Here is a 70959-nt window from a genome sequence, read left to right on the forward strand (position 1 = left end):
CAATACAAATTCAATAGTGAACACAGACAATTTTCAAATTTAAAAACTGTGTAGCAGCTCTAAATAAACTTTCAGAAAAGAGAACACACACAGAAATATCAAGCATGTATGGGGAGAAATGCCCATCACCACTAAGAAGCAGAGGAATAAAATAAAAATCACAATAAGACGTCTTGTCACTCCAGGCAGAATGGCTATACAAAAGATAAGTGTTGGCAAGGATATGGATAAAGGGGAATTTGGACACTCTGTTGATAGAAACGCAAATTAGTATGGAAAACAGTAGAGAGATTCTTCAGAAAGTAAGCGTGGATCTACCATTTGATCCAACAATTCCACTACTGAGTATATCTGAAAAGGAGACTAAGTCAACACGAATCTGCATTCCTGTGTTGATTGCTACACAAGAAATGGAATCAACCCAACTTTTAACCAACTGATACATTGATTAACAAAAATGTGGTACATATACATAGTGGAATCTACTCAGAAAATTTAATAAGTATGAGATTCTATCATTCATAGCAACATGGACGAAGGTGGAGACAATATATTGCACAAAACAAGTTGATCTCATAGATCATGTGTGAGAAGTATGGGTAGAAAGCGAAGAATGAAGGGAAAAGGTTGATAACAGCCAATACATGATAGTGACTATTAATGACGCTAATGTACTACATGTTGCAAGAAAGTTAAAAGATTCTGAATTTTCTATCTATAGATAAATGTTAGAGGATTTAGATGTAGTTACTCCAATATTTAAACATTACACATACACATAAATATGTCTAAGTCTTACATGCTGGCCCCTGCACAGTAGCCTAGTGGCTAAAGTCCTCGCCTTGCCATCATCATGATGCCATATAGGCACCGGCTCACATCCCAGTTGCTCCTCTTCCCTTCCAGCTTCCTGCTTGTCGTCTGGAAAAGCAGTAAAGGATTGCTCAAAGCCTTGAGACCCTGCACCTATGTGGGAGACCTGGAAGAAGCTCCCTGGCTCCTGGCTTCAGATCAGATCAACTCTGTTGTGGCCACCTGGGGAATGAGCCTACACATGGAAGATCTTTCTTTCTAGCTCTTCTTATCTCTGTAAATTGCTCCACCTTTCCGATAAAAATAAATCTTTTTTGAAAAGTCTTATGTGCCAAATAATAAATAGAATACAAAATTAAATGATGTATATGTACACACCGGAGTGCATATATGAGTATGTGGATATACTATATGTGTGAAAGATACAAAGCTGTAACAGCTTGTGTTATGAAAAACCACCCCAAAACTTACTTGCCCAATACAATTAATGCTAGCTCCAGGTTGGGTTGACAAGCTGTGTACACCTGGGCAGTTTTCTGCTATTCTTAGTTGACCCAATTTACTTTTACCTTTCAGATTGGTAAAAGTTCAGAAAAGATGACAAGTAAGAAATATAAATCTGGCAAGGTTTTATTTAGGAGAGGAATTACTAAAATGCACACTTACTTCCATCTGAAAGTTTCACTTTCTGAAACTTATCTAAAAGGCATAGCCCGGCCGGCACAGTGGTCTAGCGGCTAAGGTCCTTGCCTTGCATGCACCAGGATCCTATATGGGCACCGCTTCTAATCCCAGCAGCCCCGCTTTCCATCCAGCTCCCTGCTTGTGGCCTAGGAAAGCAGTCTAGGATGGCTCAGGATCTTGGGTTCCTGCACCTGCTTGGGAGACCCAGGTGAAGTTCCAGGCTCCTAGCCTCGGATGAGCTCAGCGCCGGCTGTTGCAGCCTCTTGGGGAGTGAATCAGCAGGAGTGTCTTCCTCTCTGTATATTTGCCTTTCAACAAAAATAAGTAAATCTTTTTTTAAAAGGCATAGACTTGGAGGGGTTCTGATAGAGGAGCCCGGGCAATTCCTCTGGCAGGACACAGACCCTGCAGGTAAGCGCAAGAAGCATGGAAGGAAACAGCCAAGAGGTCATGGAAAGTGTCCTACTGGCATACATTTGGCAAGAGTCGGGGGCAACCAGGCTGAATCAGTTCATGTCGCCCACTGGCAAATCCGAACACCAGGACAGAGTGTGGGTCGAGCCAGGTACGATCGTGACAAAAGCAGTACACAACACAGAATGCCAAGGTGAGGTCGCCTGTGCCAGATGTGACCACAACACCCAACCAGCATGCATGAGAACCAGCAAGGGAGGGGGCAGAACCGGCAGGGGAATAAGAGGTGGTTCCCTTGCTAAACAGCTACTCCCACTGGAGAGTGTGAGTTGGGATGGGGGTAGACCAGACTAGGCAGGGCTACAGCACCTGTGCGCCTCATGTGGACCAGATCAGGGAAAAACCAGGCTGGGCTGATTATTCCTGCTGGTGCAAACAAAATTGTAGTGGGTGAGGGTTGTTGGGGCTTAGCCAGCATCAGCTGGCAGAAGCTGGCACTGGGGGCTAGTTCTGTCAAGTTAAACCACAGAACCACCTGGAGAATGCATAATCTGGGAGTGAGAGTGGCCTGGGAGGAAAATAGTGGGCTCCTCCCTCTTGGGTTACCACCCCCCACGGGAAGGCACGAAAACTAGGACAGGGGCTGGAGTGGCTAGACAGAGAGACACCCAACAACATCCATGAAGGCTGGATAGTTGAGCTGGGTAGATGGAACAAGGTTTTAATACCCATTGACATGTATGAGAGCAGAAAGGGATGTGGGACAGACTGTACTAGTCTACCACACATACTAGCAAACCAGGGTAGGGGGCGGGCCTGGTGGGGGTTATTGTGGGTTGCTCCAACTAGGCTGCAGCTCCCACTGGTTTATGTGAGGGCCGAGTGTGTGCTGGGCAGAACCAGGCTGGACTGCAAACACCCATTGGTTCCAGTGGAAGACAGGGATGGAAACAGAACCAACCCAGCAACTGCAACCACCAGCTGATCAGGGTAATGGACTATGTCTGGCCCTGTACTTGCTAGTACATACAAGAATCTGGTCTGAGAACACTTCAGACAAAGTTTCTTTGGGGATCCCCCCAATTGAGCTTTCGGACTCAGAACGCTAACCATCAAATGACAGAGGACAGAAAAGTCAATCAACCACCTCAGCTATATGTTGGTAATGAAAATACTGGGCAAACGGAGACTATATGATGGACTATGTCTCAATCAGTGGATTCTCCAATGACCTCATCGTGCTTGGAGTGGTGAGAGTGGCAGCAATTCAGATCTGTTGAACTATCAAAACCACCCTGCCGGCTCTACCTTCAGACAAGAGATGGTCTCCCCAAGAAACTGATGAACTGATCTGGACAATAAAATGCTGGACTTTATGCCTGGTAGATGCTTGCAATGAAAGAATCTCAACTGAATCTGAACTGTGTTAATGCAACAAGGTGGAGGAATCCACCATGGGGAGGGTGGGGGTGGGGGAATCCCAGTGCCTATAAAACTGTGTCACATAATGCAATGCAATGTAATCAATTAAAAAAAAACCAGTGAATGCCAAAGGAATAATTGAATATAAAGAAAGGCTAAGTTTTTCTCACGTCCAAATGTGATCAGAATTAAGTGTTTAATGTATGCATTCCATGACTGTGAATTTTGTGTGTCCTCACTTTAGGAGGCCTAATGGAATATGCAAGTAAATTAAGAGATGATTGAAAAAATATATAAAAATAAAAATAAAAAAACATAGTCATGGTATACGCATGATTCTTATATATATATATATTCTATTTATAGAAATGTAACTTTCACACTACAGGAGATTGACTAAATAAATAACGGCTTCTTTGTATGGTATGGTCTAAAGTCACATTGCAGGGTGGGCATCTGGCATGGGAGCTTGGGCAGGCCACACTCATGTCAGGTGCCTCGTTCAAGCCCCAGCCTCCTGATAGCATCCATCCCTGGGATCAGTAGAAGATGGCTCATGCACTTGAGTACTGCCATTCACAGGAGAAATGAGAACAGAGTTCTTTTAGCCTGGGCCAACTTCAGCTGTTGTGTGGACATTTGGGAAGTGACCCAGAATCTCTCTGTCTCTATTTCAAATTAAAAGAAAATATGTAACTGGCAAAAAAATTTAAATTACATTGTAGAAACAAATTGACACATGGAAAAACGTTCAATATATTTTCATGTGATAAAAGCAGGTTATAAAGCAATAATGTATAAGAACATCACAGTAAATATAGAAGTACAGTACAGAAATTGAGTCAATCAAAACTATGTCAAAGAATATCCTAAGTTTTCTCTGATTTCTGGTAACTAATGCACGGAGTTCACGGATATGTAATGTATATGAGCAAAATTTACATTTTGAGATTTAATTGTTGTCTACAGCCTTTGTTCCCTTGAGTAACAATTTTTTTTCCCTTGTGACTATTTGTTGAATTCTTCATTTACCGAGCATTAAGTTTGTAGATTATAAAATAAACTGAAATAGATCATTATAAAAAATAAAAGAAAAAATCAGAAAGGAAGGAAGGAGGGGAGAACTGTGCACAGGAGGGAAGGCAGAGTTCCTAAATTTATATATATATGAAATACACATTTGTCCACCTTGCATAAATATGTTTTTAAATCATATTGTAGAAACACATTCGCCATACTTACAATAATTATAGTTGAGATAGATTTTAGGTGATTTTTTTTCCCTCTCAACCTCAATGTGTTTTCAGATTTTCCATATTGTACACGTACAAGGAAATACTTTTTATATCATAGAATAAGAACTACACTGGCACTGAGGGAACCCAGTTGGGAAGCCGTAATCCGAAGGGAGGCTTCAGCGATGCCCACAGGTAAGAAATGCAAAGGAAAAAGCCTTGGTCCTGGTGATAAAGGAATCATCCCGTCAGTATCCAGAAAAGGAGGGTAGGGCACGAATGTGAGCAGGGTGTTCTGGGCCCTGCAGCTATAACATTGCAAGTCCTGTTAGTCATCACTATCAGCCACACACCCAGGATGACCAGCCCAGCACAGGCCACCACACCAACATCCACAAGTAGCCCCAGGTAACATCCACCTCTATTCTTGTGTAAGACTGTAAACTTTTTATCACAATCCAATAAATCCATCTGCCCAAGGAATGTCAATTCTGATAGATACTGGTCTCCAGACAAAGCAGGTTAAATAGGCAGAGTACCTGGCCTCTCTATTATATGGAATCCTACTTTAAAGAGCTTCTATCCAGAGCTACTGTCAGTCATTCCATTCGTCTGAAATGAAAACAAGAAGCAGGGCAGAAATCCACTCTGCGGTTGTGGAGATCATATTTTAATTCTGCTTGGGGGTCTAATGCTTATGCTTACAAAGTAACCTGTTATTTAAAAAGAATGTCTACGATTGGTTCGCATAGGAACAGGATAAGATTACAGAGATTCTGGAAAGGTGTGTGTGTGTGTGTGTGTGTGTGAGAGAGAGAGAGAGAGAGAGAGAGAGAGAGAGAGAGAGAGAAAGAGAGAAAGAGAGAGCGCACAATGAGGGTTGGAGAATAAAAACACTTTCTATTTTGGTAGCCTCTGCTATCTGAGAGTCTCCAAGTCATGTTGGAGCCCTTTGGAACTAGAGGTAGCAAGGGAAAATGAAGTGCCCTCATTCAGTTCAGTAGGTAAAGACCAAATGATCCTTTACTTCACTGTTTTTATTTTAGTACGGTTTTATTAAAATGCTGATGTCTATCGGTTTCTGTGACGCAGCTTATAAACTGCACAGATGTTTGAGGTGTACACCAAAAGCACCGCATCACAGTTCCAAGGAGGTGGGGCGGAAGGATGCGATGGTTCACCCTGGGGTGCAAAAACTCCACTCTGGGGGTAAAGGTGCTGGCAGTAAAACAGAGTCGGAAGAGAGCAAGGACGTAAAATCAGACAGATTTACAATTCCAAGCAAAGGTGAAGAAGAAAGATATGGGAACACATGCATTCCTTCCGCGCTGGTGTCATTGCCCCTTTCCTATTTGTTCCTCTGTGCTCCCCGCGGACCTAAGAATGGAGATGCGTGTGGTGCCCCTGCGTGGCCCAAGCCTTCAGCAGGTGTCAGTTCGCTGCCAAGAAGTTTGTGGCCAGCATCAGTGAAGCGCACCCAGCAGCTGCTCCTAAGAAAGTAAACACTCCCAACATGCACTGAGGCGCAAGGAGAGGCTCAGGTTCCTTGCACTTCCCTGCTGAGGCCAAAAGGACTAATAATTAACCGTTCTTCCTTGGACCTACGGGAGGCAGGAAACAGAGCCTACGCCAGGCTCAGGGAGGAGCCGCGCGCCGGGCTCCGCCTGCACTGGCCTCGGACCTTGCCTGCAGGTGGATCCCCGGTGAAGCCCAGGACCCAGAGACGCCAAGCAGCCAGAACTCCTGACCCAATCCCGGACGACGCCGTCTTCGCAAGGAGTGCAGTCCAACACCTGTGGGTGGGGTTCCCAGTGTGAACAGCAGGTGAACACACATGGATGGGGAAGAGGACCCCTGAAGGGCACGCCTGGAGTAGGGAGGAAGGCGTTCTTAGATAGCAGGATCCAAGGCTCCAGAGTTGAATGAACGCGAGCTATTTTCAGCAGGCTGAACCCCGGACATTAACTTTCTCAGAATACTCAGTTTTGATCAAGGTAAGGCGGTGGGGGAGGGTGGGGAAAGCAGGAGTGAGTGGGCAGAGGGGTGGAGTGAGTGTGTCTGTCCTGGCCTTCCTCCCTATTCTCCCCACCCCGGGAGCCATTTACCTGGAAGTGCACCTGGTCGCACCCGCTTGCAAACAAGCTAGGCTTCTTGATGACACCCTCACTCTCTGGGTGGTCTGAGCCTGTGAAACTTCAAGCTGGCAAGATCCTTTTCATGGAGGACGAAGCTAAACCTTTGTTTGTTTTCACAAAAGGGCATAGAAGTCACCTCCAGAAAACTGAAAAAGATTTCCAACGTAATTTCAGGCTTCACCTTTCCATGAAAAAATGATCATAAATAATTACACGGGACTGTGTAAACTGAAGTTACACATGCTAAAGCAGAAAAGTCACAGCTCCAATTCTGGCTTTGCTGTGTAGCAGAGTTTGCCCCTTTGCAGTTTACATAGCTTCTAGGATCTTCTGAAGTTTGTCATCTGTAAACAGACATCCTACCAGAGAGGGCTCCGTGGGAATTCTTCATCCTGCAGCTGTTGTATAAAGGGTATCTCCTTCTGGAATTAAGAAATAAGCAGCTTTCCCAGGGGAACATATCCAGAAGGGTGACTTGAGCTGGGAGACCAGGCTACTACGTTGGGTGCTGGTATTGAATTGGTTCCAGAAAGTAGATCCGGGACACATTAAGCAGGTGGCAAGCAGGCACAGCACCTCTCCGAGTGACAATGGACTTCTCTGGTTTCTTGCCACTTTTCCAACAGAATATGACAAGTGTGACCAAGTGTCTTTGCTATACTGAGTCACTTATTTTACAAAACTGTGTGTGTCTGTGTGTGTGTGTATCAATCCGTTATTTCTAGAAGGGGAATAAAAATGTATGCTGGAAGAGTATGCATGAAACAAAAAATGCACAAAAGTCCCACCCATGGCCTGTGGGTTTTGTCAGAAAGCTTGCTTTTGAATAACTTGAAATATACCACATGGGCTGTGTTTTATATTGTAGCACATGCTCAGCTGCGTATATTAGGATGATTCCAGCTTTTGTTTATGTCTGTGTACAGCGAACATCAAAGAAAAGTTGGCCAAGTTTGGTTAGTCTTTACCGCATAAGCTTGAAAGACCAGGAAAATGTTACTTGAAAAGGCACTAACAATGTTGCTGCTGATTTTGTTGATACTGCTAACTCTGAGAAGGGAACAAACTAGGTAACGGTGACTAGCTGTTTTCACTGGCGTCATTTTTATATTTTTTATTTTATTAATATGAAGCACTTAAATGTTTTCCTATTAACCTATAGCTTAACATTGTCATGTGTTGATGGATTACTTTTTGGATTACAGAGCTGAATTCTCCAGTCTTCTAGTAAGGGGGTATTGACAGAAAAATTGCAAATGAAATTCTAAAGTCAACCTGATTGAACTTCACTTTTTTTATTGTCTTCTGGGGTCTGATTGGGCTACAGTGTGGTTCAGCTTACAACTGAATAAATTAGAGTATCTGTATTCATTTAACATTTTGAAAAGAGGAAATATGCTTTTGTACTAAGTATATGTTATTGGAACTCCTTATGCAGGTTGTCTGAATTTTATTTATCTTGAAAGACATATGCATAAATAGAGAACAGTAAATAACCCCAACTTGAGATCAATTTAACCATATTTGAAATTGAGATTATATATCTGTATACATATACATATGTACTCTACTTTTCTAATACATGTAACATTTTATGATGAATTATGACATGATTTGGTCAGTCAGAGAGAGGGGGTGAACTAATCAACAGTGATTAGAAAAAACCAACTTTCCCAATTGTTGTCAAAATATTGCAACATGCATATACAGTGTTTTTAATATAAAATTAAGAGTTTTATGGCTGATCTTTCTGTTAATTTCTTAGAATAAGAAACACCCTGTACTTCTAATTGAAGTAGAAACCTAATGTTAACAGCTCATTTACTTTTAGAGATTCATTGATTACAGTGTAGACAGGAAATTCAATATTGGTACAGGACATGGACTTCTTAACAAAAGTTTATGTCTTTTTAAATACTCCAATATAGAGTCGTTGAAGAGACAGTCTTAGATGAGGGACTCTGGTATACTCCCCTTTGCATGAAAATCTAGCATTAGAGGGCTGTTATATTGTAAATACTAGTCTATATTGTTCAATTCCGTAAATTATGGTGTCCTCTCACTTTTATAACACCTTCAGGAACCAAGACAAATAAAGCCCCTGCTTGTGGAAGCTGAACTTGGACATGCCTCATCTTCTAAGTCGTGAGGGCATTACCTTAGTACATGAAATAGATGATTGAAGGAAAATTACACCATCGCTTACATTCTGCTAAATGGTGCTTGGAAGAGGGTTTTGCAGTGAACAATTGAACAGGAGCAATGAATCATGATCTCTGTGAAATTAACCTTAAAGTTGATTCAGATGAAACAAAGAACGCTTGCAGTTTGCCAAGGGCCATCTCAAAAGATGGCATTTGCTGACCCACCAGCTCCCTCTGAGTGGCCAACATGCCTAAAGCCCTTAAGTGGCTTTTCCTCCTCCTTTTTTCACCTTCGTGAGGATACTCGGCAGAATCAAGCACAGGGCCGTGTGCATGTCCAAAAGAACAGTAAAGGTCTGGCATCTTTAGATCCCACTGGCCTAACAGTGGTGATACACTCACACAGTACAATGCCAGGGTTGAATTCCTGGCCCCAAACCCTGTTGAGCTTTCCTGCTAATGCTGACCCATTTGGTTTCAGCCATCCAAGTGGGAGACCTTGATTAAGCTCCCAGCTCCTGGCTTTGGCCTGGCCTGGGCTGGTTTTTGAGGGTATTGTTTGAGAATAGGCCATTTGGTATAAGAGTTTCTATTTCTGTCTCTATCCCATTGTAATAAATGTCTTTTAAAAACACTCTACAACTCAAAAATAATTAGATAATGGATGGGGTTATGGATCCTTTGTCTCATGTCCTAGAAATTATGTGCTTGCATTAGGTTCTGATACTGTCTACTCCAAGTTTCTTCTCTACTCCAACTTTACAGGTCAGAGCTTTGGGAGAATAGCCTTGTTTTGGAGAGGAACACTTACAGTTTTCTGTTGTTTCTTGAGGGTGATACAATGTTTTTAAATTTCAATTTAAAGCCCTTAATATAGCCTTAACTCAATTTAAATGCACAGTTGCTGCAATGTGATACTTTCTTTTTTTTAAGTTACTGATATTTTGTATGTAGATATGTGTATTTTATGGAAGATATGTTCTGGTACATGAGTAAAAAAGTACATATGCAATCAAAAAATAATTGTTCATAATCTCACCTCTCCTAATTTCTCCATTCATATTTTAAGGTACATCTCTGTTCCCTGAATATACTCTATAATTTTTATGTTTCATCTATGCACCTGCATATAAAAAGGTATTTCACAAAATTTGTGGAAGGTTAGGCATTTGGCACAGCAGAGAGAATGCCACTTGGGACACCCGCATCCCTTATCAGAATATTGTGGCTCGAGTCCCAGTTCTGCCTCCAAGTCAGCTTCACAGTAATGTGCTCCCTCACGGGCAGCAGGTGCAGGCCCAAGGCCTGGGTCCCTCACACCCATGAAAGAGGTTTGGAGGGAGTTGTGTGCTCCTAGGCTTGGCCTGACACAGCCCTGACCCCTCTAGGTATTTGGGGAGTTAGCTAGTGGGTAAATTTCCCTCTGTCTGTCTTCTCTGTTTTCTTTTTTTCTTTTTCAGATGAAAAGTAAAAAATAAGTCCTTTCTGAAAAAAATTTAAAATTCATGGAAAAAAATGAAATCAAAAGATAAGTTTATTTCTCTGAAAAAATTTTTTGAAATAAATGCACATTTTGTCATAATATGTAGTCTATGTAGAATTTTTGAAGGCCCCCTGTTCCACTACAGTTTTTCAGTCTGGAATAATGAAAATGAAATAATGGCAGTTCTGTTCTAAAGGACCCAGTAGATCAATTAACTTAATAGGATTCAACAAAGAAAGTAGAATTTAATCAGAAAGCTATGGATAACATGCTATGAAAATTAAAAAGCAAGAGAAAGGTACTTTTGCTAGGAAATCTTGACATTTGTGCATAGACATGCACACATATATTTAGTTGTTTGTAATTGTGAGCCCTGTGGCACTTCAGGTACCAAACAACCTCCTGATTAAGGAGCTGCATACAAGGATATCAGTTATGCTTCCAAAGCAGCACTGGAACAGAGAGAAGGAACACGTGAAATGTTTACTGGACATACAAAGGAGTGAACCAAATTTTCCACTTTTAAATAAGTAACCGTTTCACAACTCCATGATTGGGCTCAGACAGGCACATGAAATGACTGGTTCATTTACTTCCTGTAAGCTCATTCTGGTCAGAAGGTAACTGGCAAGCCCAGGCAAGCCCACACCCAGATAGGAAGAGAGGAGAAGTGGACAATGAATGCTCCGGCCCGTGCTGGGCATTTCTCAGGTCCCAGATCCCTGGCCATCACCAATTGGCTCCATGTTCCTGAGCTCTCTCATTCCTAGATCCTCTAGTAACTTTCCAGTGCTATTTATTTCCCCCGCACTTGATTGTTGAACAAAGTCTGTGTCTTTCAAACTGCATTCTACCTGAGCAAAAAGAAAAACTAGGTAATAAAGCCTATTAAATAAGTGATCTTATTTCACACACAATCTAAGTCCATAAGCTCTGGCCCCAGGACCTAGTCAGAATGATATCATCCGTCCTGTTAGTGAAGTGTTGTAGATTTGTTTCAGCCACCTTCCTTTTCAGGTGGTCACTATAAGAATAGTTCTACCCAGGACCCAGTGCTGTGGCCTCGCGGCTAATGTCTTTGCCTTGAACACGCTTGGAAAATTCAGAGTAAGACCACAAGGCTTCTAGATGCAATTTTTCTTGTTCCATCAATACTCTCCACCTCTGCTGTTCATGACCCCTCTGTCATTCTATTCATACACCTTCAAGAAAACTAGATCCGACCCTCAAATCTACCAAGTCTTTTTAATCTAGAAGATACCAACAAGGGTCCTGCCATGTTTTAATTTGCTACAAATTATGGTGAATGGGAAAAAAGAGGAAAATCTATGTAAATTCGTAGTCCTATGCCTCACTTTGACGATTAACAGCAATGAGATTCTTACGAAATTGTATTTTTAGTTTTCATGTTTTTAAACCATTTGAATATTTTATTGAGTCACTTTTAGATCTGACCTGCCCACTATTATTTTCCCTCGGTTACAATGTCCTGCTGATGAACAGGCATTCCATTCTGTTTTCACTTTCCTCCTTTAAAGTTTGTTCAACTGTCTTTCTGCCAAAGCTCAGTGAGTACCAATCAGGGCCTCTGGAATCCTCCCATCACATCTGAAATCTGAAGTCGGCTGTGATTTATTTCACATAGATCACAAGTCAAACAGTGACATTATATAGAAATCATTCATTCTTGTAATTTATGTTTCAGTGGTTTTATCAATTCAGAGAGGGAACAGAGCACAGAACCACTGCTGTAACACTTGAGCCCACCAATGCCAGTTTTCACTGGTGACCATGAGAAGAGTTCCTGTTGGAGACTTTTCTTCAGAAAATCCTTGAGCTCTCTAACAGTTGGTCACTGGCAACTTAGTTGTGTTCCCACCTTCTGGAAGGGCCATACCAGCCCCCTGGGCTCTTGTTATCAGGGCTCCATGCTCAGGTCCAAATCACCCCTAACACTATTGCTTTGGGGATAGGGTTTCAAACACATGAATTTGGCAGACAGGAAGCTCAAGCTGTAATCCAGGAGAAAGATGACGATGGTTTGTCTGAGACTGGTGGCAGGGCAGTTGGAAGCTTTTCATTCAGATTGCATATGTATGGAAATAGAGCAGCTAGAACTTTTTTGAATGGGAATATTTATGAAGAAAACAAGACTGAGCCTTTGTTTTGGTGCTTAACTGGATGGATGGGAAAGAACTGGGGAAGAGGGAATTCTAGAAAATGTCATAACGTTATGGTTCTGTTGCAGACATGTTGTATTGAGATACCTATTAGTTAAGTAGAGTTTATGGCAGCAACGTGAGTCTGGAACTCAGTGGAGAGAATGGGCTGGAGAGGGGACTCCCTGGGAGGAAAACAAGGACAGAGAAGATAGCCAAGAATGGACCACTCAAACTATCCAACATTTACAGATCTTGCAGAGGAATCTACAGAGGAGACAGAAATGTTGAAACCTGTGAGACAGTGAGAAAATAGAGGAGAGCTCTGAGAAAAAGCTGCAAGAAGAAAGATCTTCACAAGGCAGGAAAAATCCATCCTGCCAAATCTGCTGAAAGAAGGAGACAAGGAAATGAAATGAACTGCATGGCAAGGTATAGGCCATGGATATGTTGAAGGAAAGGTGCTGGGAAGGTAAATTCAAGCAATACCATCAGCCATCTCAATGCAGAACGGAGAAGTTGTGTTTGCATCTCAGGGCCATTCCTGGACATGACGACTCCTCTCTAAGGGACACTATGAACCCTGACTGTGAGTTGTTTTAAGGATAAAATCTAGGTTCAAAACTCACAGCTTAGAAGTTAGAGTAAGAGTTGTGCAAACCGAACACCCTGGGCTCATGAAGCACCTGCTGTATTTCTTTCCCATGACAAACTGACATGCCAGAAGTTTCTGACCTCTGGAGCCACTTGACTGGGATGGATAAGCCCCTATTCTTTCTGGCATGAATACTCCAAGCATCCTCCATGAACAGGTGCCCAAAAGGATGACCACTGCCAAGATTTGCCACCAAGAAGATGTGATCTCATTCAAAGCAGGGAGATGGCATCAGCAAAGGAAATCATGCAAAAACCAACAATGGTCATATGAATCACAATAGTGTAGGTGAAAAGGCTATGGGAGACTTTAAAGAAATCACAACTGAGTGGAAACTGCAGTGCTGCAGAAATCCAAATTTGCAGTGATGAGGTTCCTTGGATGCTCAGGCTTGCTGAGAGAAGTCTCCGTAGTGCTGAATGTCCATTTAATTGAGGAACAGCTTTGATCTTTAATTTGGAAAAGTAGACATAAGTGCAATTGCAGAAAGCCTGAATGTCATTACTTAAAAATAACATCCAAGGATAGTGTGTGAGCAAAAAGAGAACATGATGATCAGAGTGGTGAAAGTGGAGACTCAGTGTAGCATTCACCTTAGAGACTAATACAAGGTGCCTGATGTGAATAACAAAGTAGCTACAAGACTACTTCCAAAAGTTCATGGAAAATGTAATTAAAGTGTATTCCTTGTAGCAGTAAGATATATCAGTAGCAGAATAGCATTTTTTTCTTCCCCTCTTTCTCCTACTCTCTTCCCTGGTATTCTAGAGAATTAAGACATAAAATTCCTTTCACTCATCTTCACCCCTAAAAATAATCTGGTTTTAAAGGAGAAAGAAGACATACCCTCCTTCATCTTTTCTTTTCCTTCATTTTATTTTTCTTTTTAAAGAACATTGTGTTTCTTAGTGAGATAAGCTAATCTCCAGAAAGATAAATATCACATGATGTCCCAGATCTGTGTTAACTAACATACAGAGTACAAAATAATATAATGTGCAAGAACGAAATAGACATTTTGAGATTTGCTTGTTGTTTACAGCCTTGTCCCTAGTCCTGAGGAATGATGACCTTTCTACTTGCTACTGACTGAATTCTTGATTTACTGGAGGATCAAGCTTCTGATTATACAGTAAACCAGAAGCATTCAGTTGCAAAAAAAATCAAAGGAAAAATAAAAAATGAAAAGCGGAGTAACAGAAAAGGAAGGAAATATAGGGTGGGAAGTATCATTATTCCCTTAAAATTATATAGCAGCACAATCCACGATAATGAAGATATGGAAACAACCCAGATGCCTATTGAAAAAGGAATGGATCAAGGAACTGTGGTACATCAACTGTATGGGATGCTACACAGCCATTAAAAGAGTGAAATCCTATCATTTGTAACAGAGTAACACCAATCAGAGACTATTTTGCTCAGTGAAATAAGCCAATCCCCAAAAGACAGATATCGTATGTTCCCTCTGGCATAAGATCAATTGATATCTAGATCAATTGATATATAGGCAAACATCCTTATGCATATATTCTCCTAGAGGAACTGTATGACAGAGACCAGCATCCTGGGAAGTGAAGATACACTGCAGTTTGCATCTCTACTTCCAAATAAGAGGAGGACTCCCAGTGAATCAGTTAAATGCACCTTGACAGTGTGATATTGGGTTTACTACCTTTGCCCGTGCTTACAATGCAGTGATACACAGAAGTAACAGAATGTTAGACTAGTAACTCTTACTAAAGGACTAACTACCATGATAACATGGGGGGGAACTGCGGGAGGGGAAAGATAAAGGAAGGGAGGGGGAGGGATGACGGAACCCCTATACTTACAAAACCACACCAGGGAAAACAATAATTTAGAAATTACATGTATGAAACACCTGATTTATTATCTTTATATGAATAAAATTCAAAGAAAAAAGTTGCTTTCCAGTTCACTTAAAAAATATATTTGTTTGAAAGTCAGAGTTACACAGGGAAAAGGAGAGAGATCTTCCATTCATTTGTTCACTTCCCAAATAGCTACAATAATTAGGCTGGCTCAAGCCAAAGCTAGATATTTCATCCTGCCAGTTGGCAGGGGACAGCTTTACCTCTTTATGCGACAATATTGGCCCCTCTTGTTCACCTTTGTATTCTGGCTATAGACACCTATGATTCTATCGTTTAAAACCAAAGCAACTAAATATTCAATTTATGCAAAATGCAACAATCAAAAGATCTATGTTAAACCTCTGGTCATGCCCTAGTGCCAATTAAATGAACCTATCAAGGAGGAGATTATTCAAGTCTGACCAAGTTTCCAGTGCCTGAAGGCGACTGCAGGTTATTATGTTACACTTAATCAAGCTTCAAGCCAGAGCTTGATTTTACCTGCCTGGAAGTCTGTAGTTGTGTTTGTGTAACTGGGGCAGAGTTCAACTGGTTGGGGTTAAGTTGTCATAGAGAAAATATAATTCCTTGTACAGAGTCATAAAGGAGAAATTTCTTTGTAGAAATAAGTCAGACAAAGAGCTACCAACTTCCCAGCCCTCCCTTTCCTTGAGCCTCTGGTTTGGAGTTTTTCACTGACAAAACACTTCTCCCTCTTTTACTTGCATGTGAACCTCTACTTAAAAACTCTGCATAATAGATGCAACAAAATAATCTACCTAAATCAGGAAGCAATGTACGAATGCATCGCAGAAATAAATCATTTGTGCCATTCTAATGTTTAGGACATCGCTGGACCGTCTCAGGAAGCAGGGAGACGACCATACCATGCTGGCTCAGCAATACCCATCTTGGATCTTCATCAACGACAGGACATTCATAACCAGGTAATCACACACTTACTAAAAAATTCAAGGTTTTCTGAACTTTATGGTCAACCAGACCGATACTATGAATCACCATTTAGAATGCTACTTGAGAAGTTAAAAAAGCATATTGCTAAGACCTCCTAATCGATTTCCCTCTGGTGGGACAACTGAGACGGAGGAGCCAAAAGACGAAGTAATGAAAATAGCACAGGACCCAACATGTATAGGCAATGGGAAGAGAAATGAAAGCAAAGAAGTGGTAGAGAGCAGTAGATGTACGTGATAGGGGATTGGAAGTGGGAAACCAGAAAAAAACAAATGTGACCGTGGATGAAATGAAAGCCGCAGTTGGAAGATAAGGGTGAATTATGAGAGGTTGGGAGAAGACACAAAGTCAAATATTGAAGCCATATTTATGCATTCCTCAAATGCTTACGGACAGATTCTGTCATGGATCCTTAGAACCCAGCAATGAGCCAAAAAAGGGCTGTTCGGGGAGTTTCTCCATGGGATATCGCCTAAAAGGGGGAGAGAGTCAATATGTAAATAAATGCTGGAAGGTGAGTGGAGAATAAAAATGAAGAAAGGGAGCGACAAGCACTGGAAGTGAAGAGTGGGAAAGCATCCAATGTAAGACAGGTTCTACGTGCACTCACTGGCCAGAGAAGCGGTGCCCTCAGCTTCCTGCAGCTGCGCCTACTGGGGATGTGCTGGTTTCTCTTCTCAATTCTTCAGACATTCCCTGAGGTCAACCCAGCATCCATTCTCCATAGCTACCAGGCATCCCCGTCACTGTTCCCTGCCTCACTGACAATGCCATGAATTAGCACCTCTCTCTCCTAAAAGCAAAAGGAAATAAAAATGAAGGAAAAAAGTCCCTAAGGACAAATAAGATATGGTTGTGTCTGTTCTTGGGGATCTTTCTTGTTTTGTATGCCATGCTTTTGGTTCTCGGAGTTTCTCAGGTTTCTTGAATCCTCAGCTTTGCTAGGCCAACTTCATCTTTCATCTGTTTTACACATGATTTATTTATTTGCCGGAAAGGCAGGGAGGAGAGAGAGAGAGAGAGAGAGAGAGAGAGAGAGAGAGAGAACACTGTCATTTACTGTTTTCCCAAATGTCTGCAGCAGGTAAGGCTGGGTTGAACTGAAGCCAGGAGTGAAGAACTCAGTTCAGGTCCCTCTTGCAGGTGGCAGAGGCTCCAACATTTAAGCCATTACCTGTGACATTGCCAGGAAGCTAGAATTGAGAGCTGGGGGTCAGACATGAAACCCAGGTTACTCACGTGTGGGATGCTCACATCCAATCCATGCTTAGCATGTTAATCACCAGGCAAATCACCTCCTCCATCTTCATCATCATCATAGATATCCTGACTCTCCAAATGGCTTCAGAGCAACTTCATTTGCAGTTTAGGAAGTCGATTGATTGTCACACCACATCTTGCATAACTACCTTCTCTCCTTGACTACCTCTATATAATAACATGTCTTGCTCTTCGTGGAAGTAGACACCTGCTTGAAACCCTGGTAGTCTCCAGATCACCTCATTGTTTTCTCTTTAGTATTTCAGTTCCTGAATCCCAGTACCTCACTCTCCCTCTGAGATCCTTCCTGAGCCTCAGTTAGGTTCTAGTCAGTCCTCTATAATTGCTTATGTATTTGTTCTTATTAATATTTACTTTCTGGGTCCAGCATGGTAGCCTAGTGGCCAAAGTTCTCGCTTTGCACACACCAGGATCCTTTACGGGGTGTCGGTTTATGTCCCCAGCAGCCCTACTTCCCATCCAGCTCCCTGCTTGTGGCCTGAGAAAACCATCGAGGATAGCCCAAGGCCTTGGGACCCAATACCTATGTGGGATACCCAGAGGAGGCTCCTGGCTCCTGGCATTGGATGAGCTCAGCTCCAGGCATTGCGGTCACTTGGGGAGTAAACCAGTGGACAGAAGATCTTTCTTTTCTGCCTTTCCTTCTCTCTATATATCTGACTTCCAATAAAATAATAACAATAATAAATTATTAATATAATTAATTGAAAATTAATTAATAATATAATAATTGTTATAAATCTATGATTATTGTATAATTGCAATATCATGATAATCACCAGCATTTTATAGATGGTAATGTAATTATAAAAGCTGGGAAAACTTAGAGACATATAAATGTTATGAATAAAAAGAATATACACCTACCACTCAGGAAAAAAGGAAAATACACGGTTTAATTTTTAATTTTTTAGATCATCTAAGGGTACCATTTTAAGCAAATGAACAACTATACAACTGGTATTCTATTACAAATAATTTTGTGTACCTTAAAAAAATCTTCCCCAGTCGTGATTTTAGTAACGTTGTTCCATTCAGTGATGATAGAAACACCAGAATGTGATTGCTCCCTAAGCTTTGGTTGTCATTGTGGCTTCAGTTTTTTGGAACACAGAGGCTAGTATACAGAAACACAATTACTGGATTGAAGTGTACAAATCAACGTGCTGTTATTGCTACAAATCACATTTCTTAAAAATGTCACCAATTTACTCCTGTTCTGGCCTTTCTTGTTTCTTAGATATCTTTTCCATCTTTGGAGTTTGAGGTGGCTTTGTATGGGACATGATGATATTAAGTAAAACATGGGTGACTGCTTTTTTTTTCTTTTCGAACATTCGTGAAAAATAAAACCAGCACATACAATCTGTGAGCTGCTCAGCGCAAATACAAGTCTACTTGTAGCTAAAAGGAGTCAGCTGGAAAAATACTAGCAGCAGATGGTAGTTTTAAATGGTCCAAGTTTCTTTCATAAAGTGTTATTTATTATGACAGTAACACATTTAAAATTTTATTTTGACATGTATAATTGTACAGATTTATGGGGTACAGTGTGATACATCAGCAGAAGCACTAATCAAAACAAGACAATCAACACTTCCATCAGCTGACCGTTGCCCTACTTTGGGGAGCCTTTGAGCTCCTCTATTCTTAAAATTACGTGACTCTGATCTCCCCTTCCCATCCCTGCTGCGGAACACTCAAAAATTATTCCTTCCAGCTAATTCTGCTTTAATATCCGTTATCCAACCTCCCTTTCTCACTCCTCTCCTCTTCTTTTCCACCCTCTAAAAATCAGGATTCTAATATAAAGATTTACATTTTATAGCTTTCTCCTGTGAGAAACTTGATTTTTTTAAACTGACCCAAATCATGAAAGCTGCACCTGAAAGATAAGTTTGCACAGCATTGTCGCACCACTCAGTTAACATGTGGCGTGCCAGTTGAGTCATCCTGCCAACTAAACAGCCTTCAAGCCAGCACTCTTTTTTTTTTCTTTACTTCTGAAAATACTTTTTGGTAATAGTTCCTACTAATCAGCATTGGAGGGGAAGAAAAGACAACAATTGTTGTGAATCTATTTGCATCTTGTTATTTGCAGCAAAGTAGGTTGCAGTGAAACTACAGTTTTTAGAGGACAGTTTCAAAAATGTCTCTGAGATTCCACTGACCCTTAATTTGTGTTATATTTTGGCTCAGCAGAAGGAAGCCTGGATCTCATTTCTGTGAGCCTGGGCCTTCATGCCCTACAGTCCATATGCTCACTGGGGCTCCAAAAGTCAGAGTTCGATATTGCAACAGCATACCACACAAACACCAGATTCAAACAGAGCATTTCTCAAATCCTGGCCCCGGGGCCACCCGCATCCTCCGTCAAGTTACTCCTTAGCAGTATAGGCCCTGGGCTCTACCCCCCTGCCTTCTCCACAGACTCTAAACCATACTGGGCCATTGCTCAAAAAGAAAGGATCATGAACTTCTGACTTTCTGACACAAACAAAATTCCTGGACCCAGAAAAAAATCTCTGCAAATGTGTTGCCAGAAAGAAATACCAACAGTGACAGCCAATACACATGATTCTTGCAATTCCTCACTCATTTATTCACTTAACAAGTTGTTCTTTTAGTCTATATACTGGACATGTTTTGGTACACAAGAGAGATAATACCAACTTCCTGGGGGATTTTCTTTTCCCATACAGAAATATGTAAAGACAAATAATAACGTAGAACTTACATAATTGAAACTTGGCTTTCAACAAGTTTCATAAGAATAAGATATATTTAATGAAACAAAAAGTCCTGATACTAGTAGCACCATTGGCAACCTAACATTTGTCTTACTACGGAAAGGTGTTGGCACAGGTGAGCTTCGGGTTCTGATGGCCAAGGTTCCTATTGCTGCCTTCTTGCCTGAGGTCATCACTGTTCCATTGCTTCACCCAGTAAGTAGTCTAGGGGTGCTCAGTGTGTTTGCATTTCATAAAAGCTCCCTATGGTTGCTTTCATAACACTTTCTGTACAGGTAGTAGGATGAATACAGGGCACTTTAGCAGTGAGGAAATGCCATCTCTGTGCATTTAGAAACAAAATTAAACCAGAAGTTGAAATCTAGTTTAGAATGCTGATCAGATTTCGGTCTCAGAGCCTGTTGGGCTTTGTCTACTTGTTGGCAATCCAGTATCAAGCCTTGCAGGCTGTGCCTCTTCTCACAGCAGCCCAAAGGCACGTGTGCATTCCTATCTGCAGCAAATAAGCTTAATTAACCTGGTGTCATAAAGTGTAGCAGAAAGTACATTCTTCCAAACAGCTTCTCTTTCCAAGTATAGTGCCGGCAGCTTCTGCTTCAACAAAGAAGCCAGCCACCTGCACCACTAAGCATGAACACAAAGAGCCAGTGTTCCCAGAGGCTGCCTCCTACCTGGCCCAGGGAGCCAGAGGGCAGTGTTTGCCTAGGTGCTCCTTCCAGGGTCCTCTCTGGTCAGAGACACAAATGCATACACAGTGAGTTCTGAAGGAGACTCCATAAAAGAGAGAGCCTCACTCCCTGGAAGGCAATTGGATTTCTGTCTTTAGCAAAGGATGAAGGAGCACTTGCAGGAGTATTTTTACAAGGAATGAGGATTTTTAAGTTAACAAGGGGCAAATGATTTGAAACATATTTAGAACTATCTCCTTTAAAAATCAGGATTTTTTGGCATTGGGATTTTGTTTTTTACAAATTCACAGTATTCATAATGGAGGATGCAGTGAATATCCCAGAAAATTTTCTTACAAGAAAATGAGTAACACATCTGCGACTATGTCACAGTAATGTCACCTTCCACATATGTTACAATACATTTATACAGCTTTCTTTCTTTTATCTCTGTTATTTTTCGATAAGTACTTAATGGTATTATTCTTGAGCATATCAGCATGACTGATTCCTAGTAAAATTTATCTACTCTGGAAATATCTATTTCACCATTTCAGTCAGTTTATAAGAATAATATTATTCTAAGATACACTGAAAATGTTTCCATAGAAAGTCTGTTGATATCGAAATTCAAAGGCTCCAGAAACATATCATTTGTATAAAATCTACCTAAATTTTGTATGTGTTAGCTACGCAGGTGACAGTACCCCTCCAAGATCATCATTCAATTTTTCCATTTTATTACCTAAATAAATTATCTTCGAGAGCATAGCATTACTGAACAACACTCTAAACTGATTGGATGCATTGCCATAAAACCCCAAACTGAATCCACTCACATGACATGTCGAAGGTTAATAATCACTGCCATTGGGGTGTTGGAAGAAAGTAGATATTTATTGCAACATGCAGAGCAAGGAACCAAGAAGTTATTGCATAATTCCCAGACTCCCTGAGGAGTTTTGTTTGAAGGATCTTACAGAATGAAGTTGGGACAGAGAGGTATGTAATCAGCCCATGTCCAAGTTCCTGGTGGGTTAGTGGAGCTGGTGACCTTTTTCTGATTGGTTAGTGATGCCATGATGGCCAGTTTGCTCCAGTTGGTCTGGGAGTTAGTTTAAGGTAGCAGTTACATTCTTCCCAGATCTGCAGGACAACACTGGCCATCTTCTGGAAGAACCAAATGACTCCTTGAGTTGGCCTGTTAGAGCTTGCAGCCAGCTGGATTACTCCCTGAAGTCAGTGAATTCTTTCAGCTAAAAGGTAGTCAAGGACACCTTGGGAGTGTCTGGGTCCTGCTTTTACATTACAGAGATTTGGTTTCAACATGAGCTGTAAGTATACCAGAAGAGCAGCTAAACGGTACAACAGTGAGAAAAGACAGAGCAGAGTCCTAGTTGCATGCACTCTGCCTTCAGAAGCTGCAGCTCTTAAATATGGGCTTTCTTCAGAATCAGTAAGAGGGGCTTGTTCAACTCAAGGTGCCTAGACCCTGCCCCCAGACTATATAATTCAAATGGCTCCAAGTTCTTAAGTGGTACAGGTACTGCTGGTCTACAGTTCATATTTTGAGAATCACAGGTCTAAAGACCTCAAGCAAATTGAGGTTAAGTGTTCGGAAAGGGAACAACCCAGTTCTAGGAAAGGAGGGCCTAGCTGAAACAGAGGGTTCCAGTAAGACTCCTCCCTGAAAGCAGCATTTGTAAGGAGGTATAATGGAGTGGGAAGGAACTAAGATGGGATGGCACTCCCGACACAGAGGCTCTGCCCAGGATCCTGATGGCCAGGCAGTGGCAACACACACATAATAGCTGAGTACAGAACACAGAAAAGCATCATTTGAAAGGAAGCTCTAGGGGAAGTCAAGAGAGACCAAGCAGGACTTAACCTGTGCCATAAGGAAAGAGAGGTTTTTACCCATCAGCCATTGGAAGGCAAGCAGATGACATGGGTCAGGTGTGTTCCATGCATGGACTTGTTATATAGTGTGAACAACAGGTGGAGGATGGGCAGAATGGAATCAAAGAAATTGCTTAGCATATTCTCAATCAAATGTAAGGTGAGTAAGTCCTCAGAGTCATGGCTGTGTTACGGAAAAAAGCAAAGCAAAGCAAGGGGTGGTAGGTCTAAGGTCCTGTCACCAGCTCATGCTTCTGTTGGTGGCCACCAGAATCACTGGCCACCTGTTATGTCTCAGACCCTACCCGAGGCCCTGAAGGATGGAAAAGACAGCAACAAAGAGAATTAAACACTTCATAGCATACAACAGATTGATGGTCTCCCCTCCTAAGAGAATAAGCACGATCCCATATGCACAAAAGTCCCAGTTGTTACTACAAAAGACGTTACTTTATAGCAAGCGAGCACCTACTGTAAGAGTTGTCTAGCTTGGCTTGTGTTTGCAATTCAATTGACTTTAAAAATCCCTATAATGCTTGAACAAGAAAAGAATGAGAAGAAAAATGAAAACATGGATGAAACAGAATCAAGACCAAAAAATGAGGAACTTGTTTCACTCTTCAATGGCTGGCTCCTTTCCACACTGAAGTTTCAATTCAGCAGTTCAGTCTTCCTGCTACAACATCCTCTTTCTAAGAACTTCATCACATCATTCTGATTTAGTGTTCTCATAAAACTTACTCCTAAATAAAATTATTGTATTTATTTATTTATTTATTTATTTCATCCTCTACCAAAAAGTCAGTTCAGTCACAGCCTTGAGGCTTTGTGTGTCATTGCCCACTCCTCCCAGGATCTCTCACAGGGTTCATTGCATAGTAATCCCTCTGTACATCTCTTTCTGAGAAAGACTAGCCTAAATGAATGAAGTCCAGACGTTAATGTAACTTCGTCACTGCCACCTGGAAATATGGTTTCATAACTCAGGGCAAAAGAATTATCTGTGTAACACAACTCTCTATTACATTTTCTATTAGAATGTCTAGGTTGCTTATATGTGATTATTTTAGTTCTATTTACAATGATCTCATATTTCAGCCTGCAATCTGCTCATTAAAAGGCTTCCCCTGTTCCTCTCTCTCTGCCTATCTTTCTTTCTCTCTCTTCCTTTTCTGTAATTAGAGGGGGACACACAGAGAGACCACTCCCATTGTCTGATTAATTCCCCCAATGTCCATAATTACTAAATCTTGGTCATGCCAATGCCTGGAGCTGGGAACTCAATCCAGGTCTCCCATGGAGTGGTATGGAGCCATCACCACTGCCTAGCAGGAAATTGGAGTCAGGAGCTAAACCCCAGTATTCTATTACTGGGAAATAAAATGGTGTGCTGAACAGCATCTTATCTGCTAGGTCCAATTCCCATCCCTCCTCTCTCTTTAAAGAGTAAGATCACTGTGGTTCTCAGCTTCTAAGTCATTAAGAAAGTGAATCCCAAAGTGTGATTTCTGAATAGTGGTGTCAATTCACCTGGACGTATGTTGGGGATGAAAATTACGAGGATTCCTCAGTACTCTGGGGGTACAACACAACACTCCATTTCAATGAACACTGCAGGTGATTTTAACTCCAGTTCAGAACTCTTGCTGTGAGGGTGAGTTGAGAATCCTTTATTTAATACAAGAGTGTGACCCACTGGGATTCATGTGTCCATGTCTTTGGGGCATATGGTTTCTTTTTTGTAGATTCCTTCAGTATTTTCTTAGTGAGTATTTCTTCATCTGTTCGTTCCCAAACAATTGGCTTTTATATAATATACTTTGATCTAACAGTGCATCAAATCCCTATTTTGGACTAGAATAAAAATATAAGAATTATACAAACTTGTAAAGTATCTGGGCTGTGAGTCTTGTTTGTGTGTGTGTGTGTGTGTGTGTGTGTTTTGGGTCAGATCAGATTACACAGCAGAGACTTCCTTGTTCTTTCCTTCCTGTTCCCTTGATGGCCCGGGTGGCCCCTAGGAAGCCAGCTGCTGGTGATAAGAGAAACCAAGGTCTAAAGTAGCACCAGCTCCTTGTTACCAACCACAACAGGTTGCAAATTTGTGAAAAAAAAAATTGTTTTTTGGTATTGCACTTTAGAATCCAAACACAAAGCCAAAGGGCATAGTTAAGTGCTTCTTCTCATTTAAGAGCGAAAAATTTGCTAAGGTGGGGAAAATACCAAATGCAAATATTTGGTAAAGTCAAAAGTGGTCAGACGTCAGATCTAGAGAAAGTTTCTGCTTTCATCAGGAGAATGAACACTGGAAAAATGCCTTTACTTTATAGCTTCCTTTCCATATTTAATCAATATCCAGAGACACGGTTCCAAGTCATTCTCATCTGGGGAGTTTTCATACTTAGAGTAGTCTGAATGCACTCCTTGTTTTCTACCTACTGACTAACCACCACTTCTTTAGAATACTATGAAGCTATCCCTTTATCTTTAATCCTTTCGCTCTTATCTGGTAGATTCCAGAAGCTGAGAACCTGAGAGCCAGATGGAATGGTTCAAGTGGCTAATCTTCCAACTGCAAGTGCCAGGATGCCATATGGGCACCAATTCATGTTTTGGCTGCTCCACTTTCAGTCCAGCTCCCTGCTGTGGCCTGGGAAATTAGAGGAGACTGGCCCGAAGCTGTGGGATCCTGCATCCATGTGGGAAACTCTTTGTTCCTGGCTTCATATCAGTTTGGTCCAGCTGTTGTGGCCATTTGGGGAGGGAGCCAGCAGATGGAAGATCTTTGTTTCTCTTTCTCTGTAGATCTGCCTTACCAGTAAAAATAAATTAATCTTAAAGAAAGAGAGAGAGAGACAGAGAAAACCTGAAAGCAGCCTATACGTCTATCCATAAAGGGTGCCAAACCCATTTTTTATAAGGGATAATCTTAAAAAAAAAAAAAAAGTGGCCCAGAAAATACAAAGTTATAAAAGGACTAAGCAGTGGGAGGATGCTTTTCTGTTAGCATGAGAAAAGGGCAACTCTGTCACCCAGTGGATTAGCTCCATAGCAATCTTGGGAAATCCTTTGTCCTGCAGGTTATCAGTAGTCAGCACCAAAAAAGTCCGCTTGCAGGAATAGACAAGTCACAGGTGCCGTCAATCCCACCAGCCAGAATTCAGACTATCCCAGCAGAGCTGCTGGAACAGTTAGACATTTTTGCTTTGCAACAAGGGCAGCCCCGGGCACATGTGCCCTGCCGAAGACTTTGAAGCTGGGCAAGGTAGGCAGAATTCTGACCTGAGAACTCAGGGCTTGCTTTTTCACCTCAGTCCAGGAAGGCTGCTGCTCACTCAACTTCTCAGTTCATTTGCAATGGAAATGGAAAGAGATCCCTTGGTGGCCCGTTGGACCTCTCTGCTGAAAGTGAAAGGCGTTCCTTTTTCTTCATTGTCTGAGTCCGGATGAGGCCAAAAGCAAGAGGAGCCACAGCCCTGGCTGCTACTGGTCAGAGCTGCCCACGCTTTCAGTGTACTGCCGGGTTTTCTGAGGATGAAACAGGTGCAGAGAATTCTGGCAGTGCTTGTGGATATCAGGAAAATGGGATGATGTTTTGTTTTGGAAGATTGCTTCACTTTACAACATCTGTTGTCATTAGATTTCCTGATTCCATCTTTTCACAAACATATACGTTTATATTATATTTTTATGGGTGTGAAACTAATAGAGAAAAAAATCATAAATACTTTACACACTTACTATAAAGACTTTGGAAAATAAACAGAATTATAACACTCAACAATGCTCACCAGTACTGGGGCTGGGAACAAGTATGGCAGGTGCAGACTGAGGTACCCACATGTGTACCACTAAAACAGGGTGTAGGACGGGCTGGGCAGCAACATCCACCAGCTCATACAAAGACCTGGATGGATGGGACAGGCCATGTCAGGTAAGGACCAAGCACCCGCTGGCATGAAAGAGATCTGAGTCTGGGAGTGGGCCGAGTGGGGGTACCTAGGAAACTCGTCTAGTGGGTCACAGCTCCTGCTATGAACATGTGGTCCAGGCCTGGGTGTTGGGCAGGCTGGGCAGGGTAGCTCTATCTGTCAGCCAGTGTGTGAGTTGATTTTGGAATGGGGCAGATTGGGCAGGGCCAACCAAACCTTAGTCCATTGGCAAGTGCAGAAGCCAGGATGGAATGCAGGTTATGCCAGGCTAGGCTGCCACACCTACTGGTTTGCATGAGTCAGTGATGACAGCAGATTGAGCAGGACCATGTTCCAGCGAGAGTTGGGACTATGGGGTGGCTGGACCAAGCCAGAATGCAGCATCTGAAGGCAAAGGCTAAGACAGGGAAGGGGCTATGCCAGGCTGGGTCAGAGCAACCACTGGCACACATGAGATCTGTGGTTGAGATCACGCCTGGTTGCAGAGCTAAAGGGATGCCCTGGCTGGGTTGCTGGTCCCACTGGTGAGTGCGGAGGGCTAGAGTGGGGGCTGTGGTCTGGTCTTGACATAGATGCAGTGTCCCTCAGCACGAGTGTAGACTGGGTCTGGGGCATGCAAGCCTGGGCTCCAGCACGCATTGGAGCTCATGAGAACCAGAATGAGTGTAGGATGATCTGGGCTAGGTCTCTGTCCTTGCTGAGCCATGTGTGAGCTGTGTCTGGGTATGGACCAGGCTTGACTGGACTGTGCGACCCAACAGTAAGAACCAGAAAGGGCAAGGGCTGGTCAGGAAAGACCACTGTTCCTGCTAGGTCAAGAGGTGCACTAACTAGGGCTGGCCCATGAACCCACCAGTTTGTGTAAGATCTGGCATTGGAAGAGGTTCTGATAGAGGAGCTTGGCAACTCCTCTGCCAAGATAGAGTCAGTGCAGGTGAGCACCAAGAACCATGATAGGAAGCAACCCAGACCAGGCCAGGTAATGTTACCATCGACATACATTTGGCGCAGGTCGGGGGTGAACTAGGCTGGGTTGGTTTATATCATCTGCTGGCAAATCCAAGAGCCAGAATGGTGTGTGGTCATGCCAAGTCAGGCCGCCGTACCAGCCAGTTCGCATTAGGGCAGGGACTCATGGCTGGCTGGGCTAGGCTAGCTAGGCTGTAATCCCCACCAGCAAGAGCTGGAAATGGGGGTAGGCCAGGCAAGGCTACAGCACCCACTGGCAAATGTCAAAGTGAGGTGGTCCATGCCATACTGGGCCACAGCACCCAAACAACACATGTGAGACATAGGGGGAGACTGGACAAACCAGGTAGGGGGACTGAAAGGAGATCCCCAATGGGGCCACTATTCCCACTGGTAAGCATGAGAGCTGGGATGGGGACAGACCGGGCCTGGCAGGGCTACAACACCTGTTGGCCTCATGTGAGCTGGATCAGGGGAACGCCAGGCTGGACAGACTGTTCCTACTGGTGCAAGCATCAGTCAGAGTGAGTGTGCATTGGTTGGGCTTTGCCACAGCATCTAGGTAGCAGATGCCAACAAGGTGGGAAAATTCTGTGAAGCTAAACAATAGAATCACCTGGAAAGTGCAAGATCCGGGAGTGGGAGTGGGCCCAGTAGGGAAACAGTGGGCACCTCCCTCTTTGATTACCACTCCCATGGGTGAGCATGAGAACCAGGACTTAGACAGGCATGGCTAGACAGTGTGGCAACCACCGGCACATGTATGGGCTGGATAGTGGAGCTGGTTGGGTTGAACTAAGCTTCAATGCCCTTTGACATGTATGAAAGCTGAATGTGATGTGGGACAGACTGAACCAGTTTACTGTACATACTGGCAAGCATGGGAACCAGGGCAAGAGGTGGGCCTGGTGGGGTTATTGCGGGTCACTCCAACTAGGCTTCAGCTCTCACTGATTTGCATGAGAGCCAAGTGTGCAGTGGGCAGGATCAGGCTGGGCTGCAACACCCATTGTTTTGAACACAGGGCTAGAGACAACTGACCCAAGCAATTGAAACTAACAGTGTGTGTGTGCAGGTCAGTTTGGGCAATGGACTGTGCTGGATCCTGTATTGACATACACACACACAAGAATCAGGTCTGGCATCATCTCAGATGAAGTTTCCTTCGAAATTTCCCCAAAGAAGACCAACTAAACCACTGGACTCAGAACACCAACCATGGAGGAAATTGCAAGTTTCATGGTCTGACCAGGGAATGCATATGTCAGAGCTGGGCCTCTGCAGGAGATTAAACAGAGCAGTGGACAGCATATCCAGATGCACATGGAGGATATGGCAGTACACTGGAGCCTGCAGAGGACACCTGATACCATAACAGAGGACAGAGGACAGAACAAATTGATCAACTACCCCAGCCAAGCCTTGACAGTGAATATCTTGGCAAACAGAGACTCTAAGGTGAACTATGCCAGCCAGTGAAGTCTGGAGAGATTTCATCACAATTGGAGTGGCAAGATCAACAGCAATTCAGAACTATTGAATTATCAAATCCTCTTGTTCAGGACCCTCAGAGCAAGCCCCACATTGGGGAACCTGGGATGGTTGAGAAGCTATATGTGGCTTCTCCCCTTATCTCTCCTCTCCCCTAAATACAGGAAGGAAAAGGGAATGTCAAAATGAAACAAAACAAAATACAGCCCTTTGGACATAATAATCAAAATTGTTACATAATTTCGTTATGCACAAAATAAAGGGAAAAACTGAAAGCACTAGAGAATAAGCTGTTGTTTTTTTATGTACTGAAGAGACCCATGCAAACATTCCTTAAACAAGACGATGTGTACAGCGGGATCTTATGTCATCAAGCAGTTCAGCAGCTGCCTGACTTAAACCAGGAGTATTTCCAGTAAGTTTCTAAGAGGCAGAAGGAACACAGACTCAGGAAGTGCAGCCAAGTACGACCAAGGGTCAAACACGCCTTGGGTGGCTCTCTTGAAGTTGGGCTGCACTTTTCCCTGTGGTTTTCTTGCATCAAGTGCTTGACAGTCTCCAAGAGTCATGCTGCGCTACAGCCCATCAAAGCAACCCTGCTATTCCGTGAGTGTCTGCAAGTTGTAAGGCTCACTTTGTGGCACCAGATTCTCTGGTTTCCAAAGAAGGAACAGGCTGACTACGCATTACACAGTAAATCAGTATTAAAATAAGAAGGGAAACTCCGGCTACAACAAATTCCTGACACCCCTTCTGCAAGAGGATGTGAGTTTAATTCACTTCAACCCAGTAGATTAGCCCATGCTATGCTTATTACAACCTTACACAATCAAATAAAAAGTATTCCTTCTGAATTGGCCCAGCTCTATTGCCTGATAAGAAATGAGGAACTCATTTCTTGCTGAATGCATTATTCATAGCACACGTCAGACTGTGGGCAATTCCCATCTGCTGAGCAGCTGCAGCCCAGGCCACAGAGTACAAAGTGCATCTGAGCATTTTACAGTTAGCCCTGGGTCCACTCTTACTCATTAAAATTGAGAGATTATCTTAAAGGGACAGGAGCCCCAGGTTCCCCTCAGCATCCTTTTCCCATCCTGACTCCCCCAGTGAGTCTCTCCCTGACTCACCTACCCCATTCTCTGGGCTCTGATGAAGAATTCAAGGCATTTATCAGAATTTTCTTCCTGCACTTTTGGTGGCAAAGGCTCAGCTTCTATCATATTATGATTCTACCTGTTGACTTAGCTTACATTTCAAAGTAGGGCAGTTCTGAGCAAAGTAAAGAAAAAAAAATCGCATTTCATAGTGTGTGATGTTTAAATTTTAAAAAATTACTTCTATGAAAGGCAGAGAATGATAGAGTGGGAGAGTGCTTCCATCTGTTGGTTCACTCCCAAATGCCTACAGAAGCCTGGAAGTCCGATCATATGTGAATGGCAGGAACCCAACTGCTGGGGCCAATCCCTGCTCCATCATAGAAGGAAGCTGGTCAGGAGCTGGAGCCTGTAAGACAGCCCGATGCTCTAATATGGGATGTGGCGTCCTAAGTGGTGTCTGAAATGCTAGCCCAAGCATTGTCCCCATAGCAATGTCTTTCAAAACTCTTGTTACATGTATGTGCATATATTCATCTAGAGGACTAGCATACTGAGAAGTGAAGATACACTGCACCATGCAACTCAACTCCCAAATGAAAGATGGATTCCCAATGAAATTGTTAAATATATTGACAATAGGATATTGGACTTTCTACCATTGTCTCTACGTACAATATTAAGATACAGTCATAAAACAGGATGATAGACTTGTGACTATTGTTGAAGCATTATACTATCATAATAATATCGGGGCAATCAGTGGGAAAAGAGGGTAGTCGGGGGGAGGGGGAAAATCTCTGAACTTATGGAACTGCATCATAAAAAATTTTTAAAAGAGAAAGAAAGGAGAGGGCCCGGAGATGGCATAGTGGTTAAAGACCTTGCCTCGCACACCTGGGATCCCTTATGGGCCCCGGTTCTGGTCCCCACAGCCCCACTTCCCATCCAGCTCCCTGCTTGTGGCCTGAGAAAGCAGTTGAGGATGGCTCAAAGATTTGGGACCCTGCACCCGCATGGGAGACCTGGAAGGAGCTCCTGGCTCCTGGCTTCAAACTGGCTCAGCTCCAGCCATTGCGGTCGCTTAGGGAATGAATCATCGAACAGAAGATCTTCCTCTCTGTCTCTTCTCCTCTCTGTTTATCTAACTTTGCAATAAAATAAAATCTTTAAAAAAGAAAGAAAGGAGAGGAGAGGACGAAATCTTGGACTTGAGAAGAAAAATTCTTTTACATATTGTGATGTGATATTCAGTGTTAAGTATATGTTCCTCAGGAAGTCAGTTTTTTATGTCACAAATACAAAATATGTTTCAATCTCATGTCTATTTCTTGGGACACTGTGTAGCTTCTAGACATCCCTAGTTAATAAATGAAGAAGCTATTTCTTAAGGCTTCCCTGGGTAATTGAGTGATCTACGCTAAGTGATCTACCCTGGATAATTCTTCTAGAATTGATAGAGAAAATTGCATCCTTTTTTTTTCTTTTCATTTCCTGCCTTTACATTCTTGTCTTTTTTTTTTTTTGGACTGGCATGGTTTATAATTAAACCAGTTCCCTTTCCTAAGAAATGTTGGGTAAACATCTGTGATGGCCTTTGAATCACCTAAACTATAAAGTCCCTGTGTTAGTTATTCTTCCCTTTGTGACTTTACATCCCTCCCTATAGGTAAGACATATGGTGGCCTTTCCATGAAACAGCAGCCTCAGCCCTCCAGCTGCAGCCCACAGTGGCCAAGCCCTGCCCCGGAACCCATCCCATTGCCTCCATCTGCATTTGTGTATAAATCTAACCACTCCCAGGTATTCGGTCTCTTGCCCACTGCATGCAAAGTGAATTCTAAATTTCTCAAAACCATTCCCAAGACTCATTGTTCGACTCTCCCTCTTTTTTTAAACTATTATTATTATTTTCCATTATACAGTTTTGTAGATGTGGGGTTTTCCCCCATCCCTCCCTTTTTTTCCCTCCCCTTTTACATCCTTCCCATTGTCCCTTGTATTTTGCAATATAGCCCTTCAGCTGCAGCCCCGATTCCATCATTCTGCTGTTTACATGTGCCATGACATTGTAGGTATAGGCAATGATAGAGAATCTAGCACCTCATTGTCATGTATAACTAATAGTTTCATTGGGGATCCTTCTTTTATTCGGGAGTAGAGATTCATACTGCTGTTCTTTGTTTCCTGGAATTCTAGTCTTCATTACACTGTTCATTTTTGAGAATCCATATGTATATTTGTTTATCTATACATCCTTTTGTTTTTTATTTTGCATGAAGGTTGTCTCAGAAAACATATGATGATTGTCTTTTCAGGATTGGCGATTTCACTGAGCATAATGGTCTCCAGTGGGAACTACTTTACTGCATCACAACTCCCTCTTTTATGTATCACATCCATAGAATCCCAACCCTCTGTGTTTTCTCAAACAAATAGCATAAATAACTACATTCTTATAAACATTGTTTCTTTGGCCTCAGAAGCTCTTCACTCTGCTTGCTTATTACTAAGGTTCACCCTAGGCAACAGTGATCTCTCAAAGCTTTCCCCACCCTAGAAGATGACTGGGATCTCTCGATTGGGTTCACACAAGGCCTCTGACACGTAAGACTGAATTCCCACTGCGCAGGCCTTCTGCTGGAAGCTGGAACGCGAATCATCAGGATACAGACCACTTTTTCAGCAACTCTTAAGCTTCTTATGCCCCTGCAGCCTGATCAAACCAAAAGGAGATGGACTATCATTTTATTCCCAGTGTTCACATCACACTCATTTCACCAGGCACAAAAGCCAAGCATCTTCAAAGGTTCCCCTGGGCATCAGTGTTTGGCCTGGTTGTCAAGATGCCACATCAGAGTCCCTGGCCTTGGCTCCTGACTCCAGCTTCTTGCTACTGTACACCCTGGCAGGCAGCAGGTGAAGGCTCGAGTGATCGGGTCCCTGCCATCCACGTAGGACAACTGGACTGGGCTCCTAGCTCCCAGTTTCCGTATGGCCCAGTCTCACTCTTTGAACGCATTTGGGGAAAGAGCTAGCAAACAGGAGCTCAGTCTGCCCCTGTCCTCATCAATGACTCTGATGTTCTCTCTGTCCCCAAATCCTAAAAAAAAAAAAAAAAAAAAAAAAAAAAAAAAAAAAAAAAATCCTCTGGAAAAGGTGCACATTAAAGACCAAATAAATATTTGAAATCCAGCTTCACTATCACTACAGTTGTTCATGTAACGGAATTTTCTAACTCCTCACTTTTTAAAATTTGATTCGCAAATACTAATTATATATGAGGCAGGGTGTGAGATTTCAACACATGCATGTACAATTCAGACTGATGTACTCGGGGAACTAGCAGCCCCATCTCTTAGGGTTGGACTCTCGGAGTTCCTCTCTCCTAGCTCTAGAAAGCACACAGAATGTGTTATTGTGACTAGAGTGCACCCCACTGGACTACATGACACTAGAAAGGATTCCTTCTAACAACTGCTTTTGTCCTTCTCAAGCAGAAAGATCCTGCTCCAAAAGATGTGGAAGATTTCGGTGGCGTCCAGTGTCACACAATGGATAAAGGTTTTAGCTGACTTCCTCCACGTGGAGCCAAATCATCAACATGATAAGCTAAGCTCTGCTGACCATATGGTTGCTATAAAAAGTACCTGACTGTGGCGTCAGAGCAGTCACAGACGACCAGTAAAACAATAGGCGTGGCTCTAGTCTAATAAGACTTGATTCTCAAACACACGCAGCCAGGATCACAGCTTGCCAGCTTCTTGGGTTATCTGAAAATGTATTCCAGCTGAAGAGTCTGTACAAGTACAGATACATGTTCTGCTGCGCACAGTGCTGGGGACGTGTTTTGAGAATGACTTGCACCAGCCTATTTAATGCAGTGTTATCAGAAACAGGAGCTGCGGGAGTAGGGTTATGTAAAACTTCATTTGCTTCCATAACAACCCTCATAGCTCAGCATATCAGGAGTTGCATCCCAAGTGAACCTGAAATTTCTGTCTGGTACTAAATAAGAATAGCTATAAAAGTGTTCCTACTCTGCCAGGAACATAAATTTCAGGGAAAGATTTCACAGCAATGAGCCCGAGCAGACAGATGCATTGTGCCCAATGATATTTAGAACAGAAATATCCATTAACATTGAAAATTGAAAGGAACCCAGTTGGAAAATTGAGCAATAACATGAAGGATGGCTATAAGAATTTTTTTTAAATGGTAATTATGCGGAGGGTATTGATCCTTGGAAATGTACATGTTGAAAACTACAATTGAGACAAGTTCATTGGGAAAAGTATTTCTACACCATTTTAAACATGTCAAAATCCATATAGAGGAGGCCTGTCATTCACTGCTCAGGAAGTGTTTATTGAGTAAGCCCTCACTGTGAGCAGTGAAAAACCACCTACTTCACAAAGCCTTTGTCCATATAAGAGGAAACCAGATGTTGACAAAGAGATTTATTGAGCAAAATATTGGGAACTTTAATATCATAGAAAATATTTCCATATTTTATGTTATTTCTTGAGGAATAAGAGCTTTCTGGTAAATTGAAATATTTTAAGTGAATACATATAGAGTGGACACACTTACGGGAGACCATGTGATATTTTGATGGACATATCAAAATAAAGCATTCATTTCAAGATTAATGTATCCATCTCTTTCAGCATTTATTATTATGATGATGAAAGCATTCAAAACCCTTCTAGTTCTTTGGTTTAGAAAAAATACACGGCACATCATCATTAGCTGCCAACCTACTGTCCAATAGAACACCAGAACTACTTGCTTGTATCCAGCTGTGGGTCTGTGCCCATCAAGCAGCCTTTCACTACAGCTTCCTTCCCATTCTTCTCCTAGTGCTTGGGAAGCTATATTCTATCCCCAACTTCCATATCTGAGTGAGACATTGTGTGGTACTTGTCTTTCTCTTCTGTCTTTCTTCACATAGAAACTTGCTCATGGTTTCTTCCTGCCAGAACCTGCTGAGATCCCATGATGTACCAAATACTCTTCCCAGCACAGAAAAGAGTGTGAACAAAAGGCAAAAACCCCTCCACCGTCATGGAGCTACAGAATGTAAGATGAAAAATACGATGCAGAACAGCTAGATGTGGCTCGGGGAAGATGCGAATCAGGAATACAGAATGTTGAAAGAATGTGGCCTTATGGATTGGGTGAGGCAGAAAAACACCTTAGAAGATAAACTTTGATTAAATGGTTGAAGAGGACGAACAAGTTAGAGATACGATGGATCGTTCTGGGCAGAAGGATCAGTGGGCTGAGGGTGTGGCAGGCATGTTCAAGGAACATCAAGGCTACAGGTAAGTAGTGAAGAAAGAGTGATAGGAAATGTGAAGAGATAACAACACCAGGTCACATTCAGCCTTCTAAGTCATTGGAAGAATTGCAAGGACATTGATTTTTGTTCTGAGAAATGGGAAGCCATTGGAGAGCTCTGAGCAGAGAAAAGAGAGGGTCAGTTTTGCACTGAAATGCTGCTTGCTGCTGAGAATAGACCAACACAGGGAGGTTCTAGGAGGCATCACAGTAATCCAAGTGCAAGAATGTGAGACATAGAAAAATAGATGGAGATGTGGCAGGAACCAGCTTGTCACCCAGAGTCCACTGCCATGGAGAGTGAGGCAACACAGGAGCAGAGAGTCCTTGGCCACTGCCTTCTTCCAGTGGGAAGCGTAGTGTCAAGGACATAAAGTACGTTAGTTGAACGTTTCAAAGCAAACGTGTGAATTTTTCTACCTATTCGCCTCTTGGCTGAGTCATTTCCATACTTGGCTATTTATTTAGGAGTCAACAGCCTCATTGTTAAGTTCTGATAATTCCCCCAGTTTTTAATTACTTGTATTAAGTCAAAATGACAAAACAATAGATTTGACTGAACCACTTCTGTCATTCTCTATGAACATGAATTGAAAGTATTATTATTATTATCTCTACTGCTGAGAAGCTCAAGATTGATTGAAACTGATTCTGTTTGTTTTTTAAGGGAACAACTTAATTCTTTAATGACGACCTACAACACTTTTTATGAGAACCAGGAAAATCTGCATATTATATGTGAACAGGTAAGCCCATCAAAGAAAAGCAGTACAGTTTGACTCACAGAAAGCAAAGCTATAAATGTATGAGGCGACTGGGACGAGACGGAGTCTGAGTTGCAGCAGTACTAGCGGTGTGGGAGAAGCAAGTGAATCCTTCATTGATTAAGGCTTGAAACATCTATTACTTTCAGAGCATTTTGGAGATAGGAAAGCATTTAAAAATTAACAACATATTGAATTTCTATTTTATTTGTCTGTCTGTATTGAGAAGAAAGTGAGAGAAGGAGAGAAAGGGAGGAAAAGAGAGAGCACTTGCACTCCTACCCACTGACTCACAGCCCAAACACCTGCAACAGGTGGAACTGACCCTGTCAAAGCCAGGAGCCAGAATTTCAGTACAGGTGTCCCATGTGACTGATAGAAACGCAACATTCTAGCTATCACGTGCTGTCTCCCAGAATCTGCACATGCAGGAAGCCAGAAGTGGGAGCCAGAACCAGGGACCCTGCTTCTGCTTCCTGTTTTTAAAATGGAAGATGAGTATCGCTGGGACAAGTGGCTGCACCAGCTCTCAGTCAGAGTGCTTGCTTACAGTTGCACTAGAATCTATGCAAAAGGACCTTCCTAGTGAAGTTGTTGGGAATAGTGAAAGCCTGAAGAAGAAATTCTGTCTCCTTCAGTAGGTGACTATGTATGACATATCTGTTACACGCGTTTGATTTGGTAGTTAAAATAAATGAATCTCCACTATGTCTTCATAATAACAAATGTTTTTATGTCTGAGAAGCAATCTAAGGAATCCTAATGCCGGAAAGTATTTTCGGGGGTTCTGTGGGCACGTGGCTCTAAAGAGCAGCCCTAGGTTTTCCTTCCTCCCTCAGTTCCTCTACCTGTCCTCCCATTCTTGCTCCTCCTGCTCTGTGTCCTTCCCCCTCCCTCAACTCCTTCCTTCTGTTTGAGTGATGTTTTTTTTCTTTACAAGTCTCTCCACCAAGTCTTGTATTGCAATGAGTCTTATTTCACCTGCTTACATTTTCCTGACCCAGGGAGCATGGGAATTTTCTATTGCTGATTTAAATCTTCAAACCTGGTGGCTACCATGATTTGGCTGAAATCTGCAGGTTGGAGAGAAAGATATTCATAAATTTGAATATGGCCTTTTGAAAGTTAGGATTTGAATCAGGCCTTTACTACTGCGCTATTAAATGACTCAGTGTTATTGGCTATTTCGGTGAACTTTCTAATTTAAAAATATGCTGGAGGAAATGACTAATCCCTTTATAAGGGAATGTGTCTAATTATAATGTTGATGAGTATCTTAGTCTTTAGCAAGCACAATGATAAAATATAAAATCAGGAAAAGAATCAAGACTTTAGAAAAATAATTTGGATTTCATAGATTGTTTCTTGAGAAACAACTTTTGGGCCTGGCACGATAGTGTAATGGTTCAAATCCTCGCCTTGCACACGCCGGGATCCCATATGGGCACCAGTTCTAATCCCAGCAGCTCCACTTCCCATCCAGCTCCCTGCTTGTGGCCTGGGATAGCAGTTGAGGACGGCCCAAAGCCTTGGGACCCTGCAACCGTGTGGGAGACTTGGAGGAAGTTCCTGGCTCCTGGCTTCGGATTGGCTCAACTCCAGCCATTGCGCCACTTGGGGAGTGAACCATTACGCGGAAGATCTTCCTCTCTGTCTCTCCTCCTCTCTGTGTATCTGCCTTTCCAATGAAAATAGAAATAGATCTTTTAAAAAAAAAAGAAACAACTTTTGAGTTTCCTTTTCCTCGTTATCTATTCGTACTTTAGATTCTCATGAGCACAGCAAATGCCCAGTAGTCACCAATTCTCATGTATACATGATATTACTATAGAGAAAAGATTCTATGTATTTCACGCATACAATTCTGAATAAAAAGATACTTCTTCTCTCTCTTTCCCTCCCCCACTCAGCTGTCTTTATTCCTTCTTTCCTTGCTTTTTTCTTCCTTTTCATTTTTAAAAATGTTTGAGATAACATATTTTAACTTACATATAATCAAAAGCTTAATGCTCCACTAAATGAAGAAAGAATTCAACAAAAAAATAAAATGATCATAGTATAACAGAAATGTGGACACGGGCCATAAACAACAAGCATATTAAAAAGTCAGATTTACTAATATATGGTAAATTTTTTCATAGATTTATTTATCATTATTGGAAATGTAGATCTACAGACAGAAGGATATACAGAAAGAACATCCATCTGCTGGTTCACTCCCCAAGTGACCGCAATAGCCAGAGCTAAGCCAATCCAAAGCCAGGAGCCAGGAGCTTCTTCCAGGTCTCCCACATGGGTGCAGGGTCCCAAGGCTTTGGGCCGTCTTCGACTGCTTTCCCAGGCCACAAGCAGGGAGCTGGATGGGAAGCCAGGCCACCAGGAACATGAACCGGCACCCATATGGGATCCTGGAGCATACAAGGAAAGGATTTAGCACTGGGCCCCATATAGTAAATTTTCAAAGCATCACAAATCATTAAAACTATAAAAGTATATCATTCTTAATCATGTGTGACAAGGATATAAAACAAAGTTTAACAGAACTATTTGCAGCACAGGTCTTTCTCTCTCTTCCCCCTTTCCTTCTCCACCTGTCTCTCTGTTTCAGGTTATTTTTATTTTCAGACATTAGGGAAATGCAAACCAAGACGCCACGCTATATCACCTCACCCCCATCAGAATGGCTGTTATCTGAAAGACAGAAAGTAAGAGATGCTGGTGAGGATGTGAGGTGGGAACTCCTATGTACTGTAGGTGGGAATGTGAACTAGTGAAGGCACTGTGGAAGAGCCTGGAGATACATATACCCAAAAGACATGAACACATTGCACCAGGAATGCCTACACCATCATGTTTATAGCAGCATTGTTTGCAAAATAGAGTCAACCAAAGTGTCCATCATTAGAATGTAGGCATGAAGAAAATATGACATACACATAGGGTAATATTATTCAGCTATAAGAAAGAATGAGATTCCATCATTTGCATCAAAATGAATGCAATTGGAGGATGGCATGTTGAGTTAATAACATGAACACAAAAGGACAATTTGTACATGTTCTGTCTTAGATGTGAAAACTAAAACTGAAAAAAAAAATCTTTCAGTTCTGACATTACAAACACCTAAGTCAAGACACAGCCTTTCCAATTCTACAGCTCAGGGCTTTATTTACAACGAAAAGCTAGTTAAGTTTTAAAATGCATTATTTCATGTTTTTATATCTTTTTTTTAAAGATTTATTATTATTGGAAAGCCGGATATATACAGAGAGGAGGAAAGACAGAGAGGAAGATATTCCATCCAATGATTCACTCCCCAAGTGAGCCGCAACGGCCGGTGCGCGCCGATCCGATGCCGGGAACCAGGAACCTCTTCCAGGTCTCCCACACGGGTGCAGGCTCCCAAAGCTTTGGGCCGTCCTCGACTGCTTTCCCAGGCCACAAGCAGGGAACTGGATGGGAAGTGGAGCTGCCGGGATTAGAACCAGTGCCCATATGGGATCCTGGAGTGTTCAAGGCGAGGACTTTAGCTGCTAGGCCACACCGCCGGGCCCTATATCTTAAAAAATTGTATAGAATGAATGTGCAATGTGGATACAACACTGCACATTGTTTGTGTGCTGACCAATTAAGTCAGAACCCAGAATTTTCCAAATTTTCTGACTTAGAAATGATGGGTAGTATTTAAAGGGGCAGTTCCTGATTGATGAAACATAAAATTCTTAATCCTTTATGAATTAATTAATGACACTTAAATTTATTGAGCGTACACCTTGCCCTGGGTACCTTGTAAGAGCTAATGTGGTGGTGAAGAAATGGTCCAACCGAATGTCCAATCTCTCTGCTGCCCATATTCCGGTAGAGAGGATGGACAAGAAACAAAGGGAAACATGTATGCTGTGTCACATGGGGACACAAACTCCACACAGCAGGAAAACAAAGAAGACAGCTCAGGGATACACGTGGAGAAGTGGGGTTGAGGTGGGGGTGAAGATAAACACCTGACCAGAAACTGAAAAACATGAGGGAGCAAATGATGTATCGATCTGTGGGCTAGACAGTCAACAACAGAGACAGAAGCTGGAATTAAGGTGCTGAGCCTCTGCAAGGAGCGCTGTGCAAAAAGTAAAGTAGGAGCTACTGCTGCTGGAGAGGAAGTTGAAGTAGATCACTGTGAAGATCTGAACCTGCGCTTGGCATGAGCTGAGCAGGCCACTGGAGGATTTGAATAGAACAAAAGCACCACCTAAATGACATTTTAACAGGATCTGTAGTTCTTGGGAATACATGGGGTGTGGGGTGACAAGGGAAGAATGAGCCAGACCAAAGAGAAGAGGATCACAGTAACACAGGCAAGTAATAAACTGGACCACAACGGAAGTGAAACTGGCAAGATGGGACCACATAAAGCCTACAGTTTAACAGGAAGCATTTGATGTGAATGATTGTAAGCAGCACTGGAATTGCCATCGAAAGCTGCTGTTTACTGAGCCTGAAATGAAAGGGAGAAGACAGTGTTGGCATCCGAAAGATCAAGAGGTCAACTGGGAAAATGTTACGTTGGTGACAAGTATGTCATTTAACTACTGAGCTTGTGGGGAAGGTTTGCCTAGAACTACACGCACAGAGGCTGTTTGTATAGAGATGGTGCCCAAAGCGCAGTGACGACACCAATGACATTAGTTCAGATCTGAAGGAGAAGATGCCTGGGGAGAGGCAATGAGATTAGGTGGGTGTAAACAAGCCTCCAGGAGTGATGTATTTAGCTAACCTCTAGGGAGATGTTTTCTGATAATAGAAAATATTCTGAAATTCTCCGTACAGAAAAAAAACACAGCAATGCTTGATAGCAAGAGGGAATATCTATTCTAGAGAACAAGACTTTGCTTCAGACAAGTAGTTATTCTATAAGCTTTTGATGTAAGGAATTAACTGGGGTCTGTTTGGACAAAGCAAGTATGCCAGCCACACTAAAAATACAGAATCTGAACTGTGTGCCAAAATTTCAAAGAAGGAATTTTGATTAACTGTTGAAAACTATTCTTTAGGAACCTGACCTCTGAGTAATCTGAAATGAACTCAAAAATAGGGCAAAAAGCAAAACTTTGTTACAGGAGTGACTCAAAGACAGTTTAGCCAAGACACAACCCATGCTCGTATTTATCAAGCATCAGGTCTTATGAGCTAGGGATTCTTATCGTGTCCACCTATCAGACAAGGAAGCCGAGACTGGAAAATGCAGTCAGCAGCCTAAGGTCACTCAACCAAGAAGTGGCAAAGCTGGGTTGTGAACCAAGGTTATCTGATGCCAGCGTCTGACATTTTGTGCATTCTCTTCAATAAGAGTAGAATCACCTGTGTGGCCTACCAATCAAGTTTTCATAATGATAGTTAATTGTGATAGTTAATGTGATATCAAATGCATGATATATGGTTCTTAGCTTCTGCAAATTCTCATTTCTCTAACACACACACATTAATTACTCTGATAACAAAAAAGGACTTAAAGCTATTAAAGACAAGAATGGATTAGGAAAAAAATTCTATGGGAATACGCATTGTTCTCAGTATTTTTAAAAATATATCCATGCAATAAATAGTACTGAACACACATTTGTTCATTTTTCCTTTGCTTACATGGTACTTTCTTCTTTCATTATACTGTTTCAAACTTTAAAGGACTTTTATAATGCTATTGGTTCTTCTAAAATATTGCTTTGATAATCTTTTGGGGTTTGCTTGTTTTACTTATTGTTTACTTTTAATGTTTTGGGTTTTAGAGTGTGTTTTCACAGGTACTGTTTAACTTGTTCTACCCAACTCTGTGAGCCAAATTTTTCACGTTCAGAAACTAGGAAACAAATGTTAAGTGCCCTTATAGTTCTTGCTTCTGACTTCTAATACAGTACACTTTTTAAGATCTGCTTTCATTTTAAATTAAGCAGTATTAGAAAATCAAAGAATTCCACTTAGTGAAGAATCAGAGTTCAGAAACTATCTTAACATACTGCGCCCCCTGGTGGACGTGCCACTGGCATTGTGACTACTTTTACTGGATATGGTTTTCAAAATTGAAAAATATTTCAAGAGATCATCAGCAACAGTCCAGGTATGATGAGGCTGGTGCAGAGTCCACTGATTGACATAGTCCATCTTAGAGTTTCCCCTTGTCCAGTTTTCCCGCTGGAAGCATATAGCTGAGGTGGTTGATTGATCTACTCCATTTTCCATCTTTTCTTGGTTAATGTGTTGATTCCTCCATTTTGTTCAGGGGAATCCCCTAAAAAACTTTGAGGCATTCCCAGTCCAGGCTCCTACATGTACTACTAGTAAGCACAGTGCCCGCCACCGTCCATCACTCTGATCAGCTGGTGGTTTTACCCCCTGGGTTGGTTCTATTCTGAGCCCCGATCTCCATTGGAACCAATGAGTATTGCAGCTCTTCCCGGCTCTGCCCATCACACTCTCATCCCTCACCTAAACCAGTGGGAGGTGTGCTGGTCGGGTGTTGCATTCCCTACTGGCACAGGCCACCTGTTGCTGATGATATGTTGGAGCTTCTAATTGATCGAGGTGACGCTCTGCTGGCTCTGCCTTCAAACCTGAGAGGGCCTCCCTAAGAGGCCGTTGAACTTGAACTGGACAAGTGGGATGCTGGACTCTGTATGGTGTGAACTTTTAATTAGGGAATCTCAACGGAACTTGAGCTGTGGTTATGCATCAAGGTGAAGGAATTCACCATGGGGGAAGGGTTTGGGGTGAAGGGGGTGGGGGGAATCCCAGTACCTATGAAATTGTGTCATGTAATACAATGTACTTAATGAATAAATGAATATATAAAAAAAAGAAAAATATTTCAAGAGTTCTTTGGTGGGTAACTGATAAACCATCTCTTGGATTTTTTGACCTATTGCTATTTCTCATGAGCTTGATTTCCGCATCATCAGTTACAACATTTAGCTTCTGTCAATAATACAAAAATAAATTACAGGATTATCGATTTCTTTCTTAGAAGGAAGATGGCAACATTGTTATGGAAGGAATGCTGGACATTTTCTGGGGAGTAAAACGACCTATACAGCTGAAAATACAAGATGAGAAGCAAATCCCTTCTCTCTCTATGTTGAAGTCACCAGATACTTTTTCCACCAAAGGGTAAGTTAGCTTTCATGCTTTTAATGCCTTTAGATGATTTTTGTATTTACTTTCATTGTGTGCTCTCTGAAGAAGGGAGCTTGCCCTTGTTTGTAAATGCTTACACGCAGTTGCATTTAATCCCCTGTGAAGTAGGAGTCTGGAAGCCAGGACTGTTCAAGGTGAAGTGCTTTGTACGGGTTCCCTGGGAAGGTTGCAGACCTGGGCTATACCTTACTTCTATGGACTCCAGAATCGGTATCCAGCAACCTCTCTGCAGAATTGTGTCTTTCCTGGGGGACGACGTTCTTTCATTTAAAAGATTGTAAAAGCAGGATGTGTTTACCCTATTCTCTCAAATATAAAACCGAATTTAACAGAATTTAAATTTCTTCTCTCATTGCAGCAAAGCACTGTTGGTGATTAAAAAAAAAATGCTTGATTATGCTAGACCTGAGTGTCCTGATCCTGCACAGCAGGGCACAGCAACATGCATCTGAATTTACATAAATATACAAAACAATGCCCTGTATGCTTTAACTTCAATGATCCAAGTCAGGATATTTTTTTTTATTCCTCCTTCTAATCATCAAGAAAGAATAGTAAATATTCCCAACAAGAATACATCTATAACAGCACTTCCCTGCCTCCCATGTAGCCTTCCTTCTTTCCTTCTTTCTTTTTTTTTTTTTTTTTTTTTTTTTTAAAGATTTATTCATTTTATTACAGCCAGATATACACAGAGGAGGAGAGACAGAGAGGAAGATCTTCCGTCCGATGATTCACTCCCCAAGTGAGCCGCAACGGGCCGATGCGCGCCGATCCGATGCCGGGAACCTGGAACCTCTTCCGGTTCTCCCACGCGGGTGCAGTGTCCCAAAGCATTGGGCCGTCCTCAACTGCCTTCCCAGGCCACAAGCAGGGAGCTGGATGGGAAGTGGAGCTGCCGGGATTAGAACCGGCGCCCATATGGGATCCCGGGGCTTTCAAGGCGAGGACTTTAGCCGCTAGACCACGCCGCCGGGCCCCCTTCTTTCTTTTTTAATCCTTAACTTTCCCGCTTATCTCCCACTTACATGCACATCCAGCTACCAGCCTTCTCTTCACAGCATTTGCTCTCCTCTTCATTAGGTGTGTCAGGTTCTCTCGAAAGGAAGACCAGGGAAAGTTGCCAAGAGAATTTGTGCCATCTGCTCTTTGGCCATAATAAGGAAAACCAGCTCTCACCTTGAGAGAAGCCTGCTTCTCATTTGGAGAAAATATTTAAACCCCACCAGGATTATCAACTTGCCAGTGTTCCCAGGCATTATACTCCAGCAACAAGAACATGCTGTAAATCCCTACACTTCTCAGTTTCTCCATCTCCTGACTTTCAGAGCAAAGGACCACCTGCTTCCAGAGGCCCAACTTCTCTGCATTACCCTCAGAGTGTATTCACAGCTGACTGTGTGATCCTATACCTGTATCCCCCTCCCTACTGAATGGTAGGGAACAAATTTTTTTTCTATTCTGCATCCCATGTGTCTGACACAAAATAGGAGCTCCAAACATTACTACCAAAGAGGTCCCCCAGAAGCTTGTAGTTAAATTACCCCTGTTTTTTTTGACAACCCTGTGTCTAGCTCCTCTTCCTAGTCTTCTGCGAAGCTGAGAATTCCCCCCTGGACATTAGGTCCAGACCTTAGGAGAGCCCAGAAGGAGAGACAGTCTTAGACAAAGACCTGCATCCCACACCTTGAGGTACCAGATGACTGACAGAGCTGAAAAGTCCCAACAATAAGAAACATCATTTCTTTTTTTAAAAAACAGAAATGTCCCTGGATCTCACTTTTAGAAAACTGTATAAGTTATGTATTCACAAAATTGGCTACCACAGTATTACCTAAGACCTCAAGACAAAGTTCCCTGAGTAGCCAGTTTCCTTTGATGCACTTTTTTAGGGGGCGGCGGGATTCATGAAACTTAGTAAGTTACAAAAGATGTAAAGGAGAGGAAGTAGCATCACATTCGGGCATCATTATTTTGAAAGGCTCAGCCAAGGAGGTTTTCAGTTTCACAATTGTTTCTGCCAGTTTTGAATTTTGTGTGAGTTTTAAGATGCCAGGTGGTCAGGTCCTACCTGATGACTCTCCCTACAGTGTGCTGGATGACGCAATCCTGTTGTCACACTGCACCTTCTCTGGAACCCATTTCCATTTCCATTGTACATCAGAACACTGATGGGAAGCAAACAGAATTTCCTATTGCTTAAGGTTGGAAAAGAATTACCTAGGAATGACATCAGCCTGCTTTTTATAATAGTAGCAAGACATACCAGTAGAACACTTGACGTATACACTTGCAGTACAGGAGAACTTTCTGGTGAGCAAGAATTAGCAGAAAAACATCCTATTCCTTACACACACACACACACACACACACACACACACACAAGCAAGGTTAGACTCAGTTGTGATTATATAGGTAAGAACACTGTGAGAACCTGCATAACGCTCAGGGAAGAAGACTTTTTGGAGTGGCTTTTCCCAGGCCCCTGTTTCACTGGCAGGGTGCCTCACCACATCACGCAGTATTTTCTTTGTCTTAATTCAAATTCTATACATCCTCACTCTGGTGGCTACCGTTAAGGTGGAATTTACCTAAATTCTGGGTCCTAATGAAATTGTGTGAATAAACTGATTATTCTCTCACTCCAAAACTTCTCCTATGTTCCTCCCCCATGCCACCACCACCACCACGCAGTATCTACAGACAGGACCCACACCTGTAGTTCCAGCAGGTGAACCCGGAGCCAGGGATGTGGCTGCTGTGTGTGTACTCAGCTGCAGGAAGGGCTGCAGGTCAGTGTCTTTCAGTTCACCCCTGAGAAAAACCCCAGTCTTCTCATGCTGGATTGCTTTAACAATGTTTGACATGAGTCATCCTGGGGAAGTATCAGCTGAATGGATGGGAATGGAGGAGGCTTAAAAATAAACGTTTGTTTGAGCTCTGGCCACTTGTGATCCTCTATGGAAATGATTCTATGATTAGAACTTTGATCTTCCACATCTAGGCCAAGTGTTTTCTTTTGGAAAGTTTTCATTTAAAAAAAAAAGAGAGAGAGAGGCATCTTGTTGAGATCTTTGTGGTTGTGCTGTTTTTCACTGCTGTTTCTACTACCTTTCCAAAACCTGCTTTGGCTTATTTTGGACAAATCACAGCAGGATGACCTAAGGCGCAAAACTGAAACAGTCTATATCTGATAACATCCATTGTGTTGGGTTTTTTCCCTCCTTATAATACAGGTAAGGAAATGAATGCTTTCTGTTTGCCTATCAATTATGTACCTCCTTTCTCTTTTGAAACTCATTAGAAAATCTCTACAATTTAAGTATGCAAATCACCCTGAAATCTGGTCAGAGCCAAACCAAATGGGCAAGCTAAACAAACCATTTGATGTACATAAACTTCTAAGCAGTTTTCTTTTGGAAACTCTGGGTAACCACCCTCACACCCGGCCATGTATACCACTGGATAAAGCAACACTTCACATGACATAATCCAGAGGGGACTGTTTTCTGCTATAGAGTGTGGAGGGAAAGAGGATAAGGGCCCAATGCTGGATATATCCAGCCATGTATGTGCAGGGTCACTGAGCTGTAAGAACCTGAGAACAGCCACCAAGTCAGCCAAGGTCACCAGCCCTCTGAACCATTACAGCCCTGGCATGCTACAGAATCCTCCTCTCCCCACATCGTAAATGGCATCAGGTTGCTTTACATTTTTTATTCTGGCTTTTTGTGGATATTCCATCTTTTTCACACATATAGTATGGAATGCTACTATGAGCAAGGCACCTTTTCCAGAATTTTATACAAATTAACTCACTGGATTTTCACAACAACCGTATCCTATCCCACACCCATCACATCCAGGTTATAGATGGGACCCCCAAGGCACAGGGAGGATCAGCAGTTGTGGAAGGCCAGCTGGGTCGAGATGAGTGTTGGTCTGATATAAAAATAAGCCATCGGCAGGTTTTATTTGTTCTGAGCACTAACATGTATTGGAAATTGTTATCTTTCTATAGGAAATGATAGTTCTTTACCAAAGGAGTCCATAGATCATCTTTCTCCTTTGTAAACTGCCCTTCTCCACGGTAATCAATGGCCTTTAAGAAGCATATTTTGTTCATTCAAAGCCACTCCCACTAACGATGCTTTGAAGCAAAAGTACTCAGTGCATATTGGTAGATTGAACATTTTATATCTCAACTCTTCCAAGAATGCCATAAGGTCTCTTGATAACATCAGATCTTGTTATTTTAAATTAATTCCATTTGCATACACCTTTACAGATTCTATCTTGTGCCATGATATGTAACTGAATTATTGCTCCAAAATATTCCAAGATATGATCCCCAAAGTATAGAAAATATTTAAAACACATGCTAGGTACCCCCACATGAATAAAATTTTAATAGTACGATAAAATTGTTATAACTTTGGATGATATATCTACCTGCAGAGATCAACAAGTACTATATTAATACTATAAATCTGAAAGTCGTGATGAGCATTAATAAGAATGGAATTGATGTTATTTACAAGACTGATTACTTTGCAGGAGAATGACTCGCTGGGGGGAATTTGATGACCTTTATCGTATTAGTGAGCTGGACAAGACCCAGATTCCAGCAGCTGAAGCAAGGAATTCTCAGGAAGGTCAGTATTGAGGGAAGACTTTTTTTTTTTTTTAAGCAATGTGAAGCATGAATCCAAAATATGGCTCTGAAATGTAGCATTTTATACTCTGTTCTACTCAATAAACTTTTCATACTTTAAAGAATCTTCTAGATGTGTAGTAACTTGAGTTGATATTTAAGAAACTTATTTTCTTACATGGAAATTTTATGTTTTTAAAAGGTTTATCAAATCACTTAGTTTTGATGGATTAGGGAGCAACAAGAATTTGAATGCACTTTGTTGCCAACACATTGTTCAATATTTTCCCAAAGGGTAAGAACCCTTTATTGTTCTAAATAGCTTTGTATGTTAGATCAAACCCTTCAGACTTAGTCCAACATCTTTTTAGAAGTTGAACATTTTTATTTAGTCAGTAAATATATAAATAGCATCATTCTCAGAAAACAGCTAGTAGGTTAGAGTTATTTTTATATTTAATAGAAATATTTCAAGTGTAAAAGGAGAAATCTAAGTATCAAATGAGTTCTTGGCAAACTTGTATAATGCCAGCTCCTGTGACATATTACTTTAGTAATTGTAATAATAATGACGTCAGGAGAATAGCAAAGTTGAAAGCTGTGATTTGCCCAAACTGCCAATTGCTGTGCATGATCAGATTAATTTTTTTACATTGGATGATACATATATATTTATATGTATATATAAATTATTTTTTTTGCTTCATGCAGTTCTCATATATAGACATCCAAAGAAGAGTGATGACTGAGGCTGAGGGTTTGGGGGCAGGGGTGTGATACAGCCCATGTGCCTAGACTGAGGCTATGACATTTCCAAACTAGGTTCATGTTGAACAGGGATTTCTTGCTGACATTAACTTCATGAGCCTACAATAAGCAGGTCTCCCACATGGGTGCAGGGTCCAAGGCTTTGGGCCATCTTCTGCTTTCCTAGGCCACAAGCAGGGAGCAGGATGGGAAATGGAGCAACTGGGACATGAACCAGCGCCTATATGGGATCCTGGTGTTTGCAGGTAGAGGAGTAGCCAATTGATGCATCATGCAACGCTCCCAAGACATTTCAATTCTATCTCCTCTGCCCTCTCCCAATTTGGTTTCATATTTTAAAAATGAAGTTCCTTACAATATTACTTTATCTTAAGAGAGCTTGACATTTTACTATCATACTAAGTCCTTGCAATTATCTCTTTGAAAATGCCCATTCAACTGAAGGGAATCCCCAAATCTTGGCAACTAGGAACCATGAAAATCTATTTATTTGTATCTAAGCATCAGCATTAAATAAAGATGAAATATCTCCTGTTTATCTGATGCATATAACTCTAAATTCAAAAAGCAATTATTTAAAATTCCAAAGTAGAGTACTGATGCCACCAGATGGCCCCATTCTTACAGAAGAAGTTTTTAGTTGAGAAAAAAAAAATGGAAAAATGCTATTCATCTTCCAGATGCAAGTAGAAGTCAGTTTGAGTCTTGGGTACCTTGGGCTACCTTGTAGCTAGCTCAGATTTCATTTACACCCATTCTGCACATCCAGTGGATAGCAGATCAGTCTAGTTCAATGTTATAAATTTATATTCTAATCAAAAGGAAGTTGTAGTAATTTAGAGATTGAAATAAACGAATAATCAAATTTTGACTAGTAGATTATGAGTCATCGCTAAACATAATGGCTCACTGAAAAGAAATAATAAGATAATGTATGAGTAAAGAGAAAATTCATTCCTGTCATACTTCTAGAATATTCTAGAAAGAATATCATGAACTATCTCTCTGTGATATTACAGGGAGGAGGCCCTACTCCACATCACTCTACTCTTACCACTTTTATAAAAATTGGGAAGAATGGGCCCGGTGGCGTGGCCTAGCGGCTAAAATTCTCAGCTTGAATGCGCCGGGATCCCATATGGGCGCCGGTTCTAATCCCGGCAGCTCCACTTCCCATCCAGCTCCCTGCTTGTGGCCTGGGAAAGCAGTTGAGAACGGCCCAAAGCTTTGGGACCCTGCACCCGCATGGGAGACCCGGAAGAGGTTCCAGGTTCCCGGCATCGGATCGGCACAGCACTGGCCGTTGTGGTCACTTGGGGAGTGATTCATCGGACAGAAGATCTTCCTCTCTGTCTCTCCTCCTCTCTGTATATCTGGCTGTAATAAAATGAATAAATCTTTAAAAAAAATTGGGAAGAATATCTTTCAAGTTTCTGCATTTTATACAAATGGTTTCTCAAGGATTTTTGTGTATTTGGCAGATAGATTAATATCCCTCTTTTCAGGAAAAGTCCAATGAATCTGCAGCCAAAATATAAATTGGCATTCAGGCCTGATCTCATCACCTACACACAACACTTTAATTCACTATACTTCACCTTAGAGTATCTTCTCCCTATTCTGGTATTCTGAAGTTGCAATGCACCACCTCCAGATAAGTTAAGATTGGAAGAATGCTTAAATCCAAACATGTGGCCATTCCTGTAAGATACAATTCACTAGCAGAATTTTCTGCCTGAATTCATTTCAAACAATATTAAATACTGAGGTTGAAGCTAAGTAGTAGCCTCTATTGCTATTAAAAACCAAGGAAGTAGCAGCATCCCTAAAATTAATGAAAATATATATAAATCCACCACTATACAAGGAGGTAGTCAGCCAAATGATATGGGCTTATGATCTTTATTCTTCCCAGACTATTTGTCTTACCACAGCAGCACTCTGAAACCACGTGCAGATGAAGAACTGGAGTCCCCACTGCTGTATAGAACCATGAGTGAAGCCACCTTGGTGAGGAAAAGGATGAAGCCACCTATGATGGACAGAAAAGACAGACAGAACCACAGGGCCTCTATCAATGGACATTTCTATAACCATGAAGTGAGTTACGTAAATCCCACTTACTTAAATTTCATCAATGTGATTTAAAATAATGTGATCTATTGTGACAATAGTACTGTTCAATTCAATTTATAATTACCATACTAATCATAGTAATAATATTTTGTCTCAGCTTTATTGAGCACTCCCTGAGACAAGTATTACATTTTTTCAAATAGATTTTTAGTAAATTACTCATTAATCACTGAAACAATCCTACAAAGCAAGTACCATTAGCTTTTTTTACTTTACATATCAATTCATGAGGTTCATGGAGGGTAAGCAATTTACCATAGATTACTCTACTCTAAAGAATAACTGAACTTGACTCCGGTCCTGCCTAACTCCAGAACTATAATTCTCAATCAAGGTGAAGGGTGGATTCCTTCCAAGTGACAGGCCAAGCATTGAATATACATAGTCGGTTGATGCGCCTGCCAGCATGGCGTTCAGGGTTTAGTCAGGAAAAGAAATACATCGATAAATAGTGTCACAACATTATTTATTGGGTTTAAATGACTTTTGAACAGCATCATGTGAATAAAAAGAAATCGTGCTCTACAAATGTACTGACTCCAATAAATCAAACTTCTCCTTTTGTAGATTCCTGTCTAAGTCTTCCACAGAGGCACTCACTTTTTATAGAACCATAGTTGTAGTTTTGATACGATTTGTTGTGATTTGTCACCAATCTATGCTAAATTTGTGCCTTTCCATAGTTCTTGTGTTGCTTAAGGAAGTCAGTATATCATTCTTTTTCTGGAACTAAGGTATTTGTCTTGCCATGTACCTTGGCAACCATTCAGCCATTCACTTAACAAATACTTAGCACTTATACTGTACTAACCCCCCTCTGACCCTTTCCATAGACTTTACTTCCCTACTGGCTTTTTTTTTTCTGTAAGATTTTCTGTTATTCCTTCTTTTACCCAAGATAGGATATGATAGCATACCTTAGAAATCTAATTTGAAAAAAATCTCCATTCTCAATGCTTTGCTCAAATTGGATTTTAGTTTTCTGGTTCAAGAATTTTCCTCTTGGCCATAAAGTATCATTCATACTGGCCACAGAGGTGCAACTAGCAATTGTCCTGCTTTCTTCCTCTTCTCAGAAGTTTTGTCATCTGGCATTATTGGTGGGGTGAATTGTTTTCAAGAAGGAAAGCCATGCTACTCCAAATGCGTGGCTTCAAGATGAATCACCTATGCAGAGAATCAAATTGACACGAAGTTGAAAGCATGACATGGTGGTTAAATGCTTGGGTCCTGGAGCTTGACAAAGTAATTTCAATTCCTTGCTGAGCACAGTTAAAAATTTACCATGTCTCTTACCTTTAATTCTTTTATTCTTCCCACAATACAGTGTTGTTGGTGGGATTAAACTAAATGAAATGAATTATACTGGGCAATTATATTTGAGCATTAAACTGGGCAAAAGAAAGAAACAAAAGGAAAAAAGAAATGCATGTTAGGTTTATTTTAATTGAACAGATCAAGTTGGGACTACAGATATTTGATGCAAATGTCCTGCACTGCAATTTAAAAGCAACCAGAAAACAGCACAAACAAAAAAGAAAACCCAAGTTCAGAGTATTCTATCAATGAGTATACAGTTATGGACATCTGGGAATTTAAATTGATATGTTCATAAGTTGGCATTAGCTTTAAGCGCTTTTTTGCACAATGAAAGACCTTTATAATTCCAATATTATGAGGCCATGGACAATAATCTTACTAAAATCTTAGATATTTGGAGGTAAGTTATGGTGAAAAATGACTTGACAAGAGTATATTGCTGACTTTCAATAATAAGTGATTTGGTAGCAATGTTCTAGCATGTGTTTTGGCCAACATAGCTAGTATAAAGACTGTGAGTTTAAAATAACATCCTCATACACACAATTACAGATTCATTGTGTATGGCATGAGAGGACGGTTCTTGGAAATCATCGAGTCCTATCCTTGGATGTGTAAATGAAGTTATGGAAGTTTTGTAGTGTTAAGTGAGTTGTCAAGGTTGGAGTGAGTAGAGCCTTGTTCTTGTGCACTCACTGCTGTTGCTGTGTTCTCTGACACTTGAGCACATACACAGCACACATCCACATATCTAGCATGCATGGCCCCTATTTTCTGCAGAATCATCATACAACCCTTCAGGGCCCCATGCATCTCCTGAACAACACTTGGTCACATACACAGCAGACACCCACATATCTAACATACATGATCCCTGTGCTACTGCAGAATGACCATATGGCCTTCAGGGCTCCATACATCTCCTGACCAACACTTGGTCACATACACAGCAGACACCCACATAGCTAACATACATGATCCCTGTGCTACTGCGGAATGACCATACGGCCTTCAGGGCTCCATACATCTCCTGACCAACACTTGGTCATATACACAGCAGACACCCACATATCTAACATACATGATCCCCGTGCTACTGCAGAATGACCATACGGCCTTCAGGGCGCCATACATCTCATGAACATAGCTCCTAAGTGTCCAAGTGCTTTGCTTAGTCCCTAAAATAAACACAGAAATTGATAGGTTCATACTTGAGTTTTCTCAGACATCCTCCTAGAAAACTTACCTACAAATGCAGATTTCTTTACTTACGCAAGTACTGTGGAGATATACATATTCATGAAGAACTATCCGTATTTGCTGACCTCCCAATATAGGACTCATCTACTAAACCAATAAGCCTCCCCTAAACCCACCCCCTTGCACATCTGTGGGATTCATCTTGCTTCTACAGACTCTGGCAATGTTTCAAGACTGGAAATAGTGTGTGGAAATAAATTTTGACTTAATATCCTTTTCTAATTTTAAAATATACATTTCATGCCATGTGCTCCTCCTTTCCGTTACCTGATGAATAAAAATATTCCCTGTTCTATTCTCCGGCACCAGTGGAGTTGTACTTCTTCCAAGATAACTGTCACAAGTTATATTTATACCAGCAATTACCTACTTGGGAGTGTACACTCATTATTTTTCTTTTGTAAAATTTGAACATATTTCATTTGTATCACAGACTTTAAAATTAATTTGGTCTACTTATGGATATGAATTCAGTTGCTTAATATTTATAAGGAGTTTAGAATAGCTTTTGCTACATGGTGAGACTACATTAAATCAGTAATGATGTACATCACCCTCAGGAATTATGTATTCTGCCCACTGCTAGGTATTCAGCCTACTTTTTGACTTACCTAAAGAGACAGTATAACCCTGCAGAGGCACACACATTTCATAATCCACTTCTAGTCTTATAACCAAGGAACACATATAAAATAACAAAATCCTATCCAGGTGAGTATCACTGGCCAGTATTTCCCTATTTGTGCTCCAATGACTACTGATGGTTATATTTTAATGCTGTTAAAATGTATTATCTGATCAAATAATAATCAAAGAATCCATATTTAAATACTACTTTTGTTTTTATTGTATATTACTGATTGAGAATAATAATGCAGAGTTGCCTGACTGGAAACATTTGACCAACTGTCATCTTAAAGATTGATTCTGGATTTAAACAACTTGGAGGAAGTATTGTCATGCAGCTTAACTTAGTGGCACCTTTACCCCAATCTTTTGTTGGTACACACACACACACACACACAGAGAGACAGAGAAAGAGTGAGTCATATGAAATTGCCAAAACAGGAACATTTCTGACCTACCCAAATGCAAACACTTCATTGGGTTGGAATAAAAAACAATTTAGAACAATTATTATCAATAAATAGCAATACACAACATATGAGTTTGAAAAAAAGAAGTGTTCACGTTCATTACTTTTGGCTTGTTTCTAGCCATGAAACAAATCTATTTTATAACTGTCTTACTTTTGGTTTGTTCTTAATCATAGTGATTTACATTGGAAGCTTGACATGCACTGAAGAAGGGTATGGATGCCTGGTAAAAATATTATGAATCATTTTCAGATCATTTTTTTTGCCTGACATTCTCTAAAAACACTATGAAGATGCCTAAAATATGCATCAATATCCAATACAAAGAAAAGCAAAAACAAAACCCAAGATTTTAAAAAATAGATGACCTTGAAAATTTTTTCTCCATGAAACAAACCAGTTTTAAAATTTAGACAACTATTTATTAATTTGATATTCTCTTAAAGATTTATGTGACTTTTTTCTTTAGACATCAATTTTTACTCCAGCCTTTGGCTCAGAGACTAAGGTCAGAATAAATAGTAACATGAAAACTGAAGAAGTTATAAAGCAACTTCTCCAAAAATTTAAGGTAATTTTTACCGCTAAGGTAAGCCATCCCTTGACTATAATGTAAAGTAGACACAAATGTTGACCTATGAAAGGGACCAGTGAACATGTAGGTCTAAACTGTATGCTTGTTTTGAAGGATTCCTTCCTGTTTATGATGTCTTCTACTATCTATGCCCTGAGTGTTACATTACACACAGAAGAGTAATGGTGTTCTTGTCTAGAACGTTACAAAAGGAAATGACAAGAATAAAAACAAAATAAAACTTTGAGAAAAGAAAATGAAGAACCAAGTTTATAAATGGGGTCTGGTTGGCTTAGGAAACAGCATGTGACAACAGAAGATTACATCTGCCTCATCTTTTTCCCTCGACAGATTGAAAACAGTCCCCAGGATTTCGCTCTTTACATGATTTTTGCAACAGGAGGTAAGAAAGCTCAGTCACCTCTTGGAACTGATGTTAGCACGTCGTGGTTTTCTAACCCTGGGGAAGGAAGAAGAGCTGTTTACTGTTGCAGGAAAGGAGGAGGATGAGCAATGCAGGAAGGAAGGGAGTTTTTGAGTATTGTTTATATGCCACCATTTCAGAGAAGGATAACCCAAGTAGAGGACTGCCGTATTATCAGCTTCAAGTCCCTACAACACAGAAGAAATTGTTGGTTCACAGGACACTAACTTACCTGAATGAGGGTTAGAACTCTCAGAGGTGCCTGAGGGGCCACTAACCTATGTTATTCACTTCTACGCTTGTTTTTGGCTTTCCCTTAAAAAAAAAACTGTTTGTTTTATTTACATGAAAGGCAGAGAAACAGAAAAACAAACCTCCCATCCACTACTTTATACTCCCAGCCACCCACCTTCTGTACCACCATACACATTCATACCTACAAACATCTGGATCGGGTTAGGACAGGCTGAAAGAAGGAGATAGAAAGGTGAATCTAAGGGCTCTGTGTTTTAGTTATGCTTCATTTCAACAAGCAGGGATCTCAGAGGATGGAAAACTAGACGCACTTTCACAACAGGCATAGGTTATTATAACTTTGGGAAATTTAAAGTTCTGGAAACACACAAAATTGGATATTTTCTCTACCTCACTTTCAAACCAGAATGGGATGGAGCTCATAAATGAATGAAATAATTAAAACATTGACCTCATTCTCAAAAACATTTTGCACATATTCATATATATCATATGTATTTGTGTATATTCATATATGTGTATAGATATATATGCACACACTAATGGTCAAAGAATTGAGTCTGGAGAAAGAGGGACAGGAATATTTTAAAATAATTACAGGGTTTTGGATCTGAACAACCAGGAAGACAGAATAATATTAGCTGAATTTGGAAAGAAGCAAAAAAGTACTGGTTGTAAGAAATGAATAAATAAATGAAAGATTATGAAGAAAACATGTTGCTAAAAGGCATATTAGGAATGGAATGAATTCTTTGATATATTAAGGCAAACCTCAAGTAACTGATGAGAAGGGGATCCACTATGGGTTCGGTTCAAAGTTTTCATTTCCGCTTATTTTTTGGGTGAGCGATTCCTGTTGTAAGTCCTTTCCAGTGTTCACATCTCTGCAAATGAGCTAGAAAGAGAAAATGAATGGGAGATCATCTTTGGGCCAAGATCCTAAGTATGGCTTTCCTTCGTTTTCATTCACAGAGCAGAGACGACTAAAGAAGACAGACATCCCATTACTGCAGAGGCTCCTCCAGGGACCTTCCAAGACCAATGCTCGAATCTTCCTGATGGATAGAGATGCAGAGGAAATCAGCAGTGATGTATGGGCATCGCCACCCTGAGCCTGATTACTTTCCCTTTTGACTCAGCACCTCTCACATAGATGCTCTGCCATCTCTGTTGTTGTTTCTTTCTTTCTCAGGTGGCTCAGTATATTAACTTCCATTTTTCTCTCTTGGAATCCATTCTGGAAAGATTAAATGATGAAGAGAAAAGAGAGATTCAAAGAACAAGAGCCAAGTAAGTCAAGATCAAGCACGCCGGATACCTGGTTCTTCAATAGATTCCTTGCACAAAATGCATCTGAATTTTTCATTTATTTTCCTCTCCTTCTGATTTACAGGTTCAGCACAGAAAAGGCCATGATACAAAAATGTCTTCAGAGTAAAAGGGTAGTGAAAACAGAGACAGCAGTCTAGTCATACAGGCTTCTGTCGCTGAACAGTTGGACAAAGTCGGGGAGATGTCACGATCCAATGGATGCACACATTCTGCACTTGCGCTCATACGAATAGCCATGGCTTTAAAACAAAAAACTGAATGTTGAAGAAGACTGTTTCTCTTTGCAGTGATGAAGATAACTAGGAATCACTGCTGGACTAAAAAAAGTAAATTTAGATTCAGTAACTGAAATAGCATGGTTACTGTGTCTTCTAAATACCTTTTCTAGTGAAACACGCAATGAACTTCTATCTAAATGGCATCTTCGGGTGTCATACAATTTAACTTTATTTTAGCTTAAACTCTCAAGAGGACTGAAATCCTGTCAACTGAATCAGAAATGAGTCAGAAGTAAAGACTACCCGTTCTAAAGATAAACCAGAAGCAAGCTCTCAGGTATCATCCAGGACGCTTGCAGTGACAGTTTCCTAACTCCCTGACAACCTCGGCCGTTTTCCTCACAACACAGGCTGTCTTCACAAGAGGAGCAACTTTGGCCATCGGTAACATCTGACCTATCCATCCTTAGGGAAGGAAAAAATCGCCAGCCCTGCTGGGACAGTCAATGGGCACTTTTCACAACCTGTATGCTGCTCTCTCTCTGTGCTCTCCTGATGACTAAGTCAGTTGAACGCATCTGCTCCTGTTAGTTTTCCTCCACGCACAGACACATACACTTACGTGTCACCAAGACTTCACGTGTTGCACTAGCTAAAACAAGCCTTGGTCCCCAAATTATGCAGAAAATGTGTTACTAAGCTCGTGTAATGAGTAAAACAAAGCTGTTGGCACTTGAACCAGGCTGAGAAGCTGGAGCTGTGCTTCTTCAAAATCCTTTTTCTACAAGATACTCCTCAGGGTACTGGCAAGTCTGTTAAACTTATTTTTTAAAAACCTGAAGAAATGACACAAGGATCATTTATGATTTTATTTATGATCTCTCTATTAAAAACGTGCTTTTAAAGAACAATCCCTTGTGATCTAAATTATTTCCATTTGTATCTTTGGTAAGCATTGTTAATTTTTTTATTGTATTCCAGATACTAAGGAATAAATTTATATGTAATTAACTCAGCTGGAAGAAAAACATTCAATATTAAACTAGGAAACAATTTTAGGGCAAAAATATTGCATCTCAGTATCACCAAAAATTAAGCATTTTCAATCCTCGGTTAACTTTCTTATGGAGTAAAACAGAGACTTTTTTTTTAAGATTTATTTTATTTTTTGTTGGAAAGGCAGATATACAAAGAGAAGGAGGGACAGAGAGAAAGATCTTCTGTCTGATGATTCACTCCAAGTGTCTGCAACGGTTGGAGCTGAGCCAGTACGAAGGCAGAGCCCAGAGCTGCTTCTGGGTCTCCCATGTGGGTGCAGGGTCCCAAGGCTTTGGGCTGTCCTCAAGTGATTTCCTAAGCCACAATCAGAACGCTGAATGAGAAGCGGGGCTGCCGGAATTAGAACCGACTCCCATATGGGATTCCCAGGGCATTCAAGGCAAGACCTTCAGCCACTAGGCTATCATGCCAGGCCCGAGACTTCTATTTTTATCTTTTCATGTGGATAAATAAGAAAATAGTTTCATCTCATAAAGAGAAGATGCAAGTAAGCAGTTAAAATTCAGTATGAGTATTAAATAATGTAAAGTAATGACAAGTACTTTTCATAAACATGGTAGAAGATTACTCTTAACATAGTTAAAAGCCTATAAAATGCAGGCTCAGTGGCGTGGCCTAGTGGCTAAGGTCCTCACCTTGATCCCATATGGCTGCTGGTTCTAATCCCAGCAGCTCCACTTCCTCTCTGTCTCTCCTCCTCTCAGTATATCTGACTTTGTAATAAAAAAATAAAATAAATCTAAAAAAAAAGCCTATAAAATGCATAGGAAGAGTATCTTGTTTTGCAAAGAAAGCAAAAGAACATAGGTGATATGGAAAAAAGCAATCATAGGGGAAGAAAGACATATTATTAATTGCATGGGCAAAGTAGTATCTAAGAGTGATCAACTGTATCAATTATTATCCATTCAGAAGGGAGAAATCAGGCAGTTAATCGAAGCAAAAGTTTAAAGCTGGGAGGAAAGCTAAGATGGGACAAGAACTCAAACGACCCAGGCATGATTCCTTCAATATAATCATTCTTATCTCGGTCAGTCAGAAATATTACTTACAACTAAAGAAGTTCAACTGACTTGATATATGGACAAAATACTTTTTTAAAATGCAAGAACCCAGAAAATGTATATCTTAGGTATCCATTTTGAAAAACTACATACATTCCACAGAGTGGGGGGGGGGGGCGGGCAGATTGGAGCAGGAGGACAGGAGGAGGCTTGCACCCAACCCTGGAAACTCCCAGATCCTCACCTAGGACTATCAGTATGGGCACCAAGGGCTATATCCCAACTGCCAAGGAGAACATGGGAATTGGAGTGCCCTCATAGGCCAAGAACTCTGAGATCATCCACTCCCTTTTGGATCTCCCACAAGGGATGGAAGAAGGCCAGATCCTTCCTCACAGGATCTAATGTCATCGAAATAACAGCCGGGATCCCTGAGCAGTCCTCAGAAACAGAAGAACAATAAACTTCCTTCGGGTCCCGGGAGAGGAGCTTTCTCTGGTCCTTACTTAGCTCCAACTTTGGATCCCCACCCTGTCTTGCAATGACCATCAGGGTCGCTCCGGAGTCCACCCCCTCCAAAAAAATTTAGAATAGATAGAGACAATAAGGAAAGCTTAGAACAGATAAGAAATGGTAAGCTTGGACTCACATATGCCTTACTAGTTAGGACACAAAGATTAGTTACTCCTCACTAAGGTATTGAAGATTTCTCTGCACACCCCTCCTAAAACTGTTCTGTGCCTCAATCGTTAACATATGCCTTGCTAGAGTTATAAGCCAGTTTGGAATATCCTAAAATTCGCCAAGTTCAGTTAAATCATGCTTCAATACAATAAGCTACTAAATATAAAAATGAAAATAGACACGAGACAGCTGAATAGTATCCTACAATGATTCTAAGGTGTATAGCAGCCAGTTGTGTATAAACTAAAATTGAAATGTCAATGAAGTAGTCATGATATGTGGTTAAGAACTTGCGTTTTCTAACATATTAATCACTCAATACCATGTCAATTAACTCCATAATGTTGTGAATTGTTGTTGAGGTTATGGTGTGGCTTTTCATTGGAGGGGATGATATTCTGCCAGCTCTACTTTCAGACCAGGGATGGTCTCCCAAGGAAACTGTTGAAACTATCTGGACAATAAGAGGCTGGACTCTATGCATGGTACATGCTCGCAATGAAGGAATCATGACTGGATTTGAACTGTACTACTGCAGCAATGTGGAGGACTCCAACATCGGGGGAGGGCATGGGGAGAAGTTGGGGGAATCCTAGAGCTTATGAAACGTGTCATACACCAAAATTAAAAAAAGAAAAGAAAAAGTGCATAATTCACTAATCTTATGTAAAGATAACTGGAGAATAAAGCCCAAAAAACAAACAAACAAAAATAACATGGCATAGAAGAAATACTCCAATTATGCCAAGATTGTGTTGGAAAAACAAAAAGCCCAAGTGGGCCACCAGGTCTAAAAGTAACTCTCCATCCAAACTGAAAGATAAAGTGAGGAGACTTCTCTGAATAATACAATATTCTACTATAGGAACTGTGAGGTGTAGGTGCTTTGTAAACATGGAAAAAAGAAAGACAATTAAAACTTTCCAGGAAAGAAGGCTATACCAGGAAACCACAGTTCAGACATGTAAAACCAAGTAAGTGTGGCACTTTTATGAATGGCAGAGAGACAGAGGCGAAGAGAAAGGCAAGGACAGCGAGCAGACAACGCTCTGCCATCTATGGTTCGCTCTTCACATCCCTGCAATGGCTGGGAGTATTCAACCCAAAGCCAGGAAGTAGAAGCTCAGTTTGGTCTCCTACATAAGTGGTGGGTCCCCAATTATCTGAGCCATCTTTTGTTACCTCCCAGAGAGCATATTAACAGGAACCTAGAACCAGAAGTTGAGCTGAGACTCAAGCCCTGGTCCTCCAATAAAGCATAAGAAGGTCCTCTAATGCTGTGTCTTAACTGCTACACCAAATTCCCAGCCTGAAGCTCAACATTTATAATATTCTCATTGGAGAGATACAGGATAAATAACTGACCTTTAGGTCAATCCACTCATGGTATTGGCATAAATGGTATTCTTAGAAATCTTGTTAGTGAATATGTCATTTAATGGTTTATATGTTTTAGCAGTAACCTATTAACAAAGTGCATGAACATGTACACAAAGTAGGATGTATAAATCTAGACACTACCAAAGTAATGGCACAAAGATAGTAAAGGTTGCAAAGAAATTAAAGACATTTGAACACACTAATTCCGTTTTGAAGAAACATTAGATGGTATATCTAATCAAGGTAAAATATAAAGAAATAGAAAATGACAAATGAAGGAATAAATAATAACAGAAGTAAATGGGGGTCTTTAGGAAAGATGGTTGAAGTTAGTATAGTGCACTATATTTTATTACATTATTTTAAGATATGACTCGAACGATGATGGCAGTCACAGAGCTAAAAGCGGAAACGTAAAACTGTTTCTCAGAAATGGAGAATGTCTGGGGCCAGCACAGTAACTCAACAAGTTAATCTTCTACCTGTAAGCGCTGGTATCCCATATGGGTGCCTATTTTTGTCTCAATTGCTCTGCTTGCCATCTAACTTCCTGCCAGTGTCCTGGGAAAGCAATGGAAGATGACCCAAGTTCTTAGGAGCCTGCATCCACGTAGGAGACCTGGAAGAGGCTCCTGGTTCCTGGTTTCAGATCAGCTTAATTTGAACCATTACAGCCATTTGGGAAGTGAAACAGAAGATGAAAGATCTTTCTCTCTGTAAATCTGCCTTTCCAGTACAAAAATATATAAATCATTTTGAAAAGAAATGTGTGAACTTTCACCATGTTCATGTGTTACATATATTATCTTTAAAATTTATACAACATATCAGGAGAAACTGGAAGTAACCCAGAATGACTCGTTCAGTGTAAATCAGGGTTTGTCACCTCACTTAATCCTATCATCTTTTCTTCATTAATGCATCCTAAATTGCAATAGCTGCATAGCTAACGCATGAAGTTGTAGGAGCTTACCTCAAGGATAAACTATCAAATTGAACAAGTCATTTCATAAGAATTTGTAGCAGTTCCCCACCCCCAGATTTCCATCAATTAATGTTAACTTTATTCTACATTCAATATTCTGTTAGTTGATAGATAAATATCTTTAGTAATAGATACTATTCTTCATTGACCGGGAAAAGAGAATTTCCAGAATGAAAGCAGACTTTTCTGTTTTCAGTACACAGGATTTTGTGAAATGTACAACGTTCCTCCTCTGATTGGTCCAGATTCAGTCTTACATAGGAAAGATAGGCTACCCTGTCACATTGTACCCAGAAGAGGTAAACCAGTTTCCTTACTACTTACTTGTTTTGTTCCCTTTCTATTCTTGCTGTTATTGTAACATTGATTTCGGTTCTGCTTTTTTGTTGTTGTTTTCAATAGAATTTGTCTTCATTCTGGCTTTACTTCTTAAAATATGTTTCTATCTTTTCTAAAAATGCTTTCCCTTCCAAACAGCCATGACCAGAAAGGCAGACTTTCAGCCTACTGCCTTTCTCATGCCACAGGCAAAACAGGTGCATGTAATTGACCATTATTATGTGGAAAAGAAAACAAGGAAGCTTCCTTGTAGAAGTCTGGGCAGTTAGCCTCTCATCACCCTCGGAGCATGTACCAACTGCCATTAGCTAATAAGAATTTTTGAGACAGTCAAGCCTGGACTCCTAAAATCACAGAAGCCAGAGTATTATGTAAAATTTAAATAAGACTCTAAAATAGTTTGAACTTCTGTCTCTAATCTTTCTGCTAAGCCTTTTCTATACTCAAGGTTGTTTTTAATATTCCAATCTTCTCATTCTCATTGAATATTCCAAAATCATTTAATTTCCTTGTATATTTCAGTTATTTTTCAGTCATTTTATTATTTCTGTTGCCATCCTTGGTCACAGCTTCCCACCCAGTTAGATATTTGGCAAGGAGAATGGAGAAGACTTAAGATTCTCTATCATCATGTTAAAGTAGTGGTTCCTAGGATACAGTCCCCAGCTAAGCAACAGCATCTCTTGGAAACGTGTTCAAAACATAGAAATCAGGTCTTAGCCCAATCCACAAGATCAAGAACTCGATGCGCAAAAGCCACTCATTCTGTCGCACACTCAAGTCAGGAAAATCACGCAAACGAAGTTTGTCAAAACTTCAGAGATGGGGTACCTTTATGTAATATAAGCACTTCTATCTCAAGAAGTAATTTTGGCAAAATTAAATTAGCATAATAAAATCTTCAGATAAATTATTTTCTCCCTTAGTTTGGAGAAACATTTTAAATAAAAGGGAGAATGAAGGGGAGAAAGAGAAGAATATTTGGACTTCTCCATCATTCAAGTTTGCTGGTGGGCAAAAAAAAAAAAAAAAAAAAAACGATGAGGAAAGGCAGCCAGAAGTCCCTTGAGAATGTTACTAAGGGAAGTTGTTAGAGCTTCCAGAGCAAGGACACTTCATGAAAACTCCCTTTGGAATTCACCGGCATTGGCGCTTCAACAGTGTGTTTGCTTGCCTGGATCTGGGGGTTGTTACTCTGGTGTGGTCAAATTTCTCAATGTTTAACAAAAAGAAGGCTTTGAAACAAATTAATAACTGGCCTCTAGTAAAGTTGACTGTGTGAATCTTGCGCTAGTCCAGGGCTCAGGAAGCACCTTCTTTGGGCCTTTGTGGTTCAGAGTCTGCCCCACAACTGAATCCTGCTGTTGCTGCGTGAAGGCAGCCATCAGTCATTTGTGAATAAATGGGTGTGGTTACTCGCCAACAAACTTTACACACATAAGCAGGATGGTGGGGGGGTGCAGCTGTTTGAGCCTGGGGGTGCTGTGTTCTGATACCCTTGACTAGACCATAGGTAGAGGGCTCTTCACATAAGCACATGCACACATTAGTTAACCAGATAGACAGGAGCCACTGTGGGTAATTAGAGCATTCAAGAAAATAATTACCTTTGGAAACACCACCCCAGGGCCATTGCTAAACACAGTCAACCAGCCCTAGCCTGTTTTGCAACGCATAAAGCTGCTCTGTTTTTCCTAACTTCACACTTGCATTCTTCTTGCTGATCCTATCACCTGCTTTGAGTTTCTCCTCCTGAAGTCATGTCCCTGGCAGAGAAGCCAATGCAGGTGTCCTTCCTTGATTCTCTTTGGAGAAGTCTGCCTACCATGATATTGTCAGAAATGTAAACCATACAACTTCACCCTCTTGTGGAACTTCACTTGTCTGTTAACTATTAGCTATTATGGTGAGCACAGAAAACGGCTTTCTGGTGACTAGTTCGGAGAGGATATGGAGATGCAAACTTTTCTCCTGCCACCCTTCTTACCAGCTTTCATCCTTTATTCTCATGAAAGTCTGAAACAAGAAACTTTGGGTCCCTATTTGATCCCTCAAACCACAGTGGGTAACTTTTGCTAATTGCGCCCTAGAAATTTCTAGGACAAAACCTCATTTTTCCCAGATACGTCTTTAAACTGTTATTTCTGTAAAATGCCTCCATTTCTTCCAAGGACACCATTTCTCTACGGTTGCCAAATGGCTTCAGCCCAACCGTCTTCCTCCCACATCCTGCTTAAGTATTCATGAGTCATCCAGCATCGTTGGTTGTATCCATTTCTATTCACATCTCATTCTCCTACTTTCTTCAAGTGCACATAAATATTAAAATACACTAAACCAGATATGGCTAATTAATCCCGCTAGCCTGTGATTTTCTCCTAATCCACTATAATTGGAATGGGGAATGGATTTTACTGGGAATAACATTCCTCTTTCTATTTGTTTGTTTGTTTGTTTGTTTAACTTGATGAATTCTAACATTGCTTAGAGAAGAAATAGGAAACAGGAGTACCTCTCCTTGAAAGCAAATCTCACTCTTCTGTGCTTGGCAGCACATCCGCACCAGGTGAGTAAAATCCACAACAACGGCTTGAAACCGTATCTCTGCTGCATGAGGTTTCTGTTTCACAGGGTTGCTGAGGAACCTAAACCACTAATGAGGAACAAAGCTCTGCACTCCCCTGAGTCTACACAGCGAGCGTGCACACCTGCTTGGCCGACCAGAGCACCACACTCCCCTGAGTCTACACGGTGAGCGGGCACACCTGCTTGGCCGACCAGAGCACCACACTGACCAGAATTTTCATTATTTCCTCTCTTAAGGTTAACAGTCCTGAAAATAGCTTGATGTCCTTATGATGTTTGCAGTGTCCACTTCTACCTCCATGCTCATTAGTCATACTTTCTCTGCAAGCATATCCTTTCAACATTTCCTTATTATATTAAATTTGCTTTCTTTTTTTTTTAAGATTTATTTTTATTACAAAGTCAGATATACAGAGAGGAGGAGAGACATAGAGGAAGATCTTCCATCCGATGATTCACTCCCCAAGTGAGACGCAAAGGGCTGGTGCTGTGCCGATCCGATGCCGGGAACCTGGAACCTCTTCCAGGTCTTCCACGCAGGTGCAGGGTCCCAATGCATTGGGTCGTCCTCAACTGCTTTCCCAGGCCACAAGCAGGGAACTGGATGGGAAGTGGAGCTTCTGGGATTAGAACCGGCGCCCATATGGGACCCCGGCACGCTCAAGGCGAAGACCTTAGCCACTAGGCCATGCTGCCGGGCCCAAATTTGCGTTCTTATTTATCCATTTATTTGAGAGACAGAGAAGTGCTCTCATCTTCTGATTGAATCCCCAAATGCCTGCAAAAGTCAGGGACTTGGCCAAGCCAAAGCAGAGAGCTGGAAACCTATTCTAGGTCTTCCACATGAGTGGCAGCAATACATCTCACCTGCCAACCTCCAGCCCCCGGATCTGTATTACTTGGAGTCAGGATCCAGAATTGGGTCTCAAACTCGAAAATTCTAAGGTGGCACACAGTCATCTCTCAAGATACTTTAACTAATAAATCAAATACCAACCACTGAATTAATTTCAAATCTCTTTATGTAATTGTTATGAGGCTAAAAGTCATTAATTCTATCCTTCTCATTGTATACAAATACCAAACAGTAAGTTAAAAATTTTTGTTATATTTTATTATAAATTCTGGACAACTAACTTCCAAATAAATATCCCAATAACAGCAGGCCCAGAAGTTGAGGGTCCCTCATGTATTTTTAATGGTAAAATCAGTCACAAAACTGATAAAACAGTTAATAAATAAAACAGTTGATAAAACTGCAATATCTAACACTCAGATTTCTCACCACAGAATATGTTTCGCCACAATCATAAACAGGGTTTCCACCACTTGGAATATTCAAAGCTGTAACCTAGCTTCTCTCCTTATTTGATAAACATTCACATTTCCCAATGAGATCAAGTGAAATGTAACCACAAAGAACAAGAGGCATGAATCAGGATGATACTGTGTGCCCCAAAGCTGCTACCTGATCATCATTTTCAGATTCACCTAGCAGACTCCTTTGTGCAATGAATTAGTGTGAAATCTGTAATAGCTGTTTCTATTTTAATGTAAACCCAAGTTCAGGAAACTTATTCAACTAGTAAATACTTTGGGCTTTGCCCACCAAGAGATAAAATTGAGTTTATTCTGTAGGTACTTGTAAGACAGAAAACTCCAACAACCCCTTTATTTAACAGGGACCATTCCAGGTAGTGCCCTGTTACCACCAGCTAGAGATAGCAGAGAATAAAATTGACCAATGAGATAGAGGGATGCACCATGATCAATTTCATTCTGCACCAGTGACACTCAACATGGACAGTAGACTCAAAATAGGATGGGTAATAATGCTTGACCCCAGCACTGAGATGCCCCCAGTTCTTTGCTACCCGGTGACTAGCCACCAACAGTGAAGTCTGCAAGGCACATAAATATGGGAATGGCCAGCAGAGTCCCCATAGTGCAGGCTGACATGGAGCATCCAAGAGGCTAATAAGGGTTTCCTAGGAAACATTGCCCTCTGTGGTTCCCAGGATAAACCTTTTCAAAAGATCCACACATACCCTACAATTATAGCATGGACCTTCAACCACCCTGCTAAGAATTCTATAATCAACTAAGGCATTTCTGTTTGCCCTTATAAGATGGGCAATAATGTGAGCTTGGGAGTTAATGTTGCTGACAATGTCTTGGTGAGTGGGCCTTCAACAATTTACACACCAGAGTGCAATTAAGTCCATGCCATTTCTGGACACCTTATTGTGTGCCTAACCATTGCCTCAGAATTTGGCCCAGACATATAGTGTGCCTTCTGTAAAAAGGCTTGATAAATATCCTAAATATTAATGAAAGTGATGGGAGTATGAGCTGAAACTGCTATGGTGATGAACATAGTTACTGTGATCTTAAAGGCCAGCCTGTTCTTGCAGTTCTTTGAAGCATAGAAAATGTATCTGTTTTAGCTTTTATGGTTTTTGGCTAGAGAAATTTAAGGATGCTTTTATTAATTGAAATGTGCTTTTGATTATTGTTTGATTGCTTATGGGATTGTAGATCCTATAGTTGCAGAGGGATTTAATATTTAAAGCCTTTGTCTTGGAGCTTTGTTTTTTCCCTGTGACATACTTTTCCCATTAAGTGATGGGTAAATTGTAGAAATGGAAATGTAGTAGGAATGTATTACTGATTAGCAGGTAATCACTTGTGCCTTGGCCTTGGAGTCCTGGCTGTCTCTCCATGGCTACTACTGAAGAATGAATAATGGCTTACTTTGAAGAATATGAATATAGTATTTTGCAGAATTATCTTTAGGGACACCTGCTTAACCATGAAGTAGAAACAGAATGGTCAAATATCTGTGCCTGCCCCCTTAGTCATGAAGTAAAAATAGAACAATTAGATGCTTGTGCAGAAGCTTGCGATGTGGATGGGCAAATTTTACAAAAAAATTTTTTTTAAAGATAGCTTCTTAAAGTGTTGATTGAGTGCACCAAGTGACAGTGTCCATGCCTCTTCTTTTTGTTAACTCCACACACTCTTCTTGAGCTCTGAACTCAGCTACAGCTGCTCGCCAGCAAAGACTGACTCACCCAGTGGAAAAAGGCAACTCCGTGATTTTCCAGCAAAACCTCAGAAGACTCATTTCTGTGTTCTGTGTGGATCAGGTCAAGTTCTGCAAACCATGAAGACGAAAGCATCTCCGTCACATCTTCTCAAGGCACATAATAAAGGAGTAGCAGTTTTGCATTATCAAAGTATGCAGGCTGCAGCTGAGCAAGGATAGAGTACCTGGAGGAGTATGAGTCTTCCCATGGGGCAGGAGTGACACAGGAGAGCATCCTTAGGGTGCATGGGGGTGGGGAGGGGCCTTCCTATGAGCCTGTCTGAGGATTTTAAAGACAACTTCAGGAAAGGATGTTCTGTGTAAGTAGCAGGAGCACAAGTCTGTAAAACTGCACTATTAATCATTTAGAATCAAAGGCAGTAACGGCAATTCTGGAGAGTGCACCGCTGTACACATATATTCCTGCACTGCACATGTATTTATAATGAGTCTCTGCAAATGGGAATTAAATGATTATAATTCTCCATATGCTCCTGTATTTTTAATAATTATGTTTTATTTTGATAGTAAAATCAGTACCCAGAAAGAACTAGAAAAGCATAGACATTTTTTCTGTCCAACTATTCTAAACATATTCAATTTTCATCCCAAATTAGATCTTAATTTGATCACAATTGAAAGAAAACCACTATTAGTGCTTGAATTTCTAAATCATTTAGGTCTGTGTGGTTAGGATATATGAGTTTAATCAAAACAGTATATCTTTCCTTTGAATAATACTCTTAATTATCAGTTTTTAGCAGATTAATTATTCAAGGTAGTAAATTCACTTGAATTTCAGGGTTTGCCTTAGAATATATTTCCCCACAAAAACATAGATTGTAATGTTGAATTTACTAGCCAACCAATAAAAGTATATGACAGCTTAAGATTCATATCACAGAAATTATCTAGCAGCGTATCTAAGAGAAAATGAAGGATTTTGAACACCTATAAGATGGGATTACCCTATTACCACACATTGTGTAGACAACTAAGCATTATGAAGGGACTGAAGCTGATCCAAGAAGGGCAGAGAGTTTCCTGCTAGCTCATGCAAAACACGAAATTCCCTTTTCTTCTAGCATATGATAATTATATCTTATCTGAGATGCTTGAGACCAGAAATATTTCATCTCACAGTTCTTCCAGTTTGAAAAGTTGTCTAGACTTTGTTGCTTCAGCATCCCCACTTTGGAAATCCCAACTCCAAAATGCATCTTATTGGTGTTTGATGAGTTTTATGTTTCCACAGATTCTGATTTTGTCTTTTGGGTTAGGAATGATCATGTTGTATTACAATAAGAACATAAATGGTTTCTGGAATTAGGTCCTCCACTCACTAGTGTGTGTGTGTATGATATGGGGTGAAACACTTAGGCACTTTCATCTTCATCAGTGAAAAAAACCTATGTTGCAAGATTCTATTGACAACAAAAATAATATATTAAAGAGTACAGATTAAGTATGACACCTGACACATTAAGAGAACTCAAGAAGTGGTGCTGAGGGGTAATATTAATACTGAATACTAACAGCAACTTACATTTTCTTCTTCAACCAATCTCTTCCTCTTCCCTGACCTCCTTCGTAAGCAGAGCATTGTCTAGCTTCTCCCTTATTTATTCACGCAGTCTATAATTAATTATCATCTTTTCAGCCTTTCTGAAGACTTGAGCTGTAGGTTCAGTTGCAGCAGGGAGTTGGTAAGGCTACTACATGATCCTCTCCTCTTTCACTTTCAAGCCACAGACTCCCAAGTGCCTTTGGACTTGTTTCCGCTTATTGCTTGCATCTCTAATCTTCTTCTCCTCTCACACTACGCTGCAGCCACACTTCTTTCTTCTTTCTCCTGCTCATCAGCTAGTTTCCCAAAGGGACCAGTAGAGGGAGAGGAGCACCACAGCTGAGTTTCCAGATTAGAAAGCTGCTTGGTTACTTAAACACGGAGAAATGCTTCCATCATATGGCAACAGGAAAGAGGAAAAAAAACTTCCACTTTCAGAAGGCAATAGACTGGGAATGAGATTCAGGGTGCGGTTAGCATAGTGTTCTGTTACCTCCTCTTATAACTATAAAGGCAATCAGTTTCAAACAGTGACACTCCACAGCTGGACCACCCCGCCTTGCCCGGCCATGCCACTAACTACATGGTGCACATGATCCTTGGCAGTGTTCTGTCCTTCCTGCCCCCTTCCCCATCCTCCATTCAGTTATCTCCAATTACCAACATGTCTTCATTTTGAAAACATTTTCCATAATATTTTCACTCTTCTCGTTCTTTATTTTCCATTTTATCTTTTTAAGTCTTAGCACTATTTAAAATTGTTCTTTATTTGAGAGCGAGAGAGAGAGAGCTCTCTCAGCCATTCAAATGCCTGCAATGGCCTACGTTGAGCCAGAGCTAAGCCATAACTGACACTG

General features: G+C 41.1%; 1 protein-coding gene across 4 annotated transcripts; it reads left to right on the forward strand.

The window, feature by feature from the left end:
- Positions 1-6147: 6147 nt before the first annotated feature.
- Positions 6148-57443, forward strand: RASSF6 (Ras association domain family member 6). 4 transcript variants are annotated; one of them, XM_058667214.1, is made up of 12 exons: positions 6150-6392; positions 6512-6562; positions 15867-15968; positions 36094-36172; positions 43203-43345; positions 47930-48027; positions 50710-50894; positions 55077-55178; positions 55533-55584; positions 56833-56951; positions 57053-57150; positions 57254-57443. In XM_058667214.1, the coding sequence occupies exons 3-12, from the start codon at positions 15910-15912 to the stop codon at positions 57327-57329; spliced, it is 1011 nt and encodes a 336-aa protein (XP_058523197.1). In that variant the 5' UTR covers positions 6150-6392; positions 6512-6562; positions 15867-15909; the 3' UTR covers positions 57330-57443. The 4 variants fall into 4 exon arrangements, with proteins under 4 accessions (XP_058523200.1, XP_058523197.1, XP_058523199.1 ...); XM_058667216.1 differs by having other exon boundaries at positions 6515-6562; XM_058667217.1 differs by lacking the exon at positions 6512-6562 and having other exon boundaries at positions 6148-6392.
- The last annotated feature ends 13516 nt before the right edge of the window (positions 57444-70959 follow it).

This window comes from Ochotona princeps, chromosome 7 (genome assembly GCF_030435755.1).
Source record: "Ochotona princeps isolate mOchPri1 chromosome 7, mOchPri1.hap1, whole genome shotgun sequence".
In the NCBI taxonomy this organism is placed as follows: domain Eukaryota; kingdom Metazoa; phylum Chordata; class Mammalia; order Lagomorpha; family Ochotonidae; genus Ochotona; species Ochotona princeps.

Bases quoted from the DNA above. Each gene is read 5' to 3' on its own strand.
- RASSF6 (XM_058667217.1), top strand. From the start codon at position 15,910: ATGCTGGCTCAGCAATACCCATCTTGGATCTTCATCAACGACAGGACA. The intron at 15,969-36,093 runs GTAATCACACAC...TTGTTTTTTAAG, and splicing joins GACAGGACATTCATAACCAG to GGAACAACTTAATTCTTTAA. The intron at 36,173-43,202 runs GTAAGCCCATCA...TTTCTTTCTTAG, and splicing joins TGCATATTATATGTGAACAG to AAGGAAGATGGCAACATTGT.